The sequence below is a fragment of the Macaca mulatta genome, chromosome 1 (assembly GCF_049350105.2).
Source record: "Macaca mulatta isolate MMU2019108-1 chromosome 1, T2T-MMU8v2.0, whole genome shotgun sequence".
NCBI lineage: Eukaryota > Metazoa > Chordata > Mammalia > Primates > Cercopithecidae > Macaca > Macaca mulatta.
The window spans coordinates 233,997,321-234,053,988 of record NC_133406.1 but is presented as its reverse complement, the minus strand read 5'-3'; the positions used below and the strand labels follow the sequence as shown (position 1 = coordinate 234,053,988).

The 56,668-nt window shown below is 46.4% G+C and overlaps 1 long non-coding RNA gene and 1 other non-coding gene across 3 annotated transcripts; both read left to right on the top strand.

Annotated features, from left to right (window-relative positions):
* The first annotated feature begins 16,729 nt into the window (after positions 1-16,729).
* On the top strand, positions 16,730-38,548 carry LOC114678351 (uncharacterized). 2 transcript variants are annotated; one of them, XR_013409110.1, is made up of 4 exons: positions 16,740-16,816; positions 34,119-34,181; positions 36,285-36,379; positions 38,419-38,548. It is a non-coding gene; the product is annotated as an uncharacterized LOC114678351 (long non-coding RNA). The 2 variants fall into 2 exon arrangements; XR_003729710.2 differs by lacking the exon at positions 34,119-34,181 and having other exon boundaries at positions 16,730-16,816.
* On the top strand, positions 20,369-20,468 carry LOC114675464 (small nucleolar RNA U13). The gene has a single exon (XR_003726470.1). It is a non-coding gene; the product is annotated as a small nucleolar RNA U13 (small nucleolar RNA).
* Positions 38,549-56,668: the final 18,120 nt, after the last annotated feature.

Here is a 56,668-nt window from a genome sequence, read left to right as displayed (position 1 = left end):
TTGCCCAGTGGGTTCCAATAGGATGCAGATGCAAAATACCAAGTCACTGAATGAAGGAAGTGCTCTTCCTGCTGACTGGGGTTCTCAGCGTTACGTCTGGGCATTTCTTCAGGATCAATTAAGACGCAAGGGCAGAGTCCTGCATATTTAAATACTGTGCCCTGAGTAGTGGCTTCCTAAGCTAATGAGTTTGGCTGAGAAGACCCCAGCAATGCAGTCCTGTCCAGATCTTAAACAGAAAGCTTTGCAAACTGGAGCTCCAGCTATGAAGCTAGTCCTTGTGGTTCTGCCTGCACCTCTTTATTAAGGTAGCTCCCCCTCAATTCTCCTACCTACAACCGCCACACACTTTGAGGTCCAACCCCTCTACAAGCGTCTTCCACACTTTCCGCCGGCCACTGGTTTCTCTCCCTTCCCTGAGCTCCTGCAGTAGTTAGGGATTGTACCATCCCGGTCAGCATTTAATTACAACCACCTTTTTTGCTCTCCACTTACTGCACCTGTGCTATTTTACAGCGCTATGTGCCGGGTCTTCCAGATTCACCTTGTTCTCACTCCTTCCGCTTCCACACTATGCCTGGGGCCTATCAAATTTATTTTGCATGATTGACAGATGATTTTTAAATATCTATATAATGGTTATATTATATAGCATAAATATATAGTATAAATTATAACATAAGTATGTTATATTAACATATATAGTATATATTATAACATGAATATATAAGGTAAATATAAATCTTGATGCTATGGTTCCCCGAATTCATATGATTCATAAGAATTGTAATCCCTAGTACCTCAGATTGTGACTCTATTTGGAGACAGGGTCTTTCAAGAGGTAATTAAGTTAAAATGAGGCCATTAGGGTGGGCTCTAATCCCACACGACTGCTGTCTTCATAAGAAGAGATTAGGGCCGGGCAAGGTCGTTCATGCTTGTAATCCCAGCATTTGGGAGGCCAAGGTGGGAGGATCACCTGAGGCCAGGAGTTTGAGAACAGCCCGGCCAACATGAAGAAACCCCGTCTCTACTAAAAGTACAAACATTAGCTGGGTGTGGTGGTGTGCACCTGTAGTCCCAGCTGCTCGGGAGGCTGAAGCAGGGGAATCACTGGAACCCGGAGGCAGAGGTTGCAGTGAGCTGAGATCATGCCACTGCACTCCAGCCTGGCAGACAGAGTGAGACCCTGTCTCAAAATAACAACAACAAAAAACAAAAACAAAAACAATAAAAAGGGATTCCGTGGGGTGGCAATGAGGCCAGAGAACACTGACGTTCTATCCCAGATGCAATGACAACAAAAAGTCCAAAAAAGTCACACAAAGCTAATGGTCCTTGCTCAGGAAACACTTAAGCCAGCAGAACCCATAACGCTTTTATCTAGACTTCCTAGAACTGTACTCATTGCTAGGGATAAACTCAATTATCAAAACTCATTGACTCTGAAATGTAACTTGCATATACTGCTGCCCGTTCCAATTCATCAGATAGGCAGCTGTTCCACAGTTAATGTAATCACTCCTTGCCACGTTATTCATCTGTTTTCTACGTATGAAAGGATGACAGCGTGGGTTCTTTGATGCAGATGTGGACATTTGCCAGGTCACATCTGGCCAGGGGTTTGTCACACCACGACTTCATGAGGAAATCAATTCCCGTTTCCTTCAGCTGACCTTAGGGCCATCTTCACAGTCTTGATTTTCTAGATTGTAATATAAATAATTAAATTTCACCCATGTGATTTATACAGTCCTGTTTCTTTTCTTTCTTTTTTTTTTTTCTGAGACGGAGTCTTGCTCTGTCGCCCAGGCTGGAGTGCGGTGGCGCGATCTCTGCTCACTGCAAGCTCCGCCTCCCGGGTTCACGCCATTCTCCTGCCTCAGTCTCCCGAGTAACTGGGACTATAGGCGCGCGCCACCACGCCTGGCTAATTTTTTGTATTTTTTCAGTAGAGACGGGGTTTCACCGTGTTAGCCAGGATGGTCTCGATCTCCTGAACTCGTGATTCGCCTGCCTCAGCCTCCCAAAGTGCTGGGATTACAGGCGTGAGCCACCGCACCCGGCCACCTATGTGCTATTTCTTTCAGAAGTTAACAGCACATAGTGCATGTTCACAAGGTCCCCACAAGCAACAAGGGGAAGGTCTATAACTCTGTCCAGCTTTTGGGTATAGAGACATTCATAGAAAGAGGAAGAGCTGGGCATAAAGTCCTATCCATCCACTCCTAGGGTTGCAGGTTACTCTCCAAGCCACATTAGCAGAAATGCCACTGGGCCAGGGCTAATTGCCAAGCAATCACACCCCAGGCCTTCGCTGGGGTCTTGTGCATGGTACATGTCTCTCCTAAGTCTGTGAGAATTAAGCTAAAGTCCAGGTGGGCATGGTGGCGCATGTCTGTAGTCCCAGCTACTAGGGAGGCTGAAGCAGAAGGATTGCTTGAGCTGGGGAAATGGAGGCTGTGGTGAGCTATGATTGCACCACTGCACTACAGCCTGGGCGACAGAGTGAAATACACACACACACACACACACACACACACACACACACACACAGCTAAAGTCCTGCAAAGTTTAGCACGAATTTCCTTGGACCTTTTTTGCTTCAGAGGCCTGGGCAGAGGGTTCCCCAAACACGGGACTTTACTGCTTTCTTAAATGTGCCTTTCAATATTCAACATCAATCTGTGAATCCACAGTGGATTTAAAAAAATTTTAATTTTGGCCGGGCGCAGTGGCTCATGCCTGTAATCTCAGCACTTTGGGAGGCCAAGGTGGGTAGATCATGAGGTCAGAAGTTCGAGACCAGCCTGACCAACATGGTGAAACCTCGTCTCTGCTAAAAATACAAAAATTTGCTGGGCGTGGTGGCGCGCACCTGTAATTCCAGCTACTCAGGAGGCTGAAGCAGGAAAATCGCTTGAACCTGTTTTTTTTTTTTTTTTTTTTTTTTTTGCGAGGGAGTCTCGCTCTGTCCCCCAGGCTGCAGTGGAGTGGTGCGATCTTGGCTCGCTACAACCTCCACCTTCCGGGTTCAAGCGATTCTCCTGCCTCAGCCTCTGAGTAGCTGGGATTACAGGCGCACGCCACCATGCTAATGTTTTCGTATTTTTAGTAGAGACGGGGTTTCACCATGTTGGGCAGGCTGGTTTTGAACTCCTGACCTTAGACGATCCGCCTGCCTCGGCCTCCCAAAGTGCTGGGATTATAGGAATGAGCCACCATGCCTGGCCTTAAAAACTTTGTTTTTTGAAACAGGGTCTCACTCTGTCACCCAGACTGGAGTGCTGGGGTGCGATCATAGCTCACTGCAGCCTTGAACTCCCAATCTCAAACAATCCTACCACCTCAGTATCCCAAGTAGCTGTTACTACAGGCATACTACCATACCTGTAAATTTTTTTTTTTTTTAAGACGGAGTCTTGCTCTGTCACCCAGGCTGGAGTGCAGTGGCATGATCTCTGCTCACTGCAAGCTCCGCCTCCCGGGTTCACACCATTCTCCTGCCTCAGCCTCCCGACTAGCTGGGACTACAGGCGCCCGCCACCTCGCCCAGCTAATTTTTTGTATTTTTAGTAGAGACGGGATTTCACCGTGTTAGCCGGGATGGTCTCGATCTCCTGACCTCATAATCCGCCCGTCTCGGCCTCCCAAAGTGTAAACATTTTTTTTGCAGGCCAGTTGTGGTGGCTCATGTCTGTAATCCCAGTATTTTGGGAGGCCGAGGCGGACAGATGACCTGAGGTCAGGAGTTCAAGTCCAGCCTGGCCAACATGGTGACACCTCGTCTCTACTAAAAATACAAAAATTAGCTGGGAGTCGTGGTGCATGCCTGTAGTCCCAGCTGCTCAGGAGGCTGAGGCAGGAAAATCGCTTGAACCTGGGAGGGGGAGGTTGGGTGACAGAGTGAGACCCTGTCTCAAAAACAAATTTTTTTTTTTTTGAGACTCCTGGTCTCAAGCAATCTTCCCACTTTGGCCTCCCAAAGTGTTGGGATTACACACATGGGCCAGTGGATATACTAAATGCCCATGAGACAAATGAATCAAGAAAGTGAGGCTAAATTTTCCCCATCAAAATATGCAAGCTCTTCCTCATTACATGCCTCCTGCCTGTCCCTCAACCTGCCAACACACACTAAGATTTTGGGACTCAGATCCTTATCTATTTTCGGAGAAAAAGGTGATTCCCTTGGAATCCTGAAACAGATGGATGTTGTGTTGAAATGTGGGTCTCCTGCTTCTCTGAAGGTACAATTCTTTTTCTTGGAAGGTTCCATAACTAGATTAATGAGTCAGTATCATCTAGTCTGATTATCTGTTTCATCAGAGATTTGTCATAGATTTCCTATGTTTCTGATCAGTTACCATGGATATTGCTTTTGTTATCATGGTTCTCAGTAACCAAAGGCTTCCCTTTTGTGGGCTTCACCCGCTGTAAAAATTAATCTGTGCAAAGCTCTCAGGATATACCTTGTTTGTTTGTTTTTAATTCTTTGTAATAGAGATGGAAAGATTGCAGGTCTGGGATAGTGGTAAGGAGGGGAGCTGAAATAAATTTCCATATGCTTGTTCATTATCAAACATTTGCATCTCATCTTCAACTCCATGCATACATTTCCAGTGTGGTTTATGCTTTGGAGACATTTGGCTCTGAGGGTGCTGGGGTTTGGAGACAATCATTTCTTTCCTCCTCCTCTCATGCTCATCTCATCGCAGTAGAATTACTTGCTTTGCTGTCTTCTTTCTTCCCTCAATAATACTGTAGATTCAAGTTATCATTGTCTCCCCAAAGTGACTCAGGGCACAGAGAGTTCTCAACATGTGTTCAGCGAATGAATGGCTCTTTTCTTGTATTTCTCTCCTCTTACTCAGCTGAAAAGTGCAATTACATCTAAGATCCCTGTTTAAGACAGAACTCTTCTGGTTGTAAGAAAAACCAAAAGACACTCAAGGAACGGGAGACTGGTGGGTGAAGAAGGAGATACCCAGGCACAGGAGCCCAGGAAAAGCCAGACAGGCGAATTGAAGTCTTACAGCCGCAAAAGGACACTTCTGGACCCAGGGCTGCCCCAGGGGCCGCGGGAGCAGGAGTGTGTGGGTTTCCCTCGGGTGTTCTGCCCTTGACACAGTCATGGGCTTCTTCAGGCCTCCTGTTCCCTGCTCTCTCCTGCTGTGTCTCGCCTGTCAGTCTACATCTACTTTATACACTCATCCAATCCACATTTTTTCTCCCTCATAGCTTCAGTTGCACAGTGCCCACTGTGGCCTCTCTCTCTTCTTTCTCTATGTTATAATGTTTAAAGGTCAACTTTTTTTCCCCCAAGTTTTATTTTAGATTTGGAGGTACATGTGCAGGTTTGTTACACTGAAATATTGTGTGATGCTGAGGTTTGGGGTACAATGGATCCCATCACCCAGGGGGTGAGCATATTACCCAGTAGTTAGTTTTTCAACCCTGTCCCCCTCCTTCTCCTCTCTACTCCTCTCTAGGAGTCCCCAGTGTCTTTTTTCTTTTCTTTTCTTTTTTTAGACAGGCTCACTCTGTTGCCCAGGCTGGAGTGCAGTGGCACTCTGGCTAACTTCCCAGGCTCAAGTGATCTTCCCACCTCAGCCTCCCTAGTAGTTGGGACCACAGGCGTGCACCATCATGCCTGGCTCATTTTTTTTTTTTTTTAAATTTTTAGTAGAGACAAGGTCTTGCTATGTTGCCCAGGCTGGTCTTGGTCTCCTCAGGTCAAGTAATCCTCCCACCTCCACTCATCAAAGGTCTGGGACTACAGATGTGAGCCAACAGGCCCGGCCCCTCAGGGTGTATTGCTGGCCTCTTTATGTCCCTGAGTACCCAAATTTTAGCTCTCACTTATAAGTAAGAACATGTGATATTTGATTTTCTGTTCCTTCGTTAATTTGCTTAGGATGATGGCCTCCAGCTGCATCCCTGTTGCTGCAAAAGATATGATTTTGGAAGACGGAACACTTGAGGTCAGGAGTTCGAGACCAGCCTGGTCAATATGGTGAAACCCCATCTCTACCAACAATACAAAAAATTAGCCAGGCATGGTGGTGCATGCCTGTAATCCCAGCTACTCGGGAGGCTGAGGCAGGAGGATCACTTGAACCAGGGAGGTGGAGGCTGCAGTGAGCCGAGATTGTGCCACTGCACTCCAGCTGAGTGACAGAGTGGGGCTCCATTAAAAAAGAAAGACATGATTTTGTTCTTTTTCACGGCTGCGAATGTCAACTTTTAACATTACCTGCCCCATTCTCTCAAGCTTACGGTTTCTTCCTTCAAATGCCCTAGGCAAGAAGCTGATTGGTCCAGCTCATTTTTTTTTTTTTTTTTTTTTTTTTTGAGACGGAGTCTCACTCTATTGCCTAGGCTGGAGGGCAGTGGCACAATCTCTGCTCACTGCAACCTCCTCCACCTCCTGGGTTCAAGTGATTCTCCTGCCTTAGCCTCCAGAGTAGTTGGGACCACAGATGTGTGCCACCACATCCGGCTAATTTTTGTATTTTTAGTAGAGACGGGTTTCACCATGTTGGCCAGGCTGGTCTTGAACTCCTCACCTCAAGAGATCCCCCCTCCTCAGCCTCCCAAAGTGCTGGGATTACAGGCATGAGCCACTGGGCCCGGCTACCTCATCTTTCTAAACCAGGGTGATGCACAGTCCCTGGATTGGCTGTTCTAGGTCAGGGGGACCCACAGTCCTATCAAATATGGCTAAGGGTCAATGTCATATGCTATGAAATACAGCTGCCCATAGACAGTTTTCACCAAAGGATAGGCGGGGCACGGGGACTGTCATTGAGAGTGGTCGGCAGCACTCTGCATTGAGCAGCAGCAATGTGGTGCAGTGGTTTGACCCCAGCTGGGTGGGGACGGGCTGCTGAAGCCAATCAAGCTAATTCCACTCCTTCCCCTTGCTTGTTCTTGGTCAAAGAATCTGAGGTTGGGCCAGCAAGTAGCATTCCTCTGTGACAGGGAGTGGTTCAGGGATGGCTCTGCAGATCAGTTTGATGTTTTCTCAAGGACATTGCTGGGAAGGAAATGTCCTTGTTTGTAAGGAACGGCCTTAGGGAGAAGTGGTCTGTCTTCCTTCGGACACTGCTGTGCACAAATAAATGGGATAGCCCCAAGCTGCGGCAGCTATTCTCGCTTCTGCCCCAAGGATGACATCACTAGCTCAAGAGGGCAGGACTCAGAGCATGGCAGGGAAACTGAGGCAGAGCCGGTGGATTAGCTAGGTCCGAAAGCCCACCCTTTCTCTCGGCCTCCAGTCATTTGATCCAACAAATGTCCTTATTGTTTAAGCCAGTTTTGGGCTTTTGTGATTTGCAGCTGAAAGCATGGCTGGGAGTAGGGGGCGGGCTGGGTAAGGGGTGCCTGTGGGCCTGGCAGGGAATGTATAGGGTATGATTGCAACTGTTGAATTCTGAATATTATGCAGGGGGTGGGCCAGCTTCACAAGCAGCCAGCTGGGAAGTCACAGAGGGCCCAGTACTTGGCTTAATGTTTTGCTGTCTTAAAATTCCTATTAATTTTTTTTTTTTTTTTTTTTCAGAGATGGGCTCCAGCTCTGTTGTCCTGCCTGGAGAGCAGTGGTACAATCATAGCTCACTACAGCCTCAAACTCCCGGGTTCAAGCAATCCTCTTGCCTCAGCCTCCCAAGTAGCTGGGACTACAGGCGCACACCAAAATAGATGGCTAATTTATTTACTTTGCAGAGATCGGGTCTCAGTATGTTGCACTGGCTTCTCTTGAACTTGAACTCCTAGGCTCCAGTGATCCTCTGACCTTGGCCTCCCAAAGTGCTGGGATTATAGGTGTGAGCCACCATATCCAGTTATACATTTTTAACAAGGGGCCTGCATTTTCATTTTGCACCAGGCCCTACAAATTCTGTAGACAGTTCCAGGCAGGTGACAGAGCATTTAGAAAAGGAGTGTGTAAACTGTAAAGCACTATACAAAAGCATCCTGTCCTTCTCTCCAGGGACAAAAGATACTATGTGAGCCTCCCATGACTAGTTTCATGGGTCTTCCTGCCAGCAAACCTCCCATCCACACGCTCCAGCTGTCTGCTGCCTGACCTCCGAAGGCCTGCACAGACAGCAGGTCAGCTCCGACCCACTGTGTTCCCATAGGAACGTGGAGAGATAGGTAGATAATTCATCATCCATTGAAGTTTGTTTTCCGTTTTTGGAAGTTTTGGGAAGTATAAGACCAAAGTTAAACTATTTAATTAACAGTTAAACAAATGAGTTAAGCAAACACACACACACACACACACACACACACACACACGCGAACTACTATGTTTGCTGGGCCTGAATTAAAATCTATTGGTCTGGGCCAGCCATGGTGGCTCACGCCTGTGATCCTAGCACTGTGGGAGGCCGAGGCAGGCGAATCACCTGAGGTTGGGAGTTCAAGACCAGCCTAGCCAACTTGGTGAAATACCATCTCTACTAAAAATACAAAAATTAGCCGGGCGTGGTGGCTCACGCCTGTAGTTCCAGCTACTCGGGAGGCTGAGGCATGAGAATCGCTCGAACCTGAGAGGCAGAGGTGACAGTGAGCCGAGATCACGCCACTGCACTCCAGCCTGGTGACGGAGCGGGACTCTGTCTCAAAAATCTATTGCTCTGTTCGGAATCTTCCTCTGCCTTTTAGGGACCTACCTTAGACTCATGGGCCCGACTATCCTACCTTTATCCTTGTGTGCATGTGCTTTTCCCCACTGAACGTGGGCTCCTGTGTCACAGGTGAAAAGAATGGCTGTCTGATTCAGCCTGTCCCTTCATCCTGCGAATGTGGTTCCTATGAGTGAGTGTTACTTTGGAGATAATGAATGCATCCCATTTAGTGCAAAAATATACCTTGTCACCGGTCACATGGCAAATGTAACCATAAAAAGTTTAAAATGCTATTATTTAAAATTTATTTTCTCATAAAAATTGGTTCCTGAAATGATCATAATTTGAAGAACTGACTTCATAGTTATAATACATTGTGCCCGGGCCCATGTCTAAGGCTGGTAATCCCGGAGCCAAGGAGGAGATCTCAGTCCTGGTTAGGACTGAGTAGCCTCGGTCCCTATCACCCCCTCCTTTACAGAGCCTCAATTCTGTGTCTGTTTCATTTGCCTCAACCCAAAATTGTGACTGCAGATGAGCCCATTTTACACTATTGCCTCTCCATTTCCAAAATGGCTTTTTTTTGGAGACAGGGTCTCACTGTTGCCCAGGCTGAAGTGCAGTGCTGTGATCTCAGCTCACTGCAACCTCTGCCTCCCAGGCTCAAGTGATCCTCCCACCTCAGCCTCCAAAGTAGCTGGGACTACAAATAGGCATGCACCATTATGCCTGGTTAATTTTTTTTTTTTTTTTTTTTTTTTTTTTTTAGAGAAGGGGTTTCGTTAAGTTGGCCAGACTGACCTCAAACTCCTGGGCTCAAGCAATTCTCTTGTCTTAGTGTCCTGAGTAGCTGAGACTACAGGTGCACACCACCATGCCTGGCTAATTTTATTTTATCTAATTTTTTTGTAGAGACAAGGTCTTGCCACATCATTGCCCAGGCTGGTCTTGAACTCTGAGGCTCAAGTGATTTTCCTGCCTCGGCCTCCTAAAGTGCTGGGATTGCAGGTGTGAGCCATGATGTCTGGCCTCAAATGGCATTGTGTGTGTGTGTGTGTGTGTGTGTGTGTGTGTGTGTGTGTGTGTGTGAAGTTTGCAGGTTTAGAGACTTTTCTCCCAGTGGACTTTAGTTCTCTTAGGTAAAGGAAAGGGCATGATGCTGGCTGGAATCCTCAGGATGAATGTCCCATTTGTGCTTCATCAGTGGTTCCTGATCTTACTTTGGGGACTCCTCCTTCCCCCACTCCAGCGATTGTCTGACCTGAGAGTCATCGAAGTGTGTGGATTCAGGAGGTCTGTGGTCACCATTTAGCAATCAGCCATGGTATGAGAACTCTCCATTGCTCTGGTGCAGGGGAGGGTGGGGGCGCCCCGATAGAGCGGCACCTATATTCCTGACAGTAATAAACACGCTTGTCCCTGCTATGCATGACACGGCGCAAGCCTGCTAACAACTGCAGCTTAAGGAGAGCAGGGTTCTGTGCTGGGAACCCTACAGATGCATAATTTCTTTTCTCTTTTTGACCCTATGTTCCAAGATGCATAATTTCATTATTAGTATTATTATTATTTTTGAGACAGAGCCCAGGCTGGAGTGCAGTGGCACCATCTTAGCTCACTGCAACCTTCCCCTCTTGGGTTCAAGTGATTCTCCTGCCTCAGCCTTCTGAGTAGCTGGGATTATAGGTGCCTGCCACCAAGTCTGGCTAATTTTTGTATTTTTAGTAGAGATGGGGTTTCACCATGTTGGCCCAGGCTGGTCTTGAACTCCTGACCTCAAGTGATCCACCCACCTCGACCTCCCAAAGTGATGGATTACAGGTGTGAGCCACTGCCCGCTGCCAATTTCATTAATCTTTGTAACTATCCTGTGGGAAAGTATATGCATTTCCTACTCCTGTTGTAACCAATCATCACAAACATAGTGCCCTAAAACAGCACATCCATTTATTATCTTACAGTTATGGAGGAAACAGGTCTTACTGGACCAAAATGAAGGCATTGGCAGAGCTGCGTTCCTGCTCTAGGCTCTGTAGGAGAATCCCTTTCCTTGCCTTTTCCAGGTCCTCCAGGCTGCCCACATCCCTTGGTTTGTGGTCCCCTCCTCCTCCTCTTCAAAGCCAGCAGTGCTGCCTCTTCACATCTCACTCTGACTTTGGCGGTTGTGATCCCATCTCCTTCTCAGACTCTGACTCTCATGCCTCCCTCTTCTAAGGACTCTTGTGATCCCACTGGGTCCACCTGGATGATGCAGGAGAGTCCCCATAATTCAACATCTTTCCATTTCGTCACATCTGTAAAGATCTTTTGTGGACCGGGCGAGGTGGCTTTCGCCTGTAATCCCAGTGCTTTGGGAGGCCAAGGCAGGTGGATCACCTGAAGTCAGGAGTTTGAGACCAGCCTGGCCAACATGGTGAAACCCCGTCTCTACTAAAAATACAAAAATTAGCCGGGTATGGTGGTGCATGTCTGTAATCCCTTACTTGGGAGGCTGAGGCAGGAGAATCACTTGAACCCGGAGGTGGAGGTTGCAGTGAGCCAAGATCATACCACTGCACTTCAGCCTGGGTGACAGAGTGAGACTCAACCTTCAGACACTGAGGCTTACTCATTTGGGTCAGTGTGTACCCTTTCTGCAATGACACTCTTTCCCCCAGTGGTTAGTGGGTACCTGTACTCCCCAAACCCACTTGGCAGCACCCAAACTGAGTAACATTCTTTCACACCTGTATTAGGGTTCTCTAGAGGGACAGAACTAATGGAATATATATATATGAAACATATATATATAATGGAATATATATATTATATATAATGGAATAGATATTATATATAATGGAATATATATGATATATATAATTGAATATATATTATATATAATATATATATAAAATGCATATATAAAAAGGGGAGTTTATTAAGTATTAACTCACACCATCACGAGGTCCCACAACAGGCCGTCTGCAGGCTGAGGAGCAAGAAGAGCCAGTCCGAGTTCCAAAATTGAGGAACCTGGAGTCTGATGTTCGAGGGCAGGAAGCATCCGGCACGGGGGAAAGACATAGGCTGGGAGGCTGGGCCAGTCTCTCTTTCCACATTTTTCTGCCTGCTTACATTCTAGCCGAGCTGGCAGCTGATTAGATGGTGCCCACCCAGATTGAGGGTTGGTCTAATTTCCCAGCCCATGACTCAAATGTGAATCTCCTTTGGCAGCACCCTCACAGACACACCCAGGATTCATACTCTGTATCCTGCAATCCAATCAAGTTGACATTCCGTCTTAACCATCACAACACCTGATATAAAGCCACAGGCCGTTGGCTCTCAAGCCCACCTGTATGGTAAGGCAGGGTTCAGAAAATGTTCCTCAGTCCCCAAACCAGGACCTCACCACACTCGAGTCACTACTGCCAACCCTGAACTCCCATCCCTATTTGCCCTCTGTGCCTGGCGGAGGGGTGGGGGGTTTGTTTTGTTCCTCAAAGTGTGGTCCACAGGCCAGGCGTCGGCATACCTGGGCACTTGTTACAAAGGCGGGATATTGGCCCCACCCAAGATCAGCTGAATCAGAATCTGCTTTGTAACCGGAGCCCCCAGTGAGTCCCGTGCACAGTGGAGTTTAAGAAGCTCCTCCCTCCAGGACCATGCTCCACCTGGGCTGCCCTTCTCACACCTATTTCTCTCCTTCTTCTGCCCCCTCCGCAGGTGTCTCGGCTTGGATTCCCGCAGCTCGGGACGACGCATTAGGGAAATGTCTATGTTGCTCTTTCTGCCTTAGCTTCTTGGAGTTGGCAGCAGAAGAGGCCCCTCCTGGCAGCGCTCAACTGGGCCCTGCAGCTGGCCTGGGGAGGCCTCTCTGTGACCACACGCGCAGGGTCTGGGCTGGTTCCCCTTGCCGCTGCCTCTCTCCTGGGTGGACAGTGGTCTAGAGCTGTGATGGGGGCCCCGTCCTTCCTCCTTCCTCTCGCCTCAGCAAGAGGCAAAGGCGAAGGTGTGAATTGACTTTGACCTTGGTGTTTAGGCAGATCCCTCTCACTCTGAAAGTGCTTCAACATGTTGGCCTGGTACGTTCCGAGCACTGTGCAGTTTTGGCAGAGTGGCCGAGAAGTATTTTTAGTTCCTTCCTCCTTAATGTTTGCCAGAAAACCACAGTCATTACTCATGAGGAGGAGAAGTTTCCTCCCTCCCAGGCTCCAGAAGAGTCCGGGCTTGCCCTCAGATGCCCACTGAGCTGCCCCTGCCTGGGCTTCTAAGCTGTCTTTGAAATCAACATAATGCTAACACCTACAATAAAGCAGGATGCCATATATTTTTTAATAGCCTAAGACCTGAGCTTTTTTTGTTAATTAATTTTTTTTTTTGAGATGGAGTCTTGCTCTGTTACCAGGCTGGAGTGCAGTGGCATGATCTCAGCTCCCTACAACCTCCACCTCCTGAGTTCAAGCAATTCTCCTGCCTTAGCCTCCCGAGTAGCCGGAACTACAGACGCGCACCACCACGACCAGCTAATTTTTGGTATCTTTAGTAGAGACGGGGTTTCACCATGTTGGCCAAACTGGTCTCGAACTCCTGACCTCAGGTGATCTGCCCACCTCGGCCTCTCAAAGTGCTAGGATTACAGGCATGAGCCACCATACGTGGCCTTTTTTTTTTTGAGACAAGGTCTCACTCTGTCTCCCAGGCTGGAATGCAGTGGCAGCATCTCAGCTCACTACAACCTCTACTTCCCAGGCTCAAATGATCCTCCCACTTCAGCCTCCTAAGTAGCTGGGACCACAGTCATGTGCCACCACGCTTGGCTAATTTTTGCATGTTTTGTAGAGATGGGGTTTCATTATGTTGCCCAGGCTGATCTTGGACTCTTGAGCTCAAGTGATCCTCCCTCCGTGGCCTCCCAAAGTGTCGGGATTACAGGTGTGAGCCAGCTTGCCTGGCCCAATTTATTTGTTAAATTTCTAGTAAAATATACATATAATAAAATGTACTATTTTAACCACTTTTTTTTTGAGACGGAGTCTCGTTGTGTCACCTAGGCTGGAATGCAGTGGCGCGATCTTGGCTCACCTCAACCTCCACCTCCCGGGTTCAAGTGATTCTCCTGCCTCAGCCTCCCGTGTAGTTGGGATTACCGGCATATGCCACCACGTGTGGCTAATTTTGTATTTTTAGTAGAGACAGGGTTTCTCCATCTTAGTCAGGCTGGTGTCCAACTCCCAACCTCAGGTGCCTCCCATAGTGTTGGGATTACAAGTGTGAGCCACTGCGCCAGGCTTATTTTAACCATTTTAAGTATACCATTCAGTGGCATAAGCATATTCACAGTTGTGCAGCTATCACCACCATCCGTTTCCAGAGCTCTTCATCTTGTGAAACTGAAACTCTGTACCCATTAGACAAGAGCTCCCCATTCCCCCGCCACCCCCTTACCCTCTGGAAACCACCATTCTACTTTCTATGAATTCCATGACTCTACTTCTCTCATGTCAGTGGAATTGTACAAATTTTGTCCTCTTGTGACTGACTGGTTTATTTCCCTTAGCATAATGTTTTCAAGGTTAACCCATGATGTAGTGGCCTAAGCTTCTAAAAAAAAAAAAAAAAAGACCAGGCACGGTGGCTCACGCTAGTCATCCCAGCACTTTGGACTTCGGGAAGCTGAGGAGGGTGGATTACCTGAGGTCAGAGTTCGAGGCCAGCCTGGCCAACATGGTGAAACCCCATCTCTACTAAAAATAACAAAAATTAGCCGGGCCTGGCAGTGGGAATTTGTAATCCCAGCTACTTGGGAGGCCGAGGCAGGAGAATCACTTGAACCTGGGAGGTGGAGGTTGCAGTGAGTCGAGATCTTGCCACTGCACTCCAGCCTGTGTTACAGAGTGAGACTCTGTCTCAAAAAAAAAAAAAAAAAAAGCCACTAATTTAACTGATAAGTCACTCATTTAATTGATAGGCTGGGCACAGTGACTCACACCTGTAATCTCAACACTTTAGGAGGCAGAGGTGGGAGGATCGCTTGAGCCCAGGAGTTTGAGATCAGCTTAGGTAATATAGCTAGGTCCCACCTTTCCAAAAAATAAATAGATGAGACAGGCATGATAGCGTGTGTCTGTAGTCTCAGCTACTCGGTGGGAGGCTGAGGTGGGAGGATCACTTGAGCCCAATAAGTCGAGGCTGCAGTGAACTATGATCACACAGATTCACTCCAGCCTGGGTGACAAAGCGAGACCTGGTCTCAAAATCAAAAACAAAAGCAAAAAACCATGATTGCATTTTTAAATTTTAGGGCAACCAGTTTCTGGTTAGTCCTAGCACCTCTGCTAAGGTAGGGCAGCATTTGCTTTCAAAAAAGGGATGGCAAACCAGAAGCACACCAAAGGCAGCTCCCTACCACTTCTGCTCCTTGGGAATGGTCTGGGGAAAGCCAGCTGGGCACCCCTCCCCTCCACCCAAGAGAGTGAAGAAATCCACAGGGTTAGGGCTTAGACAACTTTGCACAAACTCAGGGGCCCCCAATTCCCTCCGCCAAGGACAAAGTTCCTGCACCTTCAGCATCTTCAATCATAGTTCCCTGTGTGGATCTTAGTTTTAATGGCAGTACCTTCTAGACCACAAGGGACGCGGCTCCCTCAGAAAAATCTCACCATTGGAGGGATAATAGCCTTAAGGATCTAGTTCAGTAAACACAGGATTCTTTTGTGATGTGCTTTCCAAACGAGGCACACACTTTGGGATTAATTAAACTCTTTTCTAGCTGCTTGCCAGGGTAACCTTTCTTTTATGCTTCTTAGGGGGGCACACAACGTAAAAAGTCAAATCTATTATGTTCATGACTCGGAGGGAAAGATCCGGGACAAAATTACCTTACACACCATTTTTTTTTTTGGTTGTTTTTTCTTTTCTTAAATTTCCTGAGTACTGGATCAAATGGAGAGCTGTCTGAGCTGTATGCTAGCTAAGCAACAGAGTCAACCCAGGAGAGGAGCGGTTTGGAATTAAAGCGATAGAAGCTGAGGGGTGGTGACACTGATGACAGCATGAACCCCTAATTTTTTGGCACGCTCTTGGGGGACAATAAGGAGGTACGTGGGAGCTGAGTGCTGACTATTTAAGCCTTGGCCCATGTGCTTATTCCAAGCGTGCTGCATTTTTGAGTGCATGACATTTAATTAATTTTACAGTTCATTCTTTTCACCATTCCGTTTTTGACACTGTCACTCTCTGATGTCTCAGCTGGTTGGGAAAAATCTGTATCAGTCATTACCCTTGCTCAAGCCCAGACTGGGTCATCCGGCCACAGCAGGACATGCAGTGGGGGAACAGCAGCAGGCATGGAGCTGAGACAAGATTTCACCGTGCAGACAGTTTCCAGGAAGAGGCTGGGTCCGAAGCTGCATCTCTGTGTCCCAGGAGTACTTTTCAAAGCTTCCCCTGTCTTGGCCTCAAGCTCTAGGAGCTTTGAAAAAATGCTTGCATTTTGGGCCGGGAGGGGTGGTTCACGCCTATAATTCCGCACTTTGGGAGGCTGAGGCAGATAGATCACTTGAGGTCAGGAGTTTGAGACCAGCCTAGCCAACATGGTGAAACCCCATCTCTACTAAAAATACAAAAATCAGCCTGGTGGTGGTGGCTCAGCACCTGTAATCCCAGCTACTCGGGAGGCTGAGGCAGGAGAATCGCTTGAGCCTGGGAGGCAGAGGTTGCAGTGAGCTGAGATCGCACCGCTGGACTCCAGCCTGGGTGACAAACGGATACACTGTCTCAAAATAAATAAATAAATAAATAAATAAATAAGCCTCAAAAATAGGCTTGCATTTTGAATCTATATCTATATCTATCTATATATATTTTTTATATCTGTAAAAGAAAAAATATTCAGGACTCTCTAAATTTATTATGCCATGTGGGGAGTTAAGCCCTGGAGACTGTCACATGGCATGTTTGCAACTTCTGCTTCTTAGGTTATAGTTGAACTCTCTTCCTCATTGCTCTTGTTCTGTAAATGACTGGGAGAGACCAGAGACCAAACCTCCTCCCCTTCCAATCACTAATCTTTGTTGTAGACGAACTGCCTCCTTTATTGTCCTGTGCCTGACTTAGACCGGGGCTCTTCCTGCTTCACTTTCTCTCTCTCTCCTGCTGCCGTGTAAGACATGCCTGCTTCCCCTTCTGCCATGATGGTAAGTTTCCTGAGGCCTTCCCAGCCATGCAAAACTGTGAGCCAATTAAACCTCTTCCATTTATAAATTACACACTCTCGGGTAGTATCTTTATAGCAGTGTGAAAACAGACTAATACACCTCTCTAATTTATCAATTTTGGACAATACCTTCTGACTCCTAAACAGGAAGATGAAGATTTAGCTCAAACATTCTACCTCTTCCCTCTCTGCCCTTTTCTTTCTTTTTATTTTTCATTGCTGCTTTAATGAGATATAATTCACAGGTCATAAAATTCACTCTGTTAAAGTGTACCATTCATTGGTTTTTAGTACACCTATTCACAAAGCTGTGCAACCATCTCTAAATCCACTGTGCACCATTCTCTAAAACCAGAACATTTTTGTCCCTGCAAAAAAGAAACCCCTATCTTCATTAACAAGGACTCTTACTATTCCTTCTTGTCAACCCCTGGCATCCTCACCAATACTTGTTATTTGTCTGTCTGTTCTTCTTCTCCTACTCTTCTTCTCCTTCTTACCCTCCTCCTCCTTCTCCTTCTTTCTTTTTTCTTTTTCTTCTTTTGAGATAGGATCTCACTCTGTTGCCCAGGCTGAAGTGTGGTGGCATGATCACAGCTCACTGTCCTTGACCTCTTGGGCCTCTTCTTCTTTTGAGATAGGGTCTCATTCTGTTGCCCAGGCTGAAGTGCAGTGGCATGATCACAGTTCACTGTCCTCAACCTCTTGGGCCTCTTCTTCTTTTGAGATGGGGTCTCATTCTGTTGCCCAGGCTGAAGTGCAATGGCATGATCATGGCTCACTGCCCTCAACATCTTGGGCCCAAGCAATCCTCTCACCTCAAACTCCCTCCTGAGTAGCTGGGACCACAGATGCACACCACCATGCCTGATTATTTTAAAAAAAATTTGTAGAGATGAGGTTTTGCTATGTTGCCTAGGATTGTCTTAAACTCTTGGGCTCAAGTGATCCTCCTGCCTTGGCCTCCCAGAGTGCTGAGATTACAGGCATGAGTTACCTCACCTGGCTGTCTTTCTTCTTATAGCCATCATGATGGATGTAAAGTGGTGTCTAATTGTGGTTTTGATTTGTATATATCCCTAATTATTTTGAGCTTATTTTTTCACAAGCTTATTGGTCATTTATATATTTTCTTTGGAGAAATGTCTCTACAAACCTTTCAGTCCTTTTTAAATTGGATTGCCTGTTTATTGTTGAGTTGTAAGAATTGTTTACATATTCTGTATACTAGACCCTTAGAGATATATGATTGCATATATTTTCTCTCATTCTATGGGCTATCTTTTTATTTTCTTGAATGGTGTCCTTTACATGACCAAAGTTTAAATTTTTAAGGAAGTTCAATTTATTTTTTCTTTTGTCACTTGCACTTTTCGAGATGTTTCTAAGAAATTATTGCCTAATCCAAGGTCATGAAGATTTTTGACTCCTATGTTTTCTTCTACGATGTGTATAGTCTTTGCTCTTACATTTAGATCTTTGATAGGGATTGTGCTTAATTTGTGGACCAATATGGAGAGTTGGCATCTTAACAGTATTGTCTTCCAATCCGTGAACATAGATTCCATTTATTTAGAATGCTAATTGCTTTCTTTCTTGATTTCTTTTTTTTTTTTCTTTTTTCTCATAGAAGGATTTGCTCTCTCCTCCAGGCTGGAGTGCAGTGGCACAATCATAGCTCACTGCAGTCTCCAATTCCTGTGCTCAAGCAATCCTCCCACCTCAGCCTTCTGAGTAGCTGGGACCACAGGCATGTGCCACCACACTCCACTAATTAAATATATATATATATATTTTTGTAGAGACAGAGTCATGCTGTGTTGCCCAGGCTGGTCTTGAACTCCTGGCCTCAAGCGATCCTTCTATGTCAGCTTCCCAAAGTGTTGGGATTATAGGCATGAGCCACCATGCCCCACTATAATCTTTTTTATTTTTATTATTTATTTATTTATTTTTCTGAGATGGAGGAGTCTTGTTCTGTTGCCCAGGCTGGAGTGTGTGGCGTAATCTCGGCTCACTGCAGCCTCTGCCTCCCGGGTTCCAGCCATTCTCTTGCCTCAGCCTCCCAAGAAGCTGGGATTACAGGCGCCCACCATCCTGCCCAGCTAATTTTTGTATTTTCGGTAGAGACGGGGTTTCATCATGTTGGCCAGGCTGGTCTCAAACTCCTAACCTCACGTGACCCGCCTGCCTCGGCCTCCCAAAGTGCTGAGATTACAGGCATGAGCCACCGTGCCCAGCCTATAATCTTTTTTATATGGATTCAATTTGCTAGTATTTGATTTGCTAGTATTTGCTGGATTCAATTTGCTAGTTTGTAGAGTTTTTTGTGTATCTTCATAAGGTCTATTGGTATGTGATTTTCTAGTGATGCCTTGTGTAGTTTTGGTACTAGGGAATACTGGTCTTACAGAATAGGCTGAGAAGTATTCCCTCCTGCTTTATTTTTTGGGAGAGCTTGTGAAGGATTGTTGTTAATTCTTCTTTAAACATTTGGTAGAATTCACCAGTGAATTCTAGGCCTGGGCTTCTGTGTGTGTGTCTGTGTGTGTGTGTGTGTGTGTGTGTGTGTGTGTGTGTGTAGAGGAAGGTTTTTGATTACTAATTCAATTTGCTTACTTGTTATAGGTATCCCCTTCCCCTTCCACTTTCCCTCCCCTCCCCCTCCCCTCCCCTCCTCCTCCCCCTTCTCCCCCTTCTTTCTTCTTTTTTTGAAGCAGAGTCTTGCTCTGTCACCCAGGCTGGAGTGCCGTGGCGCAGTCTCGGCTTACTGCAACCTCCACCTCCTGGGTTCAAGAGATTTTCTTGGCCTGGCACGGTGGCTCACACCTGTAATCCCAGCACTTTGGGAGGCCGAGGAGGGTCGATCACCTAAGGTAGGGAGTTCGAGACCAGTCTGACCAACATGATGAAACCCCGTCTCTACTAAAAATACAAAAAATTAGCTCGTTGTGGTGGCAGGCGCCTGTAATCCCAGCAACTTGGGAGGCTGGGGCAGGAGAATCGCTTGAACCCAGGAGGCAGAGGTTGCAGTGAGTCAAGATTCTGCCATTGTACTCCAGCCTGGGCAACAAGAAGGAAACTCCATCTCAAAAATAAATACATAAATAGTCCATTTTCAAGATATGATAAATCTGAGTACTGGCAGCCAGCCTGTGGATGTAACAAACCTGATGGCTCATGCACCTAGAAGGTCACAATAAGCAAACAGAATGTAGAGGAGGGGTCAGCCCATAAAAGGGAAGAAAGTTTCATGATTGGGAAATTGAAACTTTAGCAGGGAAGGGGACCTGGGTCTGACCTTAAAGGGGGATAACGAAACTTAGGTGACATCCAGGAAGATTGTAACCCCATAGTACTAGACCAATGAGCAACCTGGGGAGGGACCACGTGCTAGAAGATCAATTACCTGCTGTAGCTGCCCTGGCTGTGCCTGCCTACCAGACACCCCATCTTGCAAGACTGCCGTTAAAAATCTCACTTCCGCCGTTCTTCATGTCTCCGAGTCCATTCTTTGGGTTTGAAGGAGTGAATATGTGTTTCCTCACACATGATGATTAGGTTTTCACTAGCATGTGTGAGAGTGCCTCCCTCAAAATGTGTTACGACATCAGGATGTTACCCATCTGACATGAAATAAAGAAAAATAAAATAAAATAAGAAATCAAAATATAAGCCTATTAAAAGTTAGAAAGGTGATGGATAGAATAATTGAAGTACTGTAATAATATAAATATCAACCATTAAGAGAGGGGGAAAAACTCAAGAAAGGATTCAAGAAGAAATAGAAAATCTGGCTGGGCACGGAGGCTCATGCCTGTAATCCCAGCACTTTGGGAGGCCGAGGTGGGTAGATCACTGGAGGCCTCCCAAAGTGCTGAGATTACAGGCATTAGCCACCATACCCGACCAAAAATGGACCATTTAAAATGTTTTCTCACATCATGCTAATGAACTGCAAAAGGATCTATTTTGATCTCTTGTATATACACTTTCCACAATTTCATTTGATCCTCCACTTTGTCAGACGAGGATATTTACACCCCATTTTCCTCCTCTCCTCATCATAACATCTATCAGTTTCACTTTTTAACTTTTTCACTTGTTAACATTTGCATTCTGTCTTGCCAACAAAACCAAGTCTTGGGTGCGATGTCTGCAGCTTGACTTTAAAAGTCAGAAACTCATGAACGGCTTCCCATTATGATGCCATTCTCAGGAGTGTTTGTTGCCTGGCCTGGGTAGTGAGCTCTACACTATTTTTCCAAACGTGAAAAAAAACCTGTCATATTCCACCAATTGCTTAACATTATGACACATTTCATTTGCTTCATTTGCAGGCCATTATTTCTTGTATATGCTTGTTTTTCCTAGAGTGTCTAATTGCCTTTCTTTTCCTTTTTTTCTTGCATGACTTGTGTTAATCCTTTTCTTAATTATTTTTTAAGCTCTCAATTATTCCATCTATTCTATTAAATCTCCTTTTTTCACCAGAGATCTTTCTCTGAGCATGCTCTGCCTTCCTGATCTAAACTGGATGGATGGTTGCTCACTAGCTTTTTTTTTTTTTTTTTTTTTTGAGACAGAGTCTTGCTCTGTCGCCGAGGCTAGAGTGCAGTGGCCCGATCTCAGCTCACTGCAAGCTCCACCTCCCGGGTTCACGCCATTCTCCTGCCTCAGCTTCCCAAGTAGCTGAGACTACAGGCGCCCGCCACCACACCTGGCTACTTTTTTGTATTTTTAGTAGAGACGGGGTTTCACCGTGTTAGCCAGGATGGTCTTGATCTCCAGACCTCGTGATTCACCCGCCTCAGCCTCCCAAAGTGCTGGGATTACAGGCGTGAGCCACCATGCCTGGCCCTTTTTTTTTTCTTTCTTTCTTGAGACAGGGTCTGCCTCTGTCTCCCAGGCTGGAATGCAATGGTATGGTCACTGCTTACTACAGCCTCGACCTCCTTGGACTCAAGCAATCCTCCTGACTCAGCCTCCTGTGTAACTGGGACTACAGGCTCATACCACTGCATGTGGCTAATTTTTGCATTTTAATTTTTAGTAGAGACAAGGTCTGGCTATGTTGCCCAAGTTGGTCTCAAATTCCTGAGCTCAAGCAATCCTCCCGCCTTAGCTTCCAAAAGTTCTGGGATTATAGGCGTGAGCCACCACACCTGGCCGCCAGCAGCTTTTTGAAAGCAATTTTCCCTGTGTCTTCTCTTATCCCCAGTCCTTACTCTCTCCTGAGGCAGGTCATCTCAGCTCCCCTGAACTCCAGTGTTTCCCTCTTTCCTGGTTAGTCTCTTTCTGAATCATTTCTTCTTCTGATTTTTACTCCTGTCATTATGGAATTTTGCTTTGCCTCAGTTTTCCCATCTCTGAAAGTAGCCTAGATCTTTCCAGAATATAACTTCAGCAGAATTTGGAAGAAGGTGATGGGCTCATATTGAAAATGTGCCTCAGAATGCCCAGAATGTGACATAAAATGAAGGGATTGATTTCCTTGTTAGTTTCTTCTGACTTTTCCCTGGTTTTGATTAATTATCCATCCTGCAGACAAGGTTAATTTTTGAATTTGATATCATTGTATGGGATTCAGTCAGAAAAAAAGATAATCAAGGTTAAATTGCAATACAATTAAGTCATAGTTTTCTTTCCCTAAAGTGGAAACATTAAGGATTTACTTCTTTAACATTAAAATTAATCCAAATATTGATAAGTCTATCAACAAGTTTTCAAGGGAGATAATTTAATGCATAATCCCTGCTGGGTGATTACTAAACATGAGGCTGCATATTCCAGGGCACAGAATTTGTGTTTGAATCAGGTGCTTCATTGGAAATATTTTGGCTTAATTCAACACATTTTTTAAACAGGAAAAACAAATTGGATGTGCAAATCTTCTTTGTAAAAAGAGGGAAAGAATCATTTTATTATGAGCAGTAAATCAAGAAATCAAGTTCTTACATCTATGAGTCCTTAGGGGCAGACTGAAAAATCTCATGATATCTCACTTCATGTCATGAAGCAAATGGTGGTGGGTTAAGTTTTAAATTTGCATGAAACATTCAGGCAGGAAACAAATTAGGGTAAATTGAGGGATGCCAAAATCATACACAAATTAAGATGAGGCCAGGCGCGGTGGCTCACACCTGTAATCCCAGCACTTTGGGAGGCCGAGGCGGGTGGATCACGAGGTCAGGAGTTCGAGACCAGCCTGGACAACATGGTGAAACCGTCTCCACTGAAAATACAAAAAATTAGCTGGGCAAGGTGGTGTGCGCCTGTAATCCCAGCTACTTGGGAGGCTGAGGCAGGAGAATTGCTTGAACCTGGGAGGCGGAGGGTGAGTGAGCCAAGATTGTGCCACTGCACAACAGCAGCCTGGGCAATAAGAGCAAAACCCAGTAACAACCAAAAAAAAAAAAAAAAAAAAGAAAAAAAAAAAAAGAAAAAAGAAAAAAGATGTTTGGCAACTTTAAATTTTTTTTTTTTTTTTTTTTTTTTCCTTTTTGAGACAAAGTCTCACTTTGTTGCCCAGGTTCGATCTTGGCTCACTACAACCTCCGCCTCCCGGGTTCAAGCCATTCTCCTGCCTCAGCCTCCGAGATAGCAGGGGTTACAGCGCAGCCACACTGGCTAAGTTTTGTATTTTTAGCAGAGACGAGGGTTTTACTATGTTGGACAGGATGGTATTAACTCCTGACCTCAGGTGGTCCACCCACCTCCGCCTCCCAAAGTGCTGGGATTACAGGTGTGAGCCACTGCACCCAGCCTCGACTTTTAAGATTTTTAAGAAGTATTTTTGGCTGCATCAACACAAACCTTTGGACGTCTGTGCAAGTAACTACAAGAAAAATTACCAGTTCATCAAATGTTTGACTTGCCTGCCATTCTGTCATGTGGTAAATAAGGAAAAAAACCTCTCTCTTACCACCTTCCCAGATGAAATAGTTCCTAGTTTTAGGCAAGTCGGCTAGGAGCTGTTTGTGAAGCAGAGCTAGGTACACTCAGATGCCATCCCAACGATAATGCCTATCATTTAGAACTTGAAATTGACAGCCGGGCGCAGTGGCTCACGCCTGTAATCCTAGCACTTTGGGAGGACGAGGTGGGTGGATCACCTGAAGTCAGGAGTTTGAGACCAGCCTGACCAATACAGTGAAACCACGTCTCTACTAAATATACAAAAATTAGCCAGACGTGGTGGTGTGGGCCTGTAGTGCCAGCTATTCGGGAGGCTGAGACAGGAGAATTACTTGAACCTGGGAGGTGGAGGTTGCAGTGAGCCGAGATTGCGCCATTGCACTCCAACCTGGGTGACAGAGCGAGACTCCATCTCAAAAAAAAAAAAAAAAAGGAACTTGAAATTGACACATCATGGGCTTCCCCCCTTAATTTATAGTGCAATAAAAGCAGTAATAAATGTAGGTGCACTTCACCCTTGCAAATAGTTACCATTTTTACGATTTTGACAAGTTCACACTCCTGGTTTTACCCTCGCACTATCCCAGGCTCAAGTATTTAATATTTAACAATCTGTATTCTATAAATAATAGATGTGCCTGTCCTCACAGCTGAAGATCAGGAGCAGATTTTATTGTTGACAAGAGTGATAATGTTCTCTCACCTGCTTAACTTTTTATGTTACTGTTAATTTCCCCTTTGTGGCCAAGCATCCAGGGAGGGGTTTGGGTCATTTTGGAGAGAAATGGGTTATAATAAGGCACCTGGAATCAAGCATTTGGAGAAGCGTGGATAACTCTATGTTCATTTCAGCAGTCTGAGGTCACAGACTCATGCAAATGCTGGAGCTGGAAGGAGTCATCCTCCGACTTCCTATGACAGTGAGGGAGCTGCAGGTATCTATCCAACAAACACTGGGCTAATGCCTACTAAGTGCAAAGAAGACCCTGTGGGGCAGTTGTCTGTGAAGGGATTTGGCCAAGGTCAGACGGCTAATTCTTGGTAGAGTGAGTGAAATTCAATTCAGTTCAATAAATGGTTGGAAAACATCAAGAAACAGAGTCCTGACTGGGCACGGTGGCTCACACCTACAATCCCAGCATTTTTGGGCAGCTGAGATAGGAAGGCTGCTTGAGCCCAGGAGTTCAAGACCACCCTGGGCAATATAGATAGACCTCATATCTACACAGATCGTTTTAAAAATTAGCTGAGCGTGTGGCACACACCTGTAATCACAGCTTCTCAGAAGACTGAGGTAGGAGGATTGTTTGAGCTGGGGAGGTCGAGACTGCAGTGAACCAGATCACGCCTCTGTACTCCAGCCTGGGCAACAGAGGAAGAGCCTATCAGGGAAAAAAGAAAAAAAAAAAAAAAAAAAAAAAAAAAAAAGGCCTGGCGCGGTGGCTCAAGCCTGTAATCCCAGCACTTTGGGAGGCTGAGGCGGGCAGATCACGAGGTCAGGAGATCGAGACCATCCTGGCTAACACGGTGAAACCCCGTCTCTACTAAAAAATACAAAAAACTAGCTGGGCGAGGTGGCGGGCACCTGTAGTCCCAGCTACTCGGGAGGCTGAGGCAGGAGAATGGCATAAACCCGGGAGGCGGAGCTTGCAGTGGGCTGAGATTCGGCCACTGCACTCCAGCCTGGGCGACAGAGCGAGACTCCGTCTCAAAAAAAAAAAAAAAAAAAAGAAAAAGAAACAGAGTCCTGGCTCTCAAAAACTTTAGATCATATGAGTTCTCTGCCGAAAATTTCTACAAATGGATTTCTGCTACATTTATAATAAAATCCAAACTCCCCATCAGGGCCAAGTCCCCTTGAGTTCTGACTACTTCTTCTTCTTCTTTTTTTTTTTTTTTTTTTTGAGATGGAGTTTTGCTCTGTTGCCCAGGCTGGAGTGCAGTGGCACGATCTCGGCTCATTGCAACCTCCACCTCCCAGGTCCCAGGTTCAAGCGATTCTCCTGCCTCAGCCTCCTGAGTAGCTGGGACTACAGGCACACGCCACTATGCCTAGCTAATTTTTTCTTTTTCTTTTCTTTTTTTTGTATTTTTTGTAGAAACGGGGTTTCACCACATTGGTCAGGCTGGTCTCGAACTCCTGACCTCATGATCTGCCTGCCTTGGCCTCCCAAAGTGCTAGGATTACAGGCGTGAGTCACTGTGCCTGTCTGAGTTCTGACTTCTTTCATTCCCGTGTGTGGTCCTATCAGTCCCTCAAACTAAGCTGCCTCCTCAGGGCCATTGTGCAGGCTGTTGCCTGTGACCAGTATGCTCTTCCCCACAATATACCCGTAGCTCCAGATAAAACAACATCCCACCCACCATTCTACTCACTCAGCAAGGCATTCCCTATCCCATTTCCTGGCTTTGTTCACTTCAGAGTGTCTATCACATAGGAAACCATTCTACTCATTTGTTTTTTATTTTATTGTCTGTCTGCTCTACCAAAATATAAGCTCTCATAACTGTAGGAACTTGTCTCTGTCCTTCACTTACCCAGTGGCAAGAACAGTGCCTGAGCCTGTATAGAAATGCAGACCTTTGTGAGCGTCAACAAATGACTAAATAGGGGACAACTGGCCTGAGACAGCTGCAATACTGTGGGATGTTTCTGTACCATCTGGCTTTTTTTTGAGACAGGGTCTCACTCTGCCACCCAGGCTGGAGTGCAGTGGTATGATCTTGGCTCACTGCAAACTCCGCTTCCCAGGTTCAAGTGATCCTCCTGCCTCAGCCTCCCCAGTAGCTGGAACTACAGGCATGCACCATCACACCCAGCTAATTTTTGTATTTTTTGTAGAGACGGGTTTTTGCCATGGTTTCCCGGGCTCCCATCCAGCCCTTGAGGTCCATCTTGACCAACTCTCCCAACGTCCTTCCATGGAGGTGGTGTCTCCTCTATCTTCCTCAGCACTTAGCACACACAGTCCTTGGAATACTCATAGTGGAACTGCGTGGTTGTCCTTGGTCTCCCTTGCTGGAGGGTAGCTTGCAGTTCCTTCTCTAAGCCTAGTATCCAGCAAAATCCTTACAGGATTTTGAGAAGTCAGTGAATGAATGAAGATAGCTGAGTAATGGAGATGAGTGTTTGGATATTGGAAAGCATTTCTTCTTACAATTCCTGAGCCTGTCATGGGTGACTCTATGCTCAGGCCAGGCCAGGTGTTATTTATAAGTTGGATCTACCCTTTACTCATAAGGAAGCCTGCATTTCCTCCTTGCTTGCAGAAGCCAGTGTGGAGGCAGTCTAGTTGCATTAGTTTGGCATAGTGGGTTAGTGGGTTAAATAGGCTTTGTAAGTACAAATAGGAAATAACATAGAAAAAAATGAAATACTATGTGTTTTGTAAGTCTCCATTTAAGTCAACAGGGCTTGCTTTCTCAGTTCCTACAACTTCAAACAAGGGTACTGCAATTTAAAATGAAAATAGGGCTGTGCCTAGTGGCTGATGCCTGTAATCCCAGCACTTTGGGAGGCCAAGGCAAGAAGGTTGCTTGAGACCAGATGTTCAAGACCAACCTAGGCAATTTAGCAAAAACCTGTCTCTACAAAAAACAAAAATTTAGCCAGGTATTGTGGCATGTACCTGTAGTCCCAGCTACTCAGGAGGCTGAGGCAGGAGGATTGTTTGAGACTGGGAGGTTGAGGCTGCAGTGAGCCATGTTTGCACCACTGCACTCTAGCCTGGGTTATAGAATGAGACCCTGTCTCAAAAAAAAAAAAAAAAAAAAAAAAACAACAACAGAAGAATAAAGTAAGCCCGGCATTGGTGGCTCACACATGTAATCCCAGCAATTTGGGAGGCTGAGGTGGGCAGGATTGCTTGAGCTCAGGAGTTTGAGACCAGCCTGGGGAACATGGCGAAACCCCATATCTGGGCTGGGCTGAGGTGGGGGGATCACTTGAGCCCGAGATGTCAAGGCTGCAGTGAACTGTGTGCGTGCCACTGCATTCCATCCTAGGTGATAAAGTGAGACCCTGTCTCAAATAAATAAATAAATAAATGAAATGAAAATGACTGGCTAGACACTGCTAGAAAGAGCTAGACACAGCTCTTTGGAGAGCTATTTCAGAACAAATAGCAACTGTTATGCCTCCCAGTTCTGGAGTATCTTACATTTTCAACAGAACTTTTACAAGTTTTCTCTGACCTTCATGACAGCTCGTGATCTGCCACAGTAGGTATTATGTAAAAATTTTTTTTTTTTTTTTTGAGATGGAGTCTGGCTCTGTGGCCCAGGCTGGAGTGCAGTGGCGCCATCTTGGCTCACTGCAAGCTCTGCCTCCGGGGTTCAAGCAATTCCCTGCCTCAGCCCCCTGAGTAGCTGGGATTACAGGCCCCGCCACCACGACTGGCTAATTTTTTTTTTTGTAGTTTTAGTAGAGATGGGGTTTCACCATTTTGGCCAGGCTGGTTTTGAACTCCTGACCTTGTGATCCGCCTGCCTTGGCCTCCCAAAGTGCTGGGATTACAGGCGTGAGCCACAGTGCCCGGCCTTATGTACGTTTTTAAATAAGGAAAACAGAACTCGTAGAAACCACACGACTTGCCCGATGCCACCGTGTACCATTGGCAGAGGCAGGACCAGAGAGAACCTAGGCCCGGCCATTCGTCCAGCGCCTTCCTCAGGATGTTCCCAACTTGGAAAGTAAGGCTGGAAACAAGAACGAAGGAGACCAAGGAGTTTCTGCTGACACCACGATACTGACGGCCAAATGGGAATTTGGAAACAAACTCCAATTCCCTCGCCTATTTCCTTTTCCCTCTTGCATAGTTTACTGCTGACTATGCAATGGTTGGAAGAATTAGGCTCGATACTGGCTTCAGCCCGTCATCATCCTCAGGGCTCTGAGGATCCCAGATCTTGTTAAAGAATCCTCTGTGGCGTTTAATTGTGTCTTTGGGGAGGCTTGGATGAGGGGAGGCAAGCGAGGTGCCTCCAGTGCAGACTGTAAGGGGGCGCTCACTCTCTGGCTGCGCACGCGCAGGGTGGCCACCCTCGAGTGGAAACCTCTGGAGACGCTGTGCCTGGCTTCCTGGCTTGCCTCCCCCAGTCCTGGCTCTGGCCTTGGGTGCCCACCAAGCCTGCTGCTGGGGACATGCTAGGCGCAGGGAGAGTGGTGTAGAGCTGAGCATTTCCACCTTGGGCTTGCCATCATTGCGCTCCGTGTGGGCACAGTCTCGTTTATTATTTTTTTCCTTTTTTTGAGACTCGCTCTGTCGCCCAGGCTGGAGTGCAGTGGTGCGAACTCCGCTCACTGCAAGCTCCGCCTGCGGGGTTCACGCCATTCTCCTGCCTCAGCCTCCCGAATACCTGGTACTACAGGCGCACGCCGCCACTTCTGGCTAATTTTTTGTAGTTTTAGTAGAGACGGGGTTTCACCGTGTTGCCCAGGCTGGTAGCGGACTCCCGAGCTCAGGCAATACGCCCGCTTCGGCCTCCCAAAGTGCTGGGATTCCAGGCGTGAACCACCGTGCCCGGCCCACAGTCTCTTTTTTCTTTACGTTCAAGCCTGCCCTCCCCGCCCTGTGTCCAGCAGCAGACTGGGTTTATCCCCAAAAGACACAGGTTCCCACAGAGGAATTCTCTTCCCCTCCCAGAGCCTGTCATTGCAACTCAGGGGCATTTTCACCCAGAGAAGGTGGCCTCAGGGGAGTGATACAGAAAATGAGGGAGTTCTCTCCCTGTCCTTGCCATAGCCTCTGCATGTTCACTGGGGCAAGCGGCTTCTCTTTCCTATCCAGGGTTTCTGGCATTGGAAAGTGGAAAGCAATCAGGTGATGTGTCTCATCAGGCCTGTAAGCAAATATTATCTGCTGCCAGGCACGGTGGCTCACACCTATCTCAGCACTTTGGGAGGCTAATGCAGGAGGATTGCTTGTGGTCAGGAGTTCCAGACCAGTCTGGACAATACAGGGAGACCTGGAGTCTCTAGAAATAATTTAAAAATTAGCTGGGCATGGTGGTGCGTGCCTGTGTCTCAGCTATTTGGGAGGCTCAGGTGGGAGGATCACCTGAGCCCAGGAGATCGAGGCTACAGTGAGCTGTGATTGTTCCATTGCATTCCAGCCTGGACTACAGAGTGAGACCTTGTATCTAAAACATAAATAAATGAAATATGATATACTAAGTCAATGCTAACTCAGTACCCACTGCTCGTAGGAAATTCCTGGCCATTGCCATTTTCCTTCAAATTGCAAGAACAGGCTGGGCACGGTGGCTCATGCCTGTAATCCCAGCACTTTGGGAGGCTGAGGCAGGTGGATCACCTGAGGTCAGGAGTTCGAGACCAGCCTGGCCAACATGGTGAAACACTGTCTCTACTGAAAACACAAAAATTAGCCAGGCGTGGTGGCGGGCACCCGTAATCCCAGCTACTTGGGAGGTTGAAGCAGGAGTATTGCTTGAACCTGGGAGGCGGAGGTTGCAGTGAGCTGACATGGCTCCACTGCACTCCAGCCTGGGCGACAGAGCAAGACTCCATCTCAAAAATAAATAAAATAAAATAAAATAAAATAAATCGCAAGAACATATCAATGAATGGCAAGACAACCATGTTAGATGGATGGGCCACCAGACTGTGGGAGTGTAAGAAGGGGGCTCCTCCACGTGGTTCTGAACACACATTTGGTAAACTTGGCAATGTCTCACCCAGCATATAGCTGGATTGCTGTACAGACTCAAACTATTATTACAAAAAAGGGAAAAAGACTGGACACAGTGGCTCAAGCCTATAATACCAACGCTTTGGGAGGCTGAGGCAGCAGGATTGCTTGAGCCCAGGAGTTTGGGACCGGCCTGAGCAACATGGCAAAACTCTGTTGCTAGAAAAAATACAAAAATGAGGCCAGTCACGCTGGCTCACGCCTGTAATCCCAGCACTTTGGGAAGCCAAGGCAGCCAGATCACTTGAGGTCAGGAGTTGGAAACCAGCCTGGCCAACACAGTGAAACTCCATCTCTATCAAAAAATTAAAAAATTAGCCAGGTGTGGTGATGCGTGCCTGTAGTCCCAGCTACTCAGGAGGCTGAGGTGGGAGAATTGCTTGAACCCGGGAGGCGGAGGTTGCAGTGAGCTGAGATTGCCCCACTGAACTCTAGTCTGGGCAACAGAGTGAGACCTTGTATCAAAAAAAGAAAAGAAAAGAAATACAAAAATTAGCTGAGCATGATGGTGCATGCCTGTAGTCCTAGCTACTCAGGAGGCTGAGATGGGAGGAACACTTGTGCCCAGGAGGTCGAGGCTGCAGTGAGCCATGATGGTGCCACTGCACTCCAGCCTGGGCAACAGAGCGAGACTGTCTCAAGAAAAGGAAAAGGGGGCCAGGTGTGGTGACTCAGGCCTATAATCCCATCACTTTGGGAGGCCGAGGTGGGCGGATCACCGGAGGCTGGAGTTCGAGACCAGCCTGACCAACATGGAGAAACCCTGTCTCTACTAAAAATACAAAATTAGCTGGGTGTGGTGGTGCATACCTGTAATCCCAGCTACTTGGAAGGCTGAGGCAGGAGAATCGCTTGAACCTGGGAGGTTAAAAAAAAAAAAAAAAAGAAAGAAAGAAAGAAGGAAAAGGAAGAGGACCAAGTTTTTATGCATTTGAAGCTTTAAGGTAGGCTACCTTTTAGACGGGTTTTCCCTACCCCATAGTTAGAAAGAATCATCACCGATACATTAAAAGATGCCAAAAGGACAGTTGGTTTGATGTCAGTCATGCAAACATTGGAAAAGCAAGCCTCGTGTTTGACGAGTGTTTAAAAAACAACAACACTTGGCATCTTTGCCACTATTTTCCTCTGCAGAGAAACTTTGTACAAGAGGAGAAAGGTTTCAATATTGATGTTGTAACCATTAGAAATTGTGTAAATCATCTGGTTGTGTTATGCTTGCCAGGGCAACTGCACATGTGTGCATGGAACTGGTGGAATGCCTGTGATGAAACGCTTGGATGTGATCCTCGCTGTTTATGTGTGTGCATAATAAATAAACATAGACAGTTTTTTTTTCTTTTTGTAGAGATGGGGTTTCGCTCTATTACCCAGGCTGGTCTTAAGCTCCTAGGCTCAAATGATCTTTCACCTCAGCCTCCCAAAGTCCTGGGATTACAGGTATGAGCCACCGTGCCCACCTTATAGCCAATTTTTTTTTTTTTTTGAGACAGAGTCTCGCTCTGTTGCCCAGGCTAGAGTGCAGTGGTGCGATCTTGGCTCGCTGCAACCTCCACTTCCTGGGTTCAAGCAATTCTCCCTGCCTCAGTCTTCCCAGTAGCTGGGACTACAGGCGCCTGCCACCACGCCAGGCTAATTTTTGTATTTTTAATAGAGACAGGGTTTTACCACATTGGCCAGGCTGGTCTTGAACTCCTGATCTCAGGTGATCCACCCACGTCGGTCTCCCAAAGTGCTGGGATGACAGGTGTGAGCTACCGCATCCGGCCAGGAGTTGCATTTTTAACAAGTTCCCAGATAATGCCGATACAGCTAATCCAGGGACCTCCACTTGAGAACCACTGACCTAGAGACGTATCCCACCAGAAAGGGGTGTACATTACTCACTTAGGGACACCCCCACTCCTGACACATCTGATTTCTCAATGTTCTGGAGGTTGACAGGTATTTATGAAACTGTCCACACTTAGCAACAACAAAAACCTTGAAATCACCCGTTCACTCTCTCCTTCTGGCACTTAAGCCACATTGCCATTGATCCTGAAAGTGTCAGGGTGTGTTTCGGCTGCCTTCTGGCTCGCTAACAGAAGTCACTGGCTACCAAATTATCAACTAGGTCTATTCTTGATCTTCCAATGGCGGAGAAAATGGAAAGTACGCTCTTGATTAGCAGCCTTCTGACACGCTGAAGCAGCTCCAAGTTCACGTTTCCTCGTGAGTGAAGAGGGAAGAACCATGCTAGTTAGGGGTCAGGTCACCAGGGAGAGAGCTGGCCCAAGGGACCACATGATGCCTGCCTTCAACGGCAAGTTTAATCTTCCCCCACAAACATGCTTCCTGTTCTCGCAATCATTTTTTCTTTTTTTAAATAGAGATGGGGCTTCTCAGTGTGTTGCCTAGGTTGGTCTCGAACTCCTGGGCTCAAGCAATCTTCCCACCTCAGCCTTAAGTGTTAAGTCAGAACACTTAATTGCATTATAATCAGAGGCAAAAACTTTCATTCCAAAACATAAAGCAAATACCCAATTAAAACCTTCTTCCTATCAACCTGTAAACAGAACGAAATGCCTGCCATCTTTTAAAACAAACAAACAAAAACCCTTGATTCTCTCCCCTCCAACTCTATCTTTCTCATCCCACCTTGCATTGCCCCCCACCTTGGGGGCTTCACTTTCTTACTCTTCGGTCATTCCTTGATTTCCTGCAGCTAGGCTTCTGTCCTTTTTACTTTTTACTTTTTTTTTTTTTTTTTTTTTCTTTTTTTTTTTTTTGAGACGGAGTCTTGCTCTGCCGCCCAGGCTGGAGTGCAGTGGCCGGATCTCAGCTCACTGCAAGCTCCGCCTCCCGGGTTCACGCCATTCTCCTGCCTCAGCCTCCGGAGTAGCTGGGACTACAGGCGCCCGCCACCGCGCCCGGCTAGTTTTTTGTATTTTTTTAGTAGAGACGGGGTTTCACCGTGTTAGCCAGGATGGTCTCGATCTCCTGACCTCGTGATCCGCCCATCTCGGCCTCCCACAGTGCTGGGATTACAGGCTTGAGCCACCGCGCCCGGCCTTTTTTTTTTTTTTTTTTTTTTTTTTTTTTTTTATTAGACAGGGTCTCACTCTGTTGTCCAGGCTGAGTGCAGTGGCACAATCACAGCTCACTGCAGCCTCAACCTCCCAGGCTCAAGCGATCCTCCCACCCCAGCCGCCCGAGTAGCTTGGACTACAGGCACATGCCACCATGCCCAGCTAAGTTTTTCTTTTTTGTAGAGATGAGAGCTCTACAAATGTTGCCCAGGCTGGTCTCGAACTCCTGCACACAAGTGGTCCTTCCTTCTTGGTCTCCCAAAGTGCTGGGATTACAGGCGTGAGCTATCACGCCTGGCCTTCTGTACTTTTTTCTCCACAGCAACTGCGCTCATCAAAATTCCCAGGAACACCCAGGTTGGATACACATGTGTCCTCTAACTTGATTTTTAAACATACTGTGGTAATATACTTAACATAAAATTTATCACTTAAACCACCTTTAAGTGTACAGCGTGGTGACATTAGCACATTCACATTGATGTGCAACCATTGCCACCATCCTTCTCTAGAACTTTTTCATCTTCCCAGATGGAAATCCACATCTTTCAAATAATAGCTCCCCATTCTTCCCTCCCCCCAGGACTTGGCAACCACCATTCTATTCTCTGCTTCTGTGAATTCTACCACTCTTCAGGTACTTCATGTAAGTGGAATCATACAATATTTATCCTTATCCTTTTTTTTTTTTTTTTTGAGTCGGAGTTTTGCCCTTGTTGCCCAAGCTGGAGTGCAATGGCGCCATCTTGGCTCACTGCAACTTCTGCCTCTCAGGTTCAAGCGATTCTCTTCCCTCAGCCTCCCAAGTAGGTGTGATTACAAGCATGCACCACCATGCCCGCCTAATTTCTTATTTTTAGTAGAGATGGGGTTTCACAGTATTGGCCAGGATGGTCTCGAACTCTGGACCTCAGATGATCCACCCACCTCGGCCTCCCAAAGTGTTGGGATTACAGGTGTGAGCCACGGTGCTCAGCAGTATTTATCCTTACGTATCTAGCTTATTTCACTTAATGTCCTCAAGATTCACCCATGTGGTAGCATATGTCAGAATTTCGTTCCTTTTTACATCTGAATAATACTACATTCTGTGGAGAGGCTGCATTTTATTTACCATTCATCCTTTGGTGGACAAGAGTTGCTTCCACCTTTTGGTTACTGGGAATAATGCTGCCATGAACATGAGTATACAAACATCTGTTTGAGTTCCTGCTTCTAGTTTTTTAGGGTGTATACCCAGAAGTGGCATTGCTGGATTATATGGTAATTCTACTTTTATTTCCTTGAAGAACCACCATACTGTTTTTCTCAGCAGTGGTACCATTTTACATCCCCACCAGTGATGCACGAAGCTTCCAATTTCTCCACATCCTTGCCAAGACTTGCTAGTCTCTCTTTTTTTTTTTTTTTTTTTTGAGACGGAGTCTCGCTCTGTCACCCAGTCGATCTTGGCTCACTGCAACCTTCGCCTCCTGGGTTCAAGCAATCCTCCCACCTCAGCTTCCCGAGTAGCTGGGATTACAGGCACGTGCCACCATGCCCAGCTAATTGTTTTGTATTTTTAGTAGAGATGGGGTTTCACCATGTTGGTCAGGCTGGTCTCAAACTTCTGATCTCAAGTGATCCACCTGCCTCGGCCTCCCAAAGTGCTGGGATTATAGGTGTAAGCTACTGTACCCAGCTGTTTTTTTCTTTTTTGATTAATAATCATCCGAGTGGGAATGAAGGTGGCTCTAACTGGAATTTTCTGTGGCCTTTAACTCTATGGCGACTTCCTTCTGAAAACTCCTATTCACTTCCTTTCTCCACATTCCCTGGTTTTCTTTTCTGTTTTTTTTTTTTTTTTTTTAAGACGGAGTCTCGCTCTGTTGCCCAGGCTGGAGTGCTGTGGCCGGATCTCAGCTCACTGCAAGCTCCGCCTCCCGGGTTTATGCCATTCTCCTGCCTCAGCCTCCCGAGTAGCAGGGACTACAGGCACCCGCCACCTCGCCTGGCTAGTTTTTTTTTGTATTTTTTAGTAGAGACGGGGTTTCACCATATTAGCCAGGATGGTCTCGATCTCCTGACCTTGTGATCCGCCCGTCTCGGCCTCCCAAAGTGCTGGGATTACAGGCTTGAGCCACTGCGCCTGGCCCTTTTGTTTTTTTTTTTCTTCTCCGTCTCCAACCACCTCATTGACATCAGCATCACCCAGGGCTGCATCTGAGGCCCCTAGCTGCGTAATCTCATACACTATAGAGCCACCTACTTTGTTACTAAAACTTCATTGATATTCTCACTTCACCCCACTTGAATGGTGGAGATGCTGAAATCTGTAACCCCCATCCAGACCCATACGTCCAACCATCCACTAAACACAGAAATTAAAAAATATTTGGAAAGCTAATATTTGTGTCAGGGACTGGGGTGAGTGGTTTACAAGCACTTTGTCATTTACACTTTGTTTTTAATCATTGAACGCTCTCACCAACCCTATGAGGTAGGTTCTAGTATTAACCCCATATAGTCATTGAGGAAACTGAGGCTTCAGGAAACACCTTGTTGATATGGTTTGGATTTGTGTCCTCATCCAAATCTCACGTTGAATTGTGATCCCCAGTGTTGGAAGAGGGGCCTGGTGGGAGGTGATTGGATCAAGGGGGTGGTTTCCCTCTTGCTGTTCTCGTGATAGTGAGTGAGTTCTCGTGAGATCTGGTTGTTCAAATGTATGTAGCACCTTCCTCTTCCCTCGCTTTTCTTCCCGCTCCAGCCATGTGGGACGTGTCTGCTTCCTCTTCACCTTCCGCCATGATTGTAAGTTTCCTGAGGCCTCTCCAGCTACGCTTCCTGTACAGCCTAGGAACCGTAAGCCAATTTAACCTCTTTTCTTTATAAATGACCTAGTCTCAGGTAGTTCTTTATAGCAGTGCGAGAATGGATGAATATGCTTGCTCAGGATCATACAAGTGGTAAGTTTGGAACCAGACTCAAACCAAGCCCACCCTACTCCAAAGCTCATGTGTTTTGCCACACCCCACCCCTAACCCCTTTATAACCATCTACTGACTATTCCAGACTTTGCATTTCTCATTCTAAGTTGTAGTTATGTGTTTTCTTCCCTATCTCTACCACTGGAATAGAATGTTTGAGGACAGGGGCAATCCTTTTTATTTTTATTTACTTTTATATTAACAGGTCTAAGCATAGTGCTTGGTGTCAGATAATATATCTAACTAGTGTTTGTTTAATATATGAATGAATGAGTGAACTGCATGCATTTCATCCTATTATTCATGATCCCGTTATACCATCGTCAATGTTAGACATGCATGTCACATAAGCTTCTATTAAAGAAATTAATATGATTCATCATTTTGTCTTAGAGATAGACTTTTATGATGAAATGTTATTTATGGGGAGAATCTCACAGGATGAGAACTGGTGCGTTTTTCCTCTCTGGACATGGGTAGAAATGATAGAGAAATGATTCTCAGATGCTAAGGAGAGTAGAAATTTAAACTCTTGATTTCACTATTACTCAATTACTATGCACTATTACTCAAAATATTTAATAATTATTGTCCAATATTTTGTGTTTTTCTTCAGCAGATAACTATCATTTAAATGGTTTTTTTTTTCTTTTTTTTGAGACAGAGTGTCACTCTGTTGTCCAGGCTGGAGTGCCGTGGCATGATCTTGGCTCACTGCAACCTCCGCCTCTGGGTTCAAGTGATTCTCATGCCTCAGCCTCCTGAGTAGCTGGGATTACAGGTGCGCAACACCACACCTGGCTAATTTTTGTATTTTTAGTAGAGATGAGGTTTTGCCATGTTGTCCATCCTGGTCTCGAACTCTTGAGCTCAGGCAATCTGCCCACATTGGCCTCCCAAAGTGCTAGAATTTCAGGCATGAGCCACCGCGTCCAGCCTGAATAATAACGATTTTTTTTTTGAGATGGAGTCCTGCTCTGTCGCCCAGCCTGGAGTGCAATGGTGTGATCTCAGCTCATTGCAACCTCCAGTTCCTGGGTTCAAGCACTTCTCTTGCCTCAGCCTCCTGAGTAGCTGGGATTGTAGGCGACCGCCACCACTCCTGGCTAATTGTTTTGTATTTTTAGTGGAGAAGGGGTTTCACTATGTTGGCCAGGCTGGTCTCGAACTCAGGTGATCTGCCTGCCTTGGCCTCCCAAAGTGCTGAGATTACAGATGTGAGCCTCTGCACCCAGCCAATGATAACTAATTTTAAAAGCAGAACTACTGCTTTTAAAAATGATAGATTTAACAAATATGCAGTGCATGCATGTTAAAATAAATAGTACAGAAGGGTTGGTGGTGAGATGCCTCCTTCCCATCCCGGTGTCTTGTCTCCTTGTCCCCCAGGTCTTTAATTCAGACACAACTCCTTTAATGTGCATTTCATACTATTATTCGTACTATATATTTATACTATTTCTTTAACAGTTTCTTTTCTGTTTTTTTGAGAAAGGGCCTTGCTCTGTCGCCTATGTTAGAGGGCAGTGGCATGATCATGGCTCTCTGTAGCCTCAAACTCCTGGGCTGAAGGGATCCTCCTGTCTCAGCCTCCTGAGTAGTTAGGATTACAGGTGCAAACCATCACACCTGGCTAATAATTATTTTCTTTTGGAGAGATGGGGTCTCGTTATGGTGTCCAGGCTGGTCTCAAACTCCTGGACACCTGGACAATCCTCCTGCCTTGGCCTCCCGAAGTGCTAGAACTACTTGTGTGAGCTATAGCACTCCGCCTATGGTTTCTTATGTATCAGCCCGAGGTATGCTCTGCACTCACAAGCATTTAAAAATATCTCCCCTCCCCTGCTTTTTTCTAAAACAAATGATAACACTTGGTTTTGTGCTTGGATTTTTTTTTTTTTCACTTTGTGCTAGATCCTGGCAATTGTTCCATGAGCACATGGAGGGGAGCCTCAGGCATCTTCATAGATAACCAGCACTGCTCAAACTTTCCTATCAAAGCAACTGGAATGGGAGAAGCACACAGATTGCAGCAAGGACACCATTTATTTGAAATCTTCAATTTTATTTGCATTTCATGCCAACTTTCCATTCCGCTTCCTAATGCGTGTGTGCTTATTTTAATATAAAAATCATAGTTTAAAACAGATGCTCTAGGCAGGTGCACCTTGTTTATCCTGAGGCTTACACCCCTCTGCACCCTGGTTTAAGAAGGACAGACATGTGAACTGATGAGATTATTCCAGTGATACTGTGAGGAAGGCAGGATAGGAATCATCAACCCCTTCTAAAGATGAAGAGCCTGGAGATCATCGACGCTGAGTGCCCTGCCCCAGGTGCCACAGCTCGTGAAGATGCAGCCAGGAGGACACCCAGCACTGCTGCTCTGTCCTGATAACTGGTCACACTGCCTCTCAGAATGCAGACTCATAAATGCCGTGCCCATGCATGCAAACTAAAGAAGACAGAAACGCAGGAGCTTGAAGGACCAACTGCATCAGGGCTTACATGGAAGAGATACTTGCATTAAATAGTTCGCCAATGGTCAGATGAAAGGCCTGGAAAATGTAACCTTCATGGGTGTGGCAGGAAATGGAATTGGTACTCATTTGTTTTAAAAACCAAACTTGTGGCCAGGCGCCGTGGCTCACATCCGTCATCCCAGCACTTTGGGAGGCCGAGGTGGGTGGATCACTCGAGGTCAGGAGTTCGACACCAACCTGGCCAACATGGTGAAACTCCATCTCTACTAAAAATACAAAATTAGCTGGGCACGATGGCACGTGCCTATAATCTGAGCTACTTGGGAGGCTGAGGCACGACAATCGCTTGAGCCTGGGAGGCAGAGGCTGCAGTGAGCCTATATCACGCCACCACACACCAGCCTGGGTGACAAGAGCAAAACTCCATCTCAAAAAAAACAAGAGCAAAACTCCATCTCAAAAAAAAAAAAAATTAAAAAAACAACAACAAATAAGAACTAAACTTGCCAGCACCTTGATCTTAGACTATCAGCCTCCAGGGGTGTGAGAAAATAAATTTACATTGTTGAAGCTCCCTAGTCTGTGATATTTTGTCGTGGCAGCCAGTGCAAACTGATACAATACCCATCCAAGGGCTACCTTTCTTTCTTTATTTTAAATTTAAATTTTTAAAAAAATTTTTTTGAGATGGAATCTTGCTTTGTTGCCCAGGCTGGTGTGCAATGACGTGATCTCGGCTCACCACAACCTCCGCTTCCCGGGTTCAAGCGATTCTCCTGCCTGAGCCTCCCGAGTAGCTGGGACTATGGGCATGAGCCACCACGCCTGGCTAATTTTTGTATTATTAGTAGAGATGGGGTTTCACCATGCTGGCCAGGCTGGTTTTGAACTCCTGACCTCATGATCCGCCCACCTTGGCCTCCCAAAGTGCTGGGATTACAGGCGTGGGCCACTGTGACTGGCCCTCTTTATTTATTTTTATAGAGATGGACTCTTACTCGGTCATCCAGGCTGGACTGCAGTGGTGTGATCATAGCTCACTGCAGTCTTGAATTCCTGGGCTCAAGCCGTCCTCCTGCCTCGGCCTCCCAAAGTGCTGGAATTACATGTATAAGCCACTGCTCCTGGTCCCTTTAATTATCTTGTGTGTGAATGTCCTACTCCCACAGCACTCTGGTTTCTTTGGATGGGGCTGGACTGGGCATTCATTCATTCATTCAGTATTTATTTATTTATTCTTTTTTTTTTTTCATTTTTATTTTTTTGAGACAGTCTCGCTCTGTCACCCAGGCTGGAGTACAGTGGCACCTTCCCTCGGTATGCAAGTGGTTCCAAGTGCCTGGCATAGCCAGTTTGGAGGCTTAGAGCTCTGACAGCGCTCAGAACTATTGCTTTCCTAGGATGTGTACTTCCGGAGAACACCCAGATTCGGAGAAGAGCTCAGATTCTCCTAGTGCTGTTGGCATTGTTTCCCCTCTTGCCAGGGAGGATGAGGGGTAAGGCTGACTGGTCAATGCCTGGGGGTTTTGGGGGGTAGTTTCCCGGGACCTGTAGGCTACTGGGTTGCAGAGAGTGCTGGAACCGCTGTGGATTCCAGCTGTGACTCATCTGCATCCCTAAGTTTGCCCTCAGAATGTGCTCTCTGGACTTTTTCAGGCAAGTCTGAGTGGCTCATTGCAGATACCCATCATTAGCGTGCCTTTCACGCTTCTTAATTCCCTCCAGAACTTTAACAATCATCGCAAACACGGAAAGGGTATTCTTCCCAGAGAAAGACATTCATCATGACTGTACCCAACCGCTGTCTCCAGTGCAAGAATTGCTTCAATTGCCAATGGGCAGACGGAGCCAACAGGTATTTTTAAAGAGGCTCTATGCACTGGAGGCTCGAAAAGAAAATATCCCCTTTGAGCATTTAGTCACACACATCAAAGGAAACAACAGTTTCCATCTTCATTTGCATCGTACAGGCATTAGATGTGGTCCAGTTACACCAAGCTCTGCTTGAAAAGGCAGAAGTGCCAGTACTTTTCAAGCCTTGACTGAGACAGAGAGAAAATGCAGCCAGGCAAATAATATATCACCCTGCCAAGGCATTTTCCATTTTTAAAAGGACAGAACAATTTTACATTATTTCTGGAGCCTCTTTGCAGCAAATATCCCTTGACATCTGTTCTAGCACCCAGGCTGGCCCGTCTAAAAGTGCTGGCTGGTCCCAGCCTGCTGCTCCTGGGTGTGTGCCGGGACCACATTCTGCCTTGTGATCTTGAAGCTCCAGACGTAAAGGGGCAAGTGACCTGTTTTTTTTGTGGAGCACAGGCAGACCGACCTCGGCTCTGCAAAAGTAGCCAATTAAGGCACCACCCTGGTGGAAAGAACATGGCGTTTCAGGTCACTTGAAGAGGCTGGATGGAGAATCAACAGTGAGCTTTGAGCTGCTGCAATGAAAATATGCTTGGGAGGGCTTGAGGATTTTCAGTGAAGCTCCCAGGAGGCCCAAGGGGGTTCAGAAATAAAACAATGAATTGTGCTCAGCCTTGATGGTGAGACCTTGTGGGGAAGGGAGAAACACACACACCACTTCTGGAATAAATTAGCACAAGACGCCTAGTGAAGGTGACAAATGAACAAGATTTGCCACATCTGGAGAATCAAGATTGGGCTATTTGGTAAAATTTCCCATACTGTAGCTTCCAAGGAGGCCTATGATCCACTCCTGGCCAAGTGTGAGATCCTTTTGTTAGAGGGCGAACTGTGAATTTTATTGTTTCTAATCCTCAGCCCTGGCTGGCCTGAAAAATCTCAGGGTGCTGAATGATTAATTCCAACCTGCCCTAGAAAACGTTAGTCAGCTGGCAAAAGGAAATAGCCCAACTCGAAGGCAAAAGAGCAAATTGACTTTATCTGGGAGTGATTGTGTTTGACAAGAGGAAAAAGAAAGACATCTTTTGTCACTGAAGAAAACTGTGCTTTGAGAAATCTTTGCACAAGTCTTAAGGCTGTGCTTTACACAGTTGCTTGAATTAACATGGAAATAATCCCAGCATCCCCTTTGCCCTCCCAAACGAGAGCAGGGAAACAAAACTACATTTTCATACATTTACTACAGCGGAGTTTTAGAAATCAGGAGTTCCAGGTCTACTCAAGAGCAGCACTTTCATCAACTAGGAAATTCTCTTTCAAGAAACCTATTTTTGAATTGCTATTTACTACTAAAATTTTAATTTCTCCTTTAAGTATTGTCACACAGGCAGACTGATTCTTTGTGGGTGGAAAAGCGAGGCAGATGGGCGTCTCCTCCCATCAAAAAGGAGCCAATTTACATTCTGAAAGGGTAAAAAGATCAGTATTGTTAAAATCATTCTTCTGGTTTAACATTTATCTCATGCCCACAGCATCCCAGTATGCTTAGAACTTGAAAAAACACGTCACAGGCAGGAAAACAGATGGTTTTGACTCAATCTATGATACAGATTTTTCTGCTTACATGTTTTCCCTTCATCAATTACAAAAAATTAACCCTCTTTTAAAAATTCTAAAATCTTGCTGGGTGCAGTGGCTCACACCTGTAATCCCAGCACTTTGGGAGGCTGAGTTGGGCGGCTCACCTGAGGTCAGGAGTTTGAGACCAGCCTGGCCAACATGGTGAAACCCCGATTTCACTAAAATACAAAAAGTAGCCAGTGTGGTGGCATGTGCCTGTAATCCCAGCTATTTGGGAGGCTAAGGCACTAGGATCGCTTGAAACTGGGAGGCAGAGGTTACAGTGAGCCGAGATCACGCCATATACATGGCTAACTCCTTCGCCTTCTTCCAGTCTGCTCAAATGTCAATTTCTTTCTTCTTCTTCTTCTTCTTTTTTTTTTTTTTTCTGAGACAGGGTCTTGCTCTGTCACCGAGGCTGAAGTGCAGTGGCGTGATCATAGCTCATTGCACCCTCGAACTCCTGGCTTCAAGTGATCCTTCTGCCTTCGCTTCCTGAGTAGCTGGGACTACAGGCGTGCACCACTACACCTTGCTAATCTTTTATATTTTTTTGTAGCGACGTCTTGCTGTGTTGCCTAGACTGATCTAGAACTCTTGGCCTCAAGTGATTCTTCTGCCTCGGCCCCAAAGTGCTGGGATTACAGGCATGAACTACTGGACCTAGCCCTGCCCCTCACTTTTTTTTTTTTTCTTTTGAGACAGGGTCCCACTCTGTTGCCAGGCTAGAGTGCAGTGGTGTAATCATAGCTCACTATGCCCTTGAACTCCTGGGCTCAAATGGTCTTCCCCACTCAGCCTCGCAAAGCGTTTGGGTTACAGGCATGAACCACCACGCCTGGCCTCAAATGTCAATTTCTCGATGACGTTTACACTGACTATTCCTATTTAAAATTGCACATCTGAGGCTTGGTGAGGAGCTCACACCTGTAATCCCAGCACTTTGGGAGCCCAAGGTGGGTGGATGGCTTGAGGCCAGGAATTTGAGATCAGCCTGAGTAATATGGCAAAGCCCCGTCTTTACAAAAAATACAAAAGTATGCTGAGTGTGGTGGTGCACGCCTTTAGTCCCAGCTGCTTGGGAGGCTGAGGTGGGAGGATCATCTGAGTCCAGGGATGCAGAGGCTGCAGTGAGCTGTGGTTGTGCCACCGCACTCCAGCCTGGGTGACAGAGCAACACCCTGTCTCAAAAAATAAAATAAAATCGCACCTCCCCAACTCTGGCATTCCTGGTCCTTTTAACCTGCTAATAATCTACTTTTATTTTTTCCATTCTCCCTATGGCCTTTATACTACAGAACTTGTTTATTATATTTATTTCTCCCCACTAGAATGTAAGCACCAGGAGGGAAGGCAACTGTGTTTTGTTCATACTTTAGTAGCACAGAGTGGTGCCTGTCACTGTGTAGGTGCTCAATAATGTTGAATGACAATGTCAGAAAAAGTTGTCCAAGGGTTAGGAATGAACAAGAGATTACTGGTTGACTTTTCAGCAAAGTGCCTAGAGGATCCTCCGGGGAGAATCTGATTCTACAAGGGTAAGCACCTTAAATTGCCTTTCTATAGACTAGGTGGAAATGGAAAACAGAGAGCAGTGCAGACAATTCTCGCCCATAGATGCAACTATTTTTGCCCTGTAGAAAAAGATACCCCCAGAATGAAACTTTATTGCACTACAGGATATGAAACAATTTTGCATCTTATAGCACGCTTTCTTGTTTATCTTTAATATACCTTTGTTCCTCAAATTCTCATTTGACCCAGCTTTAACATCTTACTGGTTTCCTCATTAATTAAATAGCTGAAGATAGTTTTTTTTTTTTTTTTTTTTTTTTTTTTTGAGATAATTCCTGACATGTACTCACTTTATGTTTGTATGAGACTCACGATTTTTATCTCCTTAAAAATTATGATGAGGTAGGCCGGGCATGGTGGCTCATGCCTGTAATCCCAGCACTTTGGGAGGCCGAGGCGGGCGGATCACGAGGTCAGGAGTTCGAGACCAGCCTGATCAACATGGTGAAACCCCCATCTCTACTAAAAATACAAAAATTAGCCAGGCATAGTGGCACGTGCCTGTAGTTCCAGCTGCTTGGGAGGCTGAGGCCAAAGAATCGCTTGAGTCTGGGAGGCGGAGGTTGTAGTGAGCTGAGATTGGGCCACTGCAGTCCAGCCCGGGTGACAGAGCGAGACTCCATCTCAAAAAAAAAAAAAACTTATGATGAGGTAAAATTGAATTATACTCCCTCCCCTAGGAAATCTTGTCTAGTCTCATGGTTTTATTTATTTATTTATTTTTGAGATGGAGTCTTGCTGTGTCACCCAGGCTAGAGTACAGTGGCGTGATCTCAGTTCACTGCAACCTCCACCTCCCGGGTTCAAGTGATTTTCATGCCTCAGTCTCCCAAGTAGCTGGGATTACAGGCACGTGCCACCATGCCTGGCTAATTTTTGTATTTTTAGTAGAGAAGGAGTTTCACCATGTTGGCCAGGTGGTTCTCGAACTCCTGACCTGAAGTGATCCACTAGCCTCAACCTCGCAAATTGCTGGAATTACAGGCATGAGTCACCGTGCCCGGCCTAGTCTCATGGTTTTAGATTCCACTGAATGATTACTCCCAAATCTGTATGTCTAGCCACAATGTCTCTCAGGTGAATATGTACGTCAGATGCACATATTCAGATGCCTTCTTGATTTCTCCACTTGGATATCTAATAGGCATTTCAGCATTAGAATGTCCCAAGTGGAATTGTGGATTCCCACCCACTCCTAACTCTGTTCCTCCCCCAGTCTTTAAATGCAACACCATTAACTCAATTGTTCAGGCCCAAATCCCAAGAGTCAAATCTCGGTCCAGTGAGTTTCTTTCTATATCTCACATTCAATCCTTGAGCAAAACCTGAGCAATCATTTCTACTTTCAATAGAGAGCCAAATCCACCTACCTCTTAATACCACCACACCACCATCCTAGTCTAAGACCTGGACTCTGTTTTTGTGAATAAAGTTTTATTGGAACATAGGCATGTCCCCTCTCTGCCCGTTTTTTTTTTTTTTTTTCTTGAGATGGACTCTTGCTCTGTCACCCAGGCTGGAGTGCAGTGGCACGATCTCGGCTCACTGCAAGCTCTGCCTCCCAGGTTCACACCATTCTCCTGCCTCAGCCTCCCAGTAGCTGGGACTACAGGCGCCTGCCACCATGCCCGGCTAATTTTTTTGTATTTTCAGTAGAGATGGGTTTTCACTGTATTAGCCAGGATGGTCTCGATCTCCTGACCTCGTGATCCAGCTGCCTCGGCCTCCCAAAGTGCTGGGATTACAGGCGTGAGCCACCGCGCCCAGCTTTTTTTTTTTTTTTTTTTTTTTTTTTTTTTTTTTTTATATATATATGTTGTCATGGTTGCTTTTGTGCCACAATGGCAGAGTTGAGAAGTTGTGACAGAGGCCATAGGGCCTGCAAAACTTAAAATGTTTACTATCTGGTCCTTTAGCATCCTTGACGTGGTGGGCTGAATAATGGCACATAAGATACCACGTCCTAATCCCTGGAACCTGTAAATATTCCCTTTTTAGGAAATAGTCTCTGCAGATGTGATTAAGAATCTTGAGATGGGGCCGGGCATGGTAGCTCACGCCTGTAATCCCAGCACTTTGGGAAGCCAAGTTGGGCAGATGGCTTGAGGTCAGGAGTTCCAGACCAGCCTGGCCAACGTGGCAAAACCCCATCTCTACTAAAATTACAAAAAGTAGCTTGGTGTGATGGCACACACCTGTAATCTCAGCTACTCGGGAGGCTGAGGCACGAGAAGCGCTTGGACCCAGGAGGTGGAGGTTTCAGTGAGCTGAGATCACACCACTGCATTCCAGCCTGGACGTCAGAGTGAGACTTGAGATGGGAAGATTATCTTGGTAGGCCCTAAATGCCATTACATGTCCTCTTTAGAGAGAGGTAGAGGGAGATCTGACACATACACAGGGGAGAGACGGCAATGTGAAGATGGAGCAGAGAGAGATTTGAAGATGCTAGCCTTGAAAATTGGAGTGATGTGGTTACAAGCCAAGGAATGCCAGCAGCCACTAGCAGTTAGAAGAGGCAAGGAATGAATTCCCCCTTGAGCCTCTGGAAGGCGTGTGGCCCTGCCAACATCTTCATTTGGCCCAACGAAACTGATTTCAAACTTCTGGCCTCCAGAACTATAAGGGAACCACTAAGGTGATTTGTTACAGCAGCCACAAGGAACTAAGACCCCTCATCTAAGCCACCATCAGGTCTTGATGTCTAATAATGTCCTAACTAGTCTCTCTGCTTCTCTGGCCTCCTTAATGTCTGTCCTCCACATTATGGCATAGTGATCCTTTGAAAACACCATGGAGATAACATTCCCAGCTAAATACCTTACCTTGTTTTCCTAGCACCCTCGGAATTAAATCCAAATATTTCACCATGGAATTGGAGGTCCTGTGTGGCCTGCTGATTCCTCCCTGGATTCACATGTCAGCAGTCTTTCTACAGGGCCTCCTTGCAGTTCCTACAGGACACTGACTGTGCACCTGCCACCCCACCCATAACTGCGTGGCTTGCTCCCAACTTCCTTCAGGTCTCGGAGAGAACTTCCTGACCCACTCTTCTAAAACAGCCTTCTTGGCTGGGCATGGTGGCTTATGCCTGTAATTCCAACACTTTGAGAGTCAAGGCGTGTGGATCACCTGAGGTCAGGAGTTTGAGACCATCCTGGCCAACACAGTGAAACCCCGTCTCTACTAAAAAGACAAAAAATTAGCCGGGTGTGGTGGCAAGCACCTGTAATCCCAGTGACTCAGGAAGCTGAGGCAGGAGAATCGCTTGAACCCAGGAGGCAGAGGTTGCAGTGAGCTGAGATCGTGCTGCTGCACTCCAGCCTGGGTAACAGAGCGAGACTCCATCTCAAAAAAAACCAAAAAACAAAACAAAAACAAACTTCTCATCATCCCACCCTTTCACATTATTTTTCTTCATGCATTTATCATTATCTAAAGTTCATATGTATATTTGTTTGTCTCTCCCACCTCCACATGAGCTCCACCAAGGCAGAGATTTTTGTCTGTTTTGTTCACTGTTGTATCCCCTGCACCTAGAATCAGTATCTGGTATGTCATAGGCACCCAATAGTTATTTGTTGGATAGATGCATATGGTAAAAACATTTAAACCTTATCAAATGAAGAGTAAGGCTTATTTTTTTCTGCCCCATCCTCAGAGGTAATAGATTTCCTATTATCCTTCCAGAAATCTTTTCTGCATATAGAAAAATATATATACAATAAACCTTGTATCCATGTTTTACATCCAGAGGAGAATAATATACGTTATGTTGTGTGGCTTACCTTTAAGTTGGAGATCTTTTCATAGCAGCACACACTGATTTACCTTTACCTCTTTTTTTTTTTTTTTTTTTTTTTTTTTTTTTTTTTTAATTTAAGACAAGTTTCGCTCTGTTGCCCAGGCTGGAGTGCAGGCTGGAGTGCAGTGGTGTGATCTCGGTTCACTGCAACCTCCGCCCTCCGGTTCAAGCAGTTCTTGTGCCTCAGCCTCCTGAGTAGCTGGGATAACAGGTGCGCGTCACCATGCTGGATAATTTTTGTATTTTTAGTACAAACGGGGTTTTGCTACGTTGGCCAGGCTGATCTCAAACTCCTGACCTCAAGTGATCTGCTCGGCTTGACGTCCCAAAGTGTTGGGATTACAGGCGTGAGCCACTTGCACCTGGCCATACCTCCATTTTTTAAATGGCTGTATAATATCCCACAGCTTAATACTTAAAGAAAAAATAAACTGCTTGCCCAGTTTGAAAAGTGGAAAGCCTAATGACAGTGAAATGTCTCTGCGCCCGCGTCCTTTTCATTTACGCCCGTACTCGGGTGCTCCTCAGTGGCTTCCAAAGACTATGATAAGACAACTCAGCAGCGTTTCCCTTCAGGCGCTTTGATAAGTCATTTTACTTTCTTTTTTTTTTTTTTTTTGAGATGGAGTCTTGCTCTGTCGCCCAGGCTGGAGTGCAGTGGCCGGATCTCAGCTCACTGCAAGCTCCGCCTCCCGGGTTTTACGCCATTCTCCTGGCTCAGCCTCCCAAGTAGCTGGGACTACAGGCGCCCGCCACCTCGCCCAGCTAGTTTTTTGGTACTTTTTTAGTAGAGACGGGGTTTCACCGTGTTAGCCAGGATGGTCTCGATCTCCTGACCTTGTGATCCGCCCGTCTCGGCCTCCCAAAGTGCTGGGATTACAGGCTTGAGCCACCGCGCCCGGCCAAGTCATTTTACTTTCAACAACTAAACGAAGTTTCCTGGGAAGACTTTGAAAGTGTGGCGTAAATAAGAAAACGAACAAAACAAAACTTGACTCGAGCAATCTTACAATCTCCTAAGCTGCGTGGAGCTGCCCAACTGAATAGACAGGGGAAGTGCAGGTAGGTTTGCTGTGCAGATGCTGGAGTCCCCTGGGCCCCTCCCTCCAATCAGATTACTGCCCCGAGCTTTTTCTATACAGAGATTTGGGGGTTTCCACTACTGAGGTCTCTCTGGGTCTCAGGGAGTAGAGGGGTGACCCTGGTCTACGAAATGCATTAATGTCCGCGATCATGAAGTTCTCTGTATTCGTGTCCATCTAAATCAGCAAAGCCCAATCTCTCCAACCTTTTCCCCTTTAGAGAGTAACCATTTTGGCCGGATGCAGTGGCTCATGCCTGTGAGGAGTGAGCACTTTGGGAGGCCGAGGTGGGAGGATCACGAGGTCAAGAGATTGAGACCACCCTGGCCAACATGGTGAAACTCCGTCTCTACTAAAGATACAAAAATAGCTGGGCATGGTGGCATGCACCTGTAGTCCCAGCTACTCAGTAGGCTGAGGCAGGAGAATCTCTTGAACCCACGAGGCAGAGGTTACAGTGAGCCGAGATCGTGCCACTGCACTTCAGCCTGGGTGACAAGAGTGAGATTCCGTCCCCTTCCACCAAAGAAAAACCAAAACAAAAACAAAAGAAAACAACCATTTCTTCGATCATTGGTCCAAATGCAATAAAGACTATCAGGCTATAATACCAGAGGGCTCAAGAGGGAGTGGAAAGCCTCCAGTTTCAAAGGGAAACTTTGAAAGTCCAGAAAAAACTGGATTGATTCTTAAAGTAGTGTATGAAGGTGAGATACATTCCACCGAAGGCATTTAGGTATCACTCCTAGGAGGGTCTCTGGAGAGCAAGTGCGCTCGAGCATGTTTTATGTGATATCTGGATGATGAGGGAAAGTTTTATGATTATAACTATTGCTTAAATAGTATCTCCTGAAACCCCAATGAAAAAAGACAATGCTCTGTTCTAGGTTTTAATTGCTAAAAGGAAAACAAAACTGTCATTCTTGGTGTGGTTGGTTCTCAGACCTACTGCTGTCAGTAAATACCGAACAAATGAAACTACAGATTCATTTCAAAATTTCAAAAGATTCCTGGGCCACAAATGAAGCCTTTCCCTTTCGTGTTCAAATGATATTTATTTATTTTTATTTTTTGAGACAGAAGTCGGCTCTGTCACCCAGGCTGGAGTGCAGTGGCTGGATCTTGGCTCACTGCAACCTCTGCCTCCTGGGTTCAAGCGATTCTTGTGCCTGAGCCTCCCGAGTAGCTGGGACTACAGGCGTGCGCTACCACACCTTGCTAACTGTTATATTTTTAGTAGAGATAGGGTTTTGCCATGTTACCTGGGCTGGTCTCAAACTCCTGGCCTCAAGTGATCTGCCCAACTCGACCTCCCAAAGTGCTGGGATTATAGGCATGAGCCATCTCACCTGGCCAATATTTCAAGTAAGTTGAAATTCAGGCTTACTAGGCCCAAATATCTCATCATATTTGGGGTATCTAACAAATCTTTACTCTTGCATATTAACAGTAGACATTCTGAGATTATAATGCCTGACATAATTGGGATGCAGAGAAGAGGAAAGGTGACCATTTGCAGGACAGGAAAACAGGGACCATCTGGTGAAGGGTTGGTTCCAACAAAGTCCACAAGTTTTCATTATGTTTCATCTTGAAAAGGCAAGGGGACACAGGAGCTCTCTGTATGATTTCTTATCACTGCATGTGAATCTAATTATCTCAAAATTAAAAAAATAGTTAAAAGACAAGGGGAGAAACCTTTTGGAAATGGAACTTTTGAATATTATTACTTTTAACCATGCAGCCCCATGGGGGCTAAAGAAGGCATAGGTTGTTTTTTTGTTGTCCTGTGCAGGGGAAAAATGAACTTGGGATGATGAGCTTCTCTTTTATTTATTTTTTTGAGACGGAGTCTCGCTCTTGTTTTCCAGGCTAGAGTGCAGTGGCGCAATCTTGGCTCACTGCAACCTCCTCCTCCCGGGCTTAAGCAATTCTCCTGCCTCAGCCTCCCCAGTAGCTGGGATTATAGGCACGTGCCACCACGCCTGGCTAATTTTTGTATTTTTAGTTAGAGATGGGGTTTCACCATCTTGGCCAGGCTGGTCTTAAACTCCTAACCTCATGATCCATCTGCCTTGGCCTCCCAAAGTGCTGGGATTACAGGTGTGAGTCACTGAGCCCGGCGTGAGCTTCTCTTTTAAGTGTTTAAACTTCTGAAATGGGTTCAGTCCCTGCTTTCCTCTCCCAATCCAGTAATATGGAAGCTTCAGTAACTTCCAATTTAAGGAAGCAAGTCCAAGCACTTTTATTCTTATCACCATCAGTAATATAAACAGCCACTTTACTTTGGAAAGCTAACCAGGAAGAAGACGCCTTAGAAAACGTTTTTGGAGTCAAAAAAGTAACAATTTAAGATTCCCACTATTTCCCTTGTAAGTTCTGTTTCTGGACAGTAACATTCTTTCCTTGAAGGACATTAGGGCCAAAATGGGCAAGGATTCCGAGATTGGTGAGATTGGTGCATCGAGCGTTATCTTCCAACTCTCTTTTCTAAATGGGCTCATTTAGTAACGCAGGCTGCTTCCTTTACTTGAAATGCCCATCTCTTGGTTACCCTCCCAAGCAAACAGAAACACCAACCAGCCAGCCCCGAAAACATCTCATTCTCTAGCCCAGTGGCTCCCAAATTCTTGAGTCTCAAGATCTTTTTCTACACTTAAAAATTAAGGATTCAAGATGGGCACGGTGGCTCACGCCTGTAAGCCCAGCACTTTGGGAGGCCGACGCTGGTGGATCACGAGGTCAGGAGTTTGAGACCAGCATGGTGAAGCCCCGTCTCTACTAAAAATACAAAAATTAGCCAGATGTGGCAGCGGCTGCCTGTAATCCCAGCGACTCAAGAGTATGAGGCAGGAGAATTGCTTGAACCTGAGAGGCAGAGGTTTCAGTGAGCTGAGATCGCACCACTGCATTCCAGCCTGGGCGAGAGTGAGGCTCCGTCTCAACAACAACAACAACAACAACAACTAATAATAAGAATAACAATAATAATAAAATAAAAATAAAGGATTCAAATCCCAGCACTTTGGGAGGCCAAGGTGGGCAGATCAGTTGAGCCCAGGAGTTTGAGACTAGCCTGGGCAATGTAGTGAAACCTCGTCTTCACTAAAGACACAAAAAGTAGCTGGGCATGGTGTTGCATGCCTATAGTCCAGCTACTGGGGAAGCTGAGGTGGGAGGATCACTTGAGCCCAGAAAGTCGAGGCTGCAGTGAGCTGAAATTGTACCATTGCACTCCAGCTTGGCTGACAGAGCGAGACTATCTTAAAAAAAAAAATTAAAGACTTCAAAGTATTTTTGTTTATGTGTGTTAATCTAGTTATGTACCGTATTTGAAAATAAAACTGAGAAACTGGCCGGGCACAGTGGCTCATGCTTGTAATCCCAGCACTTTGGGAGGCCGAGGCGGGTGGATCACAGTCTGGCCAAGATGGTGAAACCCCATCTCTACTAAAAATACAAAAAATTGGCCGGGCGTGGTGGCATGTGCCTGTAATCCCGGCTAATCGGGAGGCTGAGGCAGAGAACTGCTTGAACCCGGGAGGTGGAGGCTGCAGTGAGCTGAGATTGCACCACTGCACTCCAGCCTGGGCGACAGAGACTCTCTCAAAAAACAAACAAACCAACTTTAAAAATTGAGAAATTTTAAAAATATTAACTAGCTCATTTAAAAGGAATAAAACAAGGTGGCACAGTGGCTCACATCTGTAATGCCAGCACTTTGGGAGGCCACGGCAGGAGGATCACTTGAGCTCAGGAGTTGGAGACCAGCATGGGCAACATGGCAAAACCCCATCTCTACAAAAAATACAGGTGGACATGGTGGCGTCCACCTGTATTCCTAGCTACTTAAGAGGCTGAGGCAGGAGAATTGCTTGAGCCTAGGAGGTTAAAGCTGCAGTGAGCCGTGATTGCACTGCACTCCAGCCTGGGCAACAGAGTGAGACCCTATCTCAAAAGAACAACAAAAAAGAGAATAAACCCATTATATGTTAATGTAAATCCTATTTTTATGAGAAATACCTATATTTTCTAAAACAAAATTAGTGATAAGTGTGGGATTGTTTTAGTTTTGCAAATCACTTTAATATCTGACAGTAGACGATTGCTGGATTCTTCTCTGCTTCTGAATCTTCTGCATTCAGCCTGTTGTGAGATCACATACATGCAGCCTCTGGAAGACACTGCACACAGAGTGCACTGTTGGGAGAAACTGACATATTATTGCTATAAAAGTAGTTCTGAGGTCAGGTGCGGTGGCTCATGCCTGTAATCTGTGCACTTTGAGAGGCTGAGGTGGGAGGATCACTCGAGCTCAGGAGTTTGAGATCAGCCTGGACAACAAGGTAAGACCCTGTCTCTACAAAACTTAAAAAATTAGCTGGGCGTCGTGGTGCATGCCTGTGGTTCCAGCTACTGAGGAGGCTGAGGTAGGAGGATCACTGCAGCCCAGGAGTTCGAGGCTGCAGTGAGCTTTGATGGCACTGCTGCACTCCAGCCTGGGCGACTGAGCAGGACCGTGTCTAAAAAATTTCTATTTTTGGGTCCCTTGAGTCTTGGGACGCCCTCTGCTCTACCAAGGTCCCTAGAGAACCACTGTTTTGAGAAGCACTGTTGTGGTCTGAGGCTAAAGTAATCTCAGTGGTGATGGTGTTGAGGCCCAAGTGATGTTCATGACCTCCTCCTGTGTTCCCACTGCCCCTGTCCTGCTGCTGCTTGTTTGTGAACCCGGCTAGGCTGAGAGTCTCTTGAAGGAAGACACTCAATTTTATTCGCATTTCTTTCAACTTAAGTAAATGTTTTAATTATAAAAGTAACATAGAGGCCGGCGCAGTGGCTCAGGCCTGTAATCTCAGCACTTTGGGAGGCCAAGGCGGGCGGATCACTGCAGGTTGGGACTTCGAGACCAGCCTGACCAACATGGAGAAACCCCGCCTCTACCAAAAATACAAAATTAGCTGGGCATGGTAGCGCATGCCTGTAATCCCAGCCCCTCTGGAGGCTGAAGCAAGAGAATCACTTGAACTCAGGAGGCAGAGGTTGCGGTGAGCCGAGATTGCGCCATTGCACTCCAGCCTGGGCAACAAGAGCGAAACTCCATCTCAAATTTAAAAAAAAAAAAAAAAAAGCGATATTACAGCTATATTATAGATAATAGACAATTAAAAAAAACTCACTTATAATCCCCCACGTCATTTCTTGGGTGTACATATCAGTCTTTTTTTTTTTTTTGAGGTGGAGTCTTGCTCTTGTTGCCCAAGCTGGAGTGCAGCGGCATGATCTTGGCTCATTGCAACCTCTGCCCGCTGGGTTCAACCGATCCTTGTGCCTCAGCCTTCTAAGTAGCTGAGACTACAGGCACCTGCCACCTTGCCCACCTAATTTTTATATTTTTAGTAGAGACGGGGTTTTGCCATGTTGGCCAGGGTGGTCGCGAACTCCTGGCTTCAAGTGATCTGCCCATCTTGGCCTCCCAAAGTACTGGGATTAACAGGCATGAACCACCGTACCGGGCCTGTATCGGTCTTTTTTGAAAATGCAGTTTTTTTTTTTTTGAGACGGAGTCTCCCTCTGTCACCCAGGCTGGAGTGCAGTGCCGCGATCTCGGCTCACTGCAAGCTCTGCCTCCGGGGTTCACGCCATTCTCCTGCCTCAGGCTCCCGAGTAGCTGGGACTACAGGCGCCCACCACCACGCCCGGCTAATTTTTTGTATTTTTAGTAGAGATGGGGTTTCACCGTGTTAGCCAAGATGGTCTCGATCTCCTGACCTCGTGATCCGCCCGTCTCGGCCTCCCAAAGTGCTGGGATCACAGGCGTGAGCCACCGCGCCCGGCGAAAATGCTGTTTTTTTAGACTTATCATCTCACCTCATAAATGAACACCATAATTTTGGGTATTGCCCCCTCTATCTAGCAATGGGTAAGATTTTCTGTTTCTGACGTCTGTGACTAGCATAATATTCCACTACCATAGATGTAACACAATTTACTAAATACCCAATATTAGCACATGTAGGATGCTTCCAATTTGTTGTTGCAGTAAGTACAGTGATCCTGTGAAGAATATCTTCACACATATAGCTTTTCTGGCATTTAGTGTTATTTCCTTAGAACAGATTCCCAGAAGTAAGATTACTGGGTCAAAAGATGCAGACATTTTTTATGGCTTTTAATACACACTGTAAAATTGCTTTTCGAAAGGAATATACTAATTTACAATGCCACCAACACTTTTAAGAATCCGTTTCTCCACACAAATCGTCAACATAGGTGCTATTAAGAATGCTAATCGATAAAATATTGTCCCTCCGTTGTTAAAATTTTGCAATTTTTGAGGCTCATAAAATTAAAGTTTCTTAAAGAATGAGTGTGTAACACAAAACATTATTTTGGGACATCTTTATTTCTGGAAAACCTAAGACATTCTTACTTGTGACGACCAGAAAAAGAACACATGTTGTTAGGATTGGCACAGAATTCACTGTGACAGCCAATCTTAATGCTGAAACACTTGAACCAGGAGTTTCCACTTATTTTGCTAGTTGTCACCAGCAGTAGCAAAAGGAAAACTAAAATGCAGAAGAAAGAAATGTTCTTATTGCAAACCGTACAAGATCACATTGAGGGGCTGGAGCTCTTACATTTAACTTTGCTTTCCTTTTTCTTTTCTTTTTTAAAAACAATTTGCGATTGCAGCCTCTCCTTTTGTTTCCGGTATTACCTGCCCAGGAGCAGAATTCCTTACTTTCTCCGGAGAGAGGCCGGTCACTGGGAGCGCTGCCCAGCCACCCGCACGCCCGGCCGCCCCAAGAGCCGCACTCGGCGCACCCCGTTCCTAGGCTCGTTCTCGGGGCACCTGGCGGGCGCCCACCTCCCGGGGGGCACGTGCTCCCGTACGCAGCGCGAGGGCAGCGGGCGCCGGGCTATTTATTCGGAAAAGCCCCGCGAGGACGCCCTGGATTGAGGAGGGTGGGAAACTCTGCTGCCCAGCGCTCCACCCGGGCGGCCGGGGCTGGCGCTTCTCCGCTTTCGGCCGGCGGCCTCATCCTGGGACAGGCATCCATGAGTCATCCGCTCCGCGGGTCACATGGGCAACGTGACCAAAATAAAGTTTCGGTATTTTAAGCCGCCAGAAAAGGGGACAACGGAGCTCACCGGGGGCGGGCGCGGGAGGCGGGCGCAGGCGGGCGGCGCCGGGGCCGTGGGGACGCGGCGCCGAGGGGGCGGGGCCTGGAGGGAGGCGCGCCCCTCCCCCACGGCCGGCAGCGACGCCCGGACTCCTAGGCAGCCGGGTTCCAGGGCGCGGCACCCCGGCGGAGCTCAGCCCCGAGGCTCCCTGCGCCCGGCTCCCCACCGGCGGCGGAGGGCTGCGGGATCCCGGAGATCCCGGCGCGTCCTCCACAGCCACCGGGACCCCACGCGCCGGCAGCGGCTTCCCCGGGAACGTCCTTCAGCCCCGGGAGCACGCGGGAAAAGCCCCAGCGCGCCAATGAGCGAGCGCCTTCCTCATGACGGTCACGCTCAGGGGCGGGGCTTCCCTTCGCCGCTCCCGAATTCCGGGAACCCCCTTTGATTGGTTTGGACGGCCTGGGAAACACTGTAGTGACGCCCAATCAAAACGCCACGTCTCAGCCTCGAGGAACTATTCCGTGTCGGGCCCGTCCTGATTGGACAGTTCTTTCGGGCTCTGGCCACTAGGAAGCTTTGTTTAGGTCCGGAAGGCGGGCTTTCCTGGG